Below are 72,089 nucleotides of genomic sequence, written 5' to 3' on the forward strand. Positions count from 1 at the left end.
CGCACGAATGGCGCACTCTTCTCACCCCTGATTGCTATCACCTTCTTGCTCCTGGCAGTTTTGACACCTCGTAATCAGCCTGCTGCTTTTTCTCTTTTCTTTCTCCCGTTTCTGATGCCCCCCCACCCCCACCCCACGCTCCCTCTTTTCCTTCAGATTTCCTTTTTTTTTCTTTTTTCTTTAATAAATGCAATGCCAGTTGCCATTTGGATTGAGTCTTCTCTGTTGAGTTAACCTTGCATGAATTGCAAAGGGAGGAAGATTGGGGAGAGGGGGGGGGGTGCGAGCCTACCAAAGCTTCCGACAAATAGGTGGGTTAGTCAATGGGGTGGCGGGGGAGAGGAGAGAGGAGAGAACGCCTGAGCTCCGCCGCGGGCGAAAGGAAGCGCTTCCCCCTAGCGAGCATTCCCCGGGCTCGGTGGGGGTGGCAGTTCCAGCACGCCCCCTTCAGCTCACGGCAGGTCGTTGCAAGGGAGGCCCCGCGGCCCGGGCCAAACTGCAATGGTGGATTGACTCAGATCTGGCGCTTCTTGGCGGGCTGGAAGGCGAAGGGAAAAGGAAGTCTAGCTGAGTGTGGAGATAAACAAACTGCGGAGGGAACCTCCAGAAAAGGACAGAGCTGGAGACCTCAAATTAATAGACTAAATTTCCCTTCGAAAATCGCACCCCCTCGATGAACTAGTGGAATCTGTCACAGGAGCGTTTCCCGCTCGCCTCTAACGAGCGGTGACAGCCTAATTACGGGAAACGGCATGGCAAAGAAGCAGCTGGCGAGGTAGCTGGGAGAGAGCTCGCACGTGGCTGTCCCCGGACGAGCGTCCTCGCCCCTCGGTGCTTTTCTCCGGTTGCTGCGTTTTGTTGGGAGTTGCCCCCCCCCCACCTGCTCGCCTGCCTGTCGGAGCGTGGAAAACGGGCCCTTCCGTACATTATATATGCATTACGGGAGGTAGAGGATGGCAATAGCGCTTTATTATCCGAGGTGGGGTAATAATAGGAGGGACTTCTCATTTTTCTTCAACTTCTGCTTCCTTCCATTACTGCGCGTTAAAAACAACCCGGGCCTCTGTTGAATCCAGTCATTTTTGCTGAGCTAAGGCCGCATTTATTCCATTTTACTGCCTGAGGTTCCTTGGGTAACGGACGGGGATGGCTGCTCCCTCCCCCCAACTCCAAGAGGAACACGTTTATTCTTTGTTTTCTACCCACTCCTAGCTAAATATCACAGCGTAATCCGGGAGGGCAGAATGCCATATACTCCCAAATCCCGATATGATATTTTTTTTTTTTTTGCTTACAAGTAGTTGTTTTCTGCAGTGGTAAAATCAGGGTATCTATACAGTGGCATCCTGTTAAGCAGGCCTTGCAGAATTTTGCTTTCAAGACAATGGCCTCCACGTAAGGATGGGCCATACTGAGAGGTTAATATATAATATACTCTTTGACTTTGCCTAGGTGGTGCTCCACAGGCAGAAAATCATTGCTGACTGCCTTATCTGCAAGAATTCTACAACAGGATTTCTTTACCCTTTAAGGAACAAAGTTATTGTCAGATAGCACTATGCTTACTGTCTATGTACTGTACCATCACTCATCTTGGCTGGAAATTGCTGGAGGGGGACATCTTGTATTTAATCTATAGCTCATTTTGAAGATTGGATTCTTGTATTTTCTGTTTCATAAAAAAACAAATTTAGGGCGACATACAAATAAAATCTGGTGGATTGGATAAGCAGTTTTTTCTAGACAGGTGAATTATTCTTATTCATTATTCTAGTATAATGTTGGCAGTGCAACAAGTAGCTCTCCACCTTAATAAGGTTGTAATGTAATGATTGGGCTATCTTTCTACAATTCCCAAAATCAGATATAATGGGTGCAATATCCCTTGGAGGGATCCCTTGTGTTTACTTGTGCAAACTAGAGGTCCCTTTTGATAAAGGACAATGTAGCCCAGGGTTGAAATGAAGATCCTTGGTGGACTCTGAGCTTCGTTGTTTTGTTGCTTACCCAAACTAGGTAACATCATCAGTGCAAGTAGGGAATGGGGTTTGCTCTCAATTTATATTCTAGAAGTCCCTTTCAACAAATTAGCAGCTTCCTCTCATTTTTCAGTTGTCTAGTTTGATTGTTTTTGTTAACACTGCATTCTGTAGATTGAAGGATTACAGACCATAAATACATTACATTAAACATATATATTCCTGTTATATACCTATAATTTTAGGATCAGATACTATTTTCAAACCATGCTATGACTTTTCTTTCCCAAATTCATCCTCCAAAGCAGCATAAACAGGCAGGGCTGAAGAGATCTCTCTGTTCCTATCATATATACATTTGCAAAAAGTTTGAAAAATCAAAAATATTCTGGAGCATGCTACAAGTAAAATCTGTAGAATATTTATTTTAGCGCACAGGTTTTAACAGCTTGTCAAGGATATCCTAGACCTAGAAGTTGTAACCAAAATTGTAAAAGATGTTTGCATGACCAAATGAGTAACAAATCGTGCAAGGCATCACTCCCCCAGCCCAGTTATAACATGGACGTGTCATATTTCTACTGCACAAGACATTTTGAGAAAGTAAAAAAAGAACCTTTAATTGCATATATCGACACTGTATTAAAACTTATCACTGTACAAATTCTTACATCTGGAATAAAAATTCAATAGGCTCCATTTATACGTTTTGTAGAGCTTCCTGAAAAATACTACACTGTAGTAGGTAAAATGGATTACTGTAATAAGTTCAATATAAATGACTAATCTTGTTTTAAACTGGAGATTGTGGACTTGACCACAGATCTTTGTGACTCTACTACTAGAGTTTCCTCTTAATTCAGAAGTAGGGAATCTCAGATGTTGCTGATCCATAACTGGATCCTTCATTGTTGGCTGGTCTGGAACTTTTGGAGGTTGTAGTTCAACATCTAGAACCAGATCCCCAACCCCCAGTCCATGGACCGGAACTGGTCCGCAACATGCCTGCAACCACAAACAAGTGAAGCCCCATCTGTGGGATGCAGGCAGCATGCAAAACCATGTCCTCTCCAGTCTGCGGAAAACACTTTCTCCATGGAACCAGTCCCTGGGGCCCAAAAGGTTGGGGGCCGCTGATCTAGAACTTTCAAACTTCATCTATCATATCCCACAATGATTAGATTAGGCCTTCATATAATTCCTTGGTTATTTTCTTGTTTCCAGTTTCAGGATTCGTCATAATACCAGTCAGTTTAGAGAAAGAAGAAAATAACCTAGGCTGGAATCACTGGCCTAGTCAGTCCTTAGTTTACAAGGAAACTTATAAACTGAGGACTGACTACACTAGTGTTTCTCAACCTTAGTAACTTTAAGATGTGGACTTCAACTCCCAGAATACCCCAAATGATATTTTTTTGAAGTTGCTGAGATTAAGAAAAACTACTAGACTAGACTATTAGGAACTTTCATTATGAACAATGTAGCAAGAGGAATCAATTAGAGGAGAAAGGAATTTTGGTTCACCTCTCCTAAGCTTGAACAATTGATTCTATGTATGTGCTTCTATATAAGGGGTCTTACTTATACAGAATCAGATGCAAGTGGTCCTTGGCTTACAACAATTCTGTTCAAAGTTACAGTGGCACCGAAAAAAGTGACGTATGATCTTTTTCCACCCTTGCGATTGTTGCAACATCCCCGTGGTCATGTGATCAAAATTCAGGTGCTTGGCAAGTGACTCCTGATGTCGCAGGATCATGTGATCACCTTCTGATAAGCAAAGTCAATGGGGAAGACAGATTCACTTAGCAACCATTTTACTAACTTAACCAGTGATTCACTTAACAACTATGGCAAGAAAAGTAGTAAAACAGGACAAAATTCACTGAACAAATGTCTCTTAGCAACATAAATGTTGGGCTCAATTGTGATCGTAAGTTGAGGATTACCCTTTTGCTCAATATTATCTGTGTTGTCTGTAATGATTCTCCATGTCTCCAGCTCTGGGAGTGATGGGACTGAATCTCAGTGATACTGTGTACAAAACGTGATTTCACTTACCAAGGAAATAAATTTTTTTCCTGTATATTTAATATCTGAGTGCCATTTAATTAGAAAAAAGAAAAAAGCCTGTGGAGTTGAGCTGGATTCCTAGTTATTTCATTGATATGGCTGCACGTCCCCTACCCAAGTTCAAACCAGGCTTGACCTGCTCTGCCTCACCTCTCGGTCTGAACAAAGTCAGCAAAGTGCTGGATATTTTTATTTTTTATGGAGGACAGCCCACACATTGGTTATAAATTCCTTGTATGCAATAGACAGAATTGCAGATGACAGAATCCTTTGCCTTCAATGACTTTAGTTAAGCACATAGCAGGACATTAATTGCAGGATAAGGCTGTTGCAACATAGCCATTGCCTTCTTCATGGAAGTCCGTGATTCTGTTCAAAGTTAGATGTAAGAAGCTAAACACTAAATCTCAGCCCAAATTGATCATGCCACACTGACTTTGAATAGCAGGGTTATTTTTTTAAGTATGGGAAGTCCAACTTCTAGTCTTACTGTAGTAGAGGTAAGAATATTTGCTGTATTTAAATAGTAGCCGATTGTCACTTTCTATTACCAAGTCAACTACATTACAAAGTTCTGTTCTAAAGAACTTTTTTGTATGTGAATAGGAATAAAATAGATATAGGGCCATAGAATAAAGCATTTGTACCTGCATACATATTCCATTCATATCAGGTGTGGGTTCCGGCAGTCGTTTTGCTTGTGGGTGCTTTGCATGCACGCGCTTGGTGCGCGCTGTGCACATGTGCACAGTACAATAAAAATTAGAACCAGTTCAGGGGCGTGGCAGGCCTGGGCCACTGCCAGTTCCAGCCACTCAGACTGTCAAATCACTACTGGTTCAGCTGAACAGGGCCGAACTGGTAGGAACCCACCACTGAAGTATAGTTATATATAAATGCATTTATGGTTTATTTTGACATTAGTATACCACTTATAAGCTGGTGAAACATGTGGGTCATTGGTTTATTACAAAAGGGATAACATAAGCCAGAAGTTCACTTTCATAAATTGTTCATAGTTAAATGCCTAATATAAGGGTCAATGTGTACTTGCAAGAACTAATATGCATAGCACTTATTTTCATGTACTTCTTACTGGTATGCCAAATGTTAAAAATTGTATACTAATAAATAAATGTTATTTAGAAATATAAACAATGATACACACTTATCAGTTCTATATACAAAATACGATCCCAATTTTTGTTTGTTACATATCGGACTGGATCATCCCTCTGCAACTACAAGTTTTAACTCAAGACATGTTGATTCAAAAGGAGTTTCAATATGTTTATTTTAGGGCTTTGTATCTGATTTTAATTATATTAATGTTGGGCATGAACGCAACAGATTGTTATAAATGCCACCTTATATTCTCAAATTTTTATATCTGTTGGGACCAAGATCAAAGACAGCATCCACAATTAAATTAAATAAAACTTGTCTGTTTTCCAGTGATGCTAAGACTTCAAGTTGAAATGTGAATTCAGATGCCTCAGAAAATCCTCCCTGGATGTAAGAGATGGTGGGAAGACTTTCTGACAGAATTCACATATTCCTGACTGTCTGAGTTCCGAGTCTTCAGAAGCAAGTGCCAGTAAGTCAGTGTCTTGAGTGCAGTAAGATTTCCACGGAGGCTGTAAGAAAAGGGGGAAAAGGAATGAATGCTTTCTGTATAATCAGTGTTGCTTTCTCACTGACAGTGGTTTAGTGCTAGTTAGTTTCCTTAAATATGTAGCATTTTACTAAAGAATAAGCTTGGATTTTCTCTAAAGCAATCTACATAGTTTTAAATGCTATGGTTGAGAAACCCTGGTCTAAAGCCTGAAGCATGTAAAATATTTTATTTCTTTTTAATTTTAGAACTGATTTCCATTAACTAGCACATTTGGTCAGCAGTTCTAGCATGATAAATATAGACATTATATTTTACTTCTATAACTATAATGCTAAGGCACTGGAATTCATATTATGTAAGAATTTTGATCACTAGCACTTCATATTTTTAAAACAATCAAAATACATGAATATTGAAGTCTTAAATAAGGAGTTCATTGATTATGGCACACAAGCCAGAATAATTTTGGTAAGCAAATATACATTCGGTGTTTCAAGACTGGGTTCTTTTTAAAGATAATATGTATTTTGAAAATGTGATTATGCAATAACAAAATGACAAGGGCACAAAACCCAGGATATATTTCTAGAAGTTCTCTGTGTTATTTTATTATGTAAGAACATGCCATTTGAATCTACATGTTTTCTTTGATATTTAATACAATATACAAAATATGTATATATCTACTCCTAACCATATTATTGATGTGTGAATTTTGAAATAAAGTAGTTAATTTAAAAGGGATGGGGAACAGAGAAGCAGCTACTGTTTCTCTTAGAGTTAGTGCTTTGTCTAAACAATATTTAAGATTTGTCACAGGGCCTTTACAGATTTATCTTGTACATCTTGTACTGTGGTCAGTCATCAATCCTTCCAGGCTAATTAGATATAATTACATCAAGTTCTAAAAAACACTACTTTTTTGTTGGTGTAAATTGCTTTGGAAACCTGTCTAAGCATTGATGCGTGTTTTAAGTATCACTATGGAAGTGTGCTTTTAATTACTTCTTTGCAACTCCACCTTCATTTAAACTGGCAGTTTTAATAACTGTAACAGGAAGCATTTCATGCTTTTTTGGTAATATTTGATCATATAAACACCAACTCTTCTCTTGAGAATCTTTGTTTACTGGCCTGGTTAACACTTGACACTAAGACATAATGTGATGTGTTTGGTTTTTGGGTATGTGTGAATTCATCCGTGATGTCTTAGTATTCTGTACAGAGTAGGTCACTGTAGCTTGTTTAACAAACCATAATAAAAAACAAGCTGTGTAAAACCTTCAACTGAGTTTTGTGTTGCAATCCCATTTAACATGCAGTTTTATTTATTTAGGAATAAGTTTCATTGAATACAATAACACTTACTTTTGACTAGTCATCTAAAATTCTCTTAAAATCTCCCCTTAAGTTAACAACTTCACTTAACATCTAATACAGGCCTGTCAAACTGGTGGCCCGTGGGCTGGATGCGTCATACGCAGGCCACGCCCACCCCCGGCTCTGCGAAGGCAAAAAACAATGTGATATGTCATGATATGTCACGTGACATGATAGAGTTTGACACCCATGATCTAATGAAAATAACATTAGAAATGTTTTTCTTTGGATTAAATTTGCACTATAGAAGAAATTAAGATAGCTGGGTAGGTTTTATTTTGGATTGCTGCTGATAGTGTCCTTTTTATGTTATGTTGTTATGAATGTTTGCAATAATTTTAATATTGCAATTAATTAGTTGCCTTTTAAGTGATTAATGAAATACATATTTTCTATTTCCATAATTTCAACATGCATACGTTTGAAATACTAAAAAAGACAATTAAAATTCAGCAACTACTAGGTACCACTTCATGTTAAAAGGAAAAACTTTACTTAATGTGTTTATTTCAGTTGCAAACCAGAATCCAAAGAGAATTAACGATAAACAAAGGTGACCTTAACTTGCAGCCCATTGGTTAAAATAAACAAATTAGCATTTTAATTGCTGCATCCTACTTTATGCATGCTCCTTGCTAGTGTAGCTTTTCGTTAGAGAAATTGAGTGGCCGCCTGAGTGGCTCATACAGATGGTTAACCACCATGTAATTGTGTAAGTATTGGGATATATATTTCTAAATGGTAGACATCTAAGCAAATGCTAAAGTATTTAATAGGTGTGGCATGCCCTTTATATTTGCTTTCCTCAAAATAAGAAGCAAACCATTTTGAACTAAAGACCCCTAAATGAGCCACATTACAGGGATGCAAAACATTCCTAACTGTTCAATTCAGTCTTCATTCTTGTTTTCATTATTACAGTTTTCAATCCAGGTGTTTAAGAAACTGCAATACACTAAGAAAGCAGACTCAAGTTTTTATATTTAGTCTGCAAGGAAGAGCTAAATTTATTACATCAACTGAGAGCCACAGTTCTAACGACTTATGGTTGCCAATTACGCTGCATTTAAGTTTCCCCTCCTCATCTTTACTTGTTAACACATGTACTAAATACATGACAGAAATTCTTGTCTGCTGAAGAAAAAAAAGGATGGGGGAATCAAGTGTGTAAATCAGCAATATTAGGATGTCAGCAAGGTTAATCCTGTATACAAGGATCCAAACATTTTAAATGCATTTTCATACTGTCTACATTTACTCTGCAGGCGAGATAATGAGGTGCCTCAAGCTATCTTCAGCTGACTCAGGGAGTGAATCTACCTACTTTTTATCAGGAGAGGACAGTCTCACAGCCTCATTGAGATGCATTCATCAAAACAGGCCAACTTTATTTGTCATTAAAGTGAAGGACCCGTCCTTCACTTTAATGCCAGCTTGCCAGGGCCATGTTAGCATGCTGAAGGAATTGGGGCCATTAGTATTTTTAGCAAAACGGGAACTTTTACATTTCCCCCGTCGCTAAAAAGGACCGTGCATTTACGCTTCTTTTCCTGCCTACAATTGAGCAGTGATTTTGATCAGTTAAAAACAAATTATAAAAACAATTTTATATTTGAAAGGAATGCAAAAATTTTAAGGATAAGAAAAATAGCAATATTTAAGCAAATATATGTGTATGTATCTTTAATGAAGTCTAAAGTAGCATTGGCTTCTTATGCCTACGTTTCTGGATAAGATACATAATTTTAATCAAAGGCCTTATGTTCTACATTCCTTCCTGGATACAACTAACAAATATTGGAACTATTTTCTGTCGCCAGTTGTCTTTCCAAATGTAAACACTTAAGATATCAAGACATCCTGGCTATCACTGAGTTATAGTACGGTATTGGCTATTCAGAATTTTAAAAATACATGTGCTTATTTTTCAAAAACAAAAAATTTAGCCTAATTTCTTTAAAATTATGACACTTTTAACTTCTGTTCGCCTGTTTTAAACTGCATAATTCTCTATCAACTTAGAATCCCACATCAGCTGTTTCACATGCTTTACTATACAATGCAGGGTGCCATCTATTGAAAAATGAATACACAGTCTAACTAGTTAAAAGAACAGGCAGGAGACATATTGGAGAAAAGGGAAAGTAAGAAGTAATAGAACGGATGCTTTGTAACACCACAGGAATCTTCATAGTAATAGAAAAAATAGTTTAATTTGTTTTATACCAACTCAGCTCAGGATTTGATGCAGTGAAAAGCAAAAACAGGTGAGTCATAAAATAATGCAGGTGAAAAACTAAAACCTAGTGAAGGAAACAAACAGTTTGGTATGTGCATGTGTGTGTATATAAATTATGTATGATAAAATACTCTCATCGATAGAGTTTTTTACATGATTTTTGTTCTGGAAAACACTTTTAGATGTTTTCTTTTGATACTCATCATTTGAAAACTGCTAAGAGGAGACTAGACATGTTATTCCGTGCTTTTATGATTGGAAAAAAAAAGATTCTACAAGACTGGGTGGACACCCATTCTCTGTCAATTACACCAATTGGAGTCATCTCTCAGTATTAGAACACACATTCCAGAACTTGAAGGAGTCTTCAGAAATCTATACTACATGTATTTACATGACATTAATATGTCTTGTCTAGAAAGTAGCTGATAAGTGCTTTTATCAGCTTTTATTCTCCATAAAATAAATGTGCATTGTAAAAATTTCATCTTATTATATGAAAAATTCAAATACTTTAGGAATGTTAACGTAAAATTCTCCAATAGGTAAAGGTGTACGTATGTAATCTTTGACCATTTAAAGATGAGAAGCTTCTGTTCATAAAAGTGGTGATTATATTTAAATTATGTCTGAACCCCTGCACAGTACAATCTGGTGTGAATTTACTCAGATGGCAGCTGCATTAGGTTCAACAGGATCTATATTGCTTTATGGGGCGTGTTTAGGTTTGCAGCCTAATAGAAGCCCAATCTGCTACCAGAATATAGAAATAGGGCAGCAACAATATGGCACAGCAGTATGCTAAGCCAGTGCAGAGACGGAAAAAAAGTGGAGCAGCATGGGAAAAACAATCAGGGCTGAGCCAGGGGATAAGAGAATCATAAGACTAATTGTGATGTTATCTGAAAGGCTTAAATATCTTGAGTCACTTCAGAAGTAAAGTTATAAATCTTCTGTGCATTTGTAAAGAAATTACTTTCTAACATCTACCTTTATGTAGTACATTGCTCTCTACTACTGGGCTATGGAAGGATAAAAATAGGGAGAAAGAGAGGAACCCAAGGATATCATACTAAGTTCCAAAAGCAGACTTCCTGTGATCGGGCTTCTAGATGTATTGGGCTTCACCAAGCCATCTCTGAAGTCCTATACATCTGGAATACATAAAATAGAGGAAGACTGTCCTAGGAGCGAAGAATAAAACATTAATAAAAAATAAATGAGGTTTGCTTATTGCTGCCTGTTTTAAAGCAACTCCATGCATACTACATGACTACATGAAAGAGTTGCTCGAACAGGTCAGGAAATCTGAATGCATGCAACATAAGGCCCCTAAGTAAACTAAGAACAATCTGTAAAGGAATCACTTATTTGCAATCATTCGCACATCATGGGTAAACATGCCTAAAATTAACATCCATTTTAATTTTAAAATATGCATCATGTGATTTTTAAAAAAAGTGATTTTACTATTTTAAAATATTTTTAGTATTTTTAATTGTAATAGATGTTTTAAATTGTAAGCCACCCAGAGTTAAAAGATTGAGATGGGCGGCTATAGTAATTGAATAAATAAGTTAAATAAATAAATACTAGAGTGGAGAAAACTAGCTCTTGTTCCATAGCAAAATTTTAAATACCACCAGAATACTAATATATCATGCTATTATATTATTTATAATATAATATAAATAATATAAGTAATTTATTATTACGGAGTATAATAAAAGCGCAGGCAAATTTTTGGAGATTGGGAGTACTTTGCGAGCAAGTGAGCCTGAAAAGGCTGCCATGGGAGACTTGCCTACTTAGTAAATTGGCCAGGTCCAGGCACAAAACATGCATTATCAGAAAGCAAATCAGTTCCAGGCAGGGCAATGTCTTACTACTTCATAAGGATCTTGGCGGACCAACAGTACTTGCATAAAAATTGGTAAAGAGTGGTACTTAGAGGCATGCCAATTTCTGGTTTCATTTTTTTCAAATGTAAAAATAAATCAGGTGGATAGAGTGTTTGACAGATACCAAGGCAGATATTTCAGAGCTTATTGGTACCTACAGACCCTATGTTGCTGGACAAATGCAGATATTTTTGATTAGGACAGCAACCAGTAAGGTTTACCTTGAAAATATATAGCAGAAAGAAACTGAAGTCCCTACTCAATCTTACAGCTCGCAGATCAATCATAAGTAAAAATAAAACTATATATTTTAAAAGATTGATACCGGTTGAGGTGCCCCAACATTTTTCTCATTCGGTTCTGAAGGGGGAAAATTAAATTCAGAGATATTCTATCTAGTATAGTCTCTCGTTCCAGAGTTATAAAGAAACATGTTTTTATATAACATGAAGAGCCAAGGTGGCGCAGTGGTTAAAATGCAGCACTGCAGGCTACTGCTAGATCAGCAGGTCAGCGGTTCAAATCTCACCGGCTCAGGGTTGACTCAGCCTTCCATCCTTCCGAGGTGGGTAAAATGAGGACCCAGATTGTTGGGGGCAATATGCTGACTCTCTGTAAACCGCTTAGAGAGGCCTGAAAGGCCTATGAAGCGGTATATAAGTCTACTGCTACTGCTATGAAGCTTGGTTCAAAAGAGTCTGGATGAACAGATTTGGGTGAGTTGAAGGTTGGGTAAACTTACCTTTGACCTGTTTTGCATCACTGAAGTAGTACAGTCATTTGCTCGTACTCCTCCAGTTAGAGTTCATCTTATTGAAACTCACCTCCTGGTCCCCAAGGTCCATGTTAAATGGCAGATTTGGGAGCATGTTTTCAGTCGTCAGAGTGTTTAGAATTGGCGTAGTCTCTGAAGAGCTCTCCAAGAATTCAGTATCACTATCTGTAGGTGGGAACTTGACATTAAGCTTAGAAAGGGATTCCACAGAGTTTTCTTCCTCGTCTGGTCCCATTCCTCTTGACGCAATAGATGGGAAATGAGGTACATCTCTGTTGGTATCCTTTTTAACCCATGGATTACAAAGGTCATCCGTTTGTTCATCAGTGCACTGGATAGGCTTGGAAAAAGGAATTTCTGGTAAAAAAAAGCAAAGGAAAAGATTAAAAGATATCCCAAAGACCAGATTAAAATATATCATTCAGTTATACAAATTCCTGACAAATTCCACCACCCAGAGGTTGCGCTGTGAGGAAGATGGGCAGTCTCCAAATTTAACATATATATAAAAATAAAATAAATAAATTCCCCACAATTCACTATGGCAGATTTTGGGTTCTAAACAGTTTTTTTTTAAAATGTCATTATTCCTCTCATTGCCTCATTTGACACAGCAGGCCGATGCTGATGTTCCTCCATGTCAAACCATTAATTCCTTTCTTCAGGGATAAACACGTTAGAAATCTTGCTTGGAACTCAAGTAAAATATTACACAATTGCTTTTATGTGTCAAAGTTTTAAAGCTTTCTTGATTAGTAGTCTAACAATTAGACAGACTTTCGGGTCTTTTTCTCAAGGGCTCATTGCTTACATATAGGTATCTTTATTTTCTATATTAAATTAAATTACTTTTCTATCTGTAACTACATCTGTTCTTTCAATTCAGCTTGGCTTCATTCAAACCAGCCTCATTTCTTTCAGTGCTCTAAGACAGATTTCAACTGTTTCACTCCACAGAGAAGGGGCATGTTTTCCTCTTTTCCCTTAAGAAGATTTCCCCTTTTCATTCCGGAGACCCTTTTGGGGAGGAGGGGAGTCCTTGGAGGAAGAATGGATTGAAAAGGGTCACTAACTATTCCTTCTTCCATGGTGTTAAATCCTAGCTCAGAGAGATTCTACTGGATGAGAAACTACAAGACATCCTTTTAGCACATCAGGTCATATCATTTCAGCCATGTTGTACCATTTGCTACAACAGCTACATATCTGCACTTACTAGAGACTAAGTGAAGCCCATATTTGTCTCTGGTAAAATACAGACAATTCTGGCAGGTTAAAAGCCATGTCTGAATTAGCTTACCCTATAACTATTCACGGAAATGACTGTCTCTGTCCAGACTTAACTTCTTCCAATGCATGTTATACTGCAAAGCACTTACACCAGCTATTCCTAAGCTGCCCAAGCTCTGGAAGTTAGCTATAAATCAGTCAAGCCTAGCAATCAGAGCAGCTATTATTAGAGAACAAAGAATGTCGAAAATTGGGTTATAAGCGCATATACTTTGTAGGAGCATCTGATCGGCCCCTGTTGGCTGTCATAGATTAGACAGATTTTGGTTTGATCTAGCAAAGATGGTTTTTACAACTGAGGTGAGGAAAGGGCTTTCAGTAGGGGGTGTGCAAATGTTTCAAATTTCAACTGTTTTAAATTCAAAACCTGAAACAAGTTTGCATTTTTAAAAGGCTCTTTCAATCACTAGGAAGTGCTCTGAGATTGAAACAGGGTGTTTTGAACTTGAAAACGGAGTTATCAGAGTGCAAAATACTTCCAAAATATGTCCATTTCAAATGCAAAATAGCTTTCAACTTGTGTATTTATTTGCTCAAACCTGAAATGCTTTGCATGTCAGTAGCTTTTAGACTTTCACATTACATTAAATGACTTATGTCTAGAAGAAAATTAAGTCATAGTATGCTGCTTTTTCAGTCTGCTCAAAATGTTACCAGCAGCCCAATCCCTAGAAATACATGTGAATTATTAGATAAATCCTCTTGTGCCACTCATATTTTTTTTAAAAAGAAATCAGGTATCTTAGACTGTGGATTAAATGCATCACATTATACTTCTGGATATGTGATAGATAGATTGATAGATGTATATACAAAACATATATTGAAGCAAACCTGTATAGTATGCATCCTTTCCATATACCATGCAACAACATGCAAATTCATATCTGCTTAAATAACCAGAGCAGCCTCACATGAGGCTTGTGTTGCACTGAGATTATCTCACTACCGTGCATATTAAAATAAACAAACAAACAAATAAGCAAACAAACCCTGATACAGTATTGCATCAAGGGGAAATAAGGACCTTACTTTCTAACCCAAACATCTGAATTTAGAGTTCCCACCGTCAGTGAACATGTCTGGTTCAAAGATGTAAATGTATTCATTAGAATGTGGTTGTAAACCTAATCGACCAAAATTCCTAAATCTAAATGGCTTTATGCCAGTTGAGGTCATAGTAAGCTTTTGCTAGCAATGTATGGTAGTTAGGAAGGAGTGAGGTAACACAGACACTGTTGCCTTTCTCCTTCTACATAGTCTATTTTTGGAGTGACCAAAAATCTTTATTTTGCCAGTAAACTCATCAAGACAACCACTGCAAAATGGAATTTGTACACTCACAGCAAAGTGAGCTGTCAAATCACATGCCATAAATGAAGACGCACTGGTATTTTCCCCAAAACCCAAGGGTTATTGCCATATCAAATAAATGCATTATATTATGTAGCATTCTGCATATCAAAAAGGTATGGGTAATCTTAAACGGAATCTCTACGCAGTCGATGCAAAGACTTAGAAGGCAGTAAAGCATAGTTTTCAGAAGAAAGTACTGCAATAAAATGATACCAGTTGTAGGTTCTCTCCTTAGGTTACATTTATTCAGCTGGTCCGTCTGTGCTCTTGCCAGTGCACGTATTCGACTGAATTCTTCCTTCATGCCCCAGAAAACACTTTCCAGTTCATCCCTAAAGATTAATGATTTCAGATGTAAAGTATTGCCCTGTGCTTTTTCTGTTTCCTTTAGCACAACAAGCATATCGTTAAAAACACCAGCACCATCTGTGCTTGCAACCCAGACTCGAGGCCACAAATTATGGGAGGGGATCCATGATCCAATCTTTAAGAAATTTTGATAAAACGGTAACTTGATAAGGTAGCTGATGGGAAGGAGAGATTCTCAAACTGGCTGAAATAATACCACACAGAGATGTGATTAAACCTCCCCACTCCTCTACCCCACAAACTAAATGATTCTTACATATTACAGCCTCCATTAGAGAATACAACAAGCATACTATAGGGATTTTGTTATTTGTCCTTCCGGCCTCCAACAAAATTAATATTGGAGCATGAGGGGGTTTTCAGGGGGAAAGTGTGAGAAATTAAAATAACTGAAGTAACTTATGGCATAAAGATATCAGTGTTTTTCTCTGCTGAGTATGTTCTTTTTTTAAAGTAGAGAGATCCAGCATGAACCAATATAATACTTTTATTTTGGTATGCAGGGTGAAAGCAAAATAAATTTGAGCATATCCCTGTCATTTATCCTTGAACGGTATGTAGAAAACAGCCCTTATTGACACCATCCATGGATAAAATGCCTCTCCATCTGCAGTGTTTAAGCATATTTGGATAGTGAGGGATTCTCTTGGAGCACTTGAAATCAGAAGAGGTTGACTGAGGACCCAGAGCTGCTTGGAGAGAGGAATATGTCCTAAAAGATGCAAATTAGTGAGCACAGTGAAAGGTGAAATAATCACTTTGTTTTTTTATCTTCTTGGAGATCATAATTCTGGCTTTGGAGACAGTCTGTTCCAGCCTGATTCTTTTTTCAATTCAGATCCAGAATTTTTGAAAAGTGATCCAGGCTTCAAGTATCATTTAAATCGATCCCTGTAAAATCCAGCAAGTGAAGGTTTTAATGCTTAGGTTTTAATACCTATTTGCTCTTCTGCTTGGACCAAGCCTTTCCTTTCTATTAATTAAGGCACCAGGTGTCCACTGCAGCTTTTATGTTATTAATTGTTCAGTTTAGAGCACACATCACCCTAAGCCGTGGTTTTATTAATCACGACTTAGTGGATGAGCCTGGTTTATTTGCAGTTGCCTATGTACTTATATTGCCTAAGTCCCAAATCATAAATTACAAAGCAAAAGCCAAAACCAAGGAAATCACATTAGTTGTGTTGTGTCAAACCAGAAGTTGTAAAGAAATTCTAAACATCTATCTTAGAAGTGGGATGGGAGAAGGCAGGAAGTAAGGGGGAAATATATTTTAAAACTAGAAAGCAAGGACAAACAATGCATTATTATAGGAGGGAGAAAAACCCAATTCCATACCTTTCACAGACAGATGCAGAAGAGACCCCTGATGATAATTCCTGTCTAGATGAAGGCTGTTTTTCACTCCTTGCCTTTTGAAGGTAATCAGAAGTAGGAAAAAAAAAACTTGAATTATAACATTGTTACAAGAATCACCCCTATAATTAACAGAACCATAAAGTACTAATATAATATCCATTTGTTAATGGCATCTTGCCTTACTTTTTATGCAAAAAATAAAATCAAATCCATAAATCATTGTTTAGAAATATGTATGCTGGAAATCTATTATGGATTATATCCTCATTATTTTTAGGTGCTAGAATACGCCCGAAGTATTTTGGATAGCTGAGTTAACCAAGAAGTGCTGTTCACCCTGGTTTCCCACTTATACCTCAGAAATAATCAATTTAGCTAAATAAGAGGGACACACTGAATGCTGACTTGCATTTCATTCTTTTTTATTATTAAAGGCTTTCCCATAATTTAGTCATTTCCATACAAAAAGAATTCATACAAATATTCTTCCACGTAGAATTCTCTCCACATAATGAAACTGGGCAGGGATTACTAAGTCCATACATATTTATGCATCAGCCTTTGTACATTAACATGCATCATAAAACTATCAGGAAAAACTCCACTTTGCTTTTTATTAAAGCTGATCCAGGGCTAATATAATATGTTTTTTTTCAAGCAAGGAGAGAAGTTATTATATTTTACTACCACCTTGTGGATTACCCCTGTATTACATGGGCGTTTTATTTCAAAGGCTATTGGGAACTTCATGGACATATCCTTGAAGCTTTCTTGATAGTTGTAAAAAAGTGGTATTTCACTGTTGTTGTTTAAATCAGTTTACCCTACAGCCCATTTTTTTTCAGAGCATTCCCACGCATGCCCTAACTGGACCCACCTTGCTTATCTTTAGAGCCCCATTAAGGTTGGCCAGGGGTTGTCACATGCTGCTGATCCATATTTACATAGCTTTCAGAGTTTAGATAAGATCTTCCTGGGTAAATGAAGCCAGTATAGTATGGTCTTTAAAGTCAAATTAGGTATACAAAGGAATGACAGACTTCATATCTACTTTTCACTCCAAAAGGCATAGGAAATTACCATATTTTTCGGAGTATAAGACGCACCGGAATATAAGACACACCAAGGTTTTGAAGAGGCAATTTTTTTTAAAAAGTAGGTAGGTAGATAGAGGGATAGAAAGGGAGACAGAGAGAAATGCAGTAGGTAGGTAGGGAGAGAGAGAGTGAGTAGGTAGGTAGGTAGATGTTTCCAGGTGTATTTATCCATGTGCTGGAGAAGGAAATCACGGACAACCTGCAGCACCTAAGACTTGTTTCTGCTGGCACAGCACTTGATCAATGTAATTCTCATCAATCACTCTAACTAAAGAGCTTTCGGAAAGGGGAAAAAAGTTTTTGCACTCTGCAAACCTCCCCAAAACGGCCCATTTTTCACGAAAATGGCCCCTTTTTTTTCAAATAAAAGGCATGAATAGCCTTGGGGGGGGGCTTGCAGAGTGCTCCTGGGGGGTGCCCCCCAAAGAGCAAAAATGGCCCATTTTTTGTGAAAACGGTTTTTTTTCCCCTCAACAAAATGCATGTATAGCATTATGGAGGCTTATAGAGTGCTGCTAGGGGCTGGGGGGAGGCGAACGACCCATTGTTTGATCATTTCTGCCCTCCCCAGCCCCCTGGAGCTGTCTGAAAGCCTCCATAAGGCTAGGCACGGCCATTTTGGTGAAGGGGAGGGGCTTCGGGAGGCAACAAAATGTTGTATTCGATGTATAAGATGCACCCAGATTTTCAACCTCTTTTTTGAGGAAAAAGGGTGCGTCTTATACTCTGAAAAATATGGTAATCTTATTATTAATAGATAGGCCAGTATTTGGAGTACTTTATTTACAGAAGAGTACACAGCATTTAGTTTTTGGTTTATGAAATTAGTTTCAATCCTACAGTATCTGAATGTGTTCAGATCTCTACAGTATCTCTGAATTTTCTTACCTCTTTTTCATATCTTGATACCTGTATGCAATTTTGTGCTTCACTTCTTTCTTTCAGCTGCTTTTTTAGATTCCTTATTTCATCTTCTTTGGCAGTGATAATAGATTCAAATTTTTTTTCCTTTAAATTACTATCTTCTTCAATTTTTTTAAATTTTATACTCTCACTTTCCAATTGTTCCTTTAAAAAAAACCACATATACACACACAGAGAGAAAGAGAGAGCACAGTTGGTTAATTTTCAAGCTCTGAGGAATGTCATTATAGAATAGATTGTTATAGGCTAAATTAAGTCTTAGCAATCTGTGAAAAAGCTGTGAAAAGGCGAATTCCATGTTAGAGATCATTAGGAAAAAGATTGAAAAATAAAACTGACAATATCATCATGCCTTTATACAAATCTATGGTGTGACCACACTTGGAATATGGCACACAGTTTTAGTAGCTGTATTTTTTAAAAAAATATTATGTGATGGAGCTGGAAAAGAGGCAGAAAAGGAGCAATTAAAATGATCAAGGAAATGGTGCAATTTTTCTATGAAGAAAATAGAAATGGTAAGTTAAGAGAGGTACAACATAAAAGTATATATAATATGCCACAATGTAAACAGGTAATGTATAGATAAGTTTCTCCTTCATTCGTTGGAATTATCCAGTGGAATTGAAAGATGGGATTTGTATGACATTCACCATTGAACAAAGGCTGACAGTAACAGGAAAACCCATCAAGCACGCTAGTGAAAAGTGATTACTAAGATAGCTAAATATGGCATCCAAGGTCCAAGATAGTATGGCTCTTTTTAATGGCACCTGCTTAGCAACTGAGTGGGAAATTCTATTTTCCTCAAAAGTCGTGTGATTAAGGGACCAGGTAGGCCTTTGATCTGATCAGGACTCCTTTTGTGCTCCTATATGAAATCAGACTTGAGTAAGTACCATTAGGTTAAGATAAAATAATTATAATTCATTTACTTACAACATGCAGTTAATTTCCTTGTGGACAATTATTCAAAACAATTGTGCTTTATTTTGAACACATACATAAAAGGAGTCACACCACCACTATGCATATTAGTGCTTAGAAATGCAAGAAATGTTGTCTTATTCCATTTATATAGTCTGTTCACTAATATTTAATTAGTTTCAGCATGTGCTAGAATCAAGATAAAATATATTTAAAGAAAGTGACAATAGTCTTCAAGGCTCTTAATTTCTGGAACAGTTAAAATGTAGCTATTTAGCACTTAGGATTTTGCAAGACTCAAGATATTACGCTTCAAAAATAAGCTTAATAGTCTACTTTTAAATGGTCTACTTTTCTCCTGCATCATTAGGATATAATCTATTAATTCTCTGCATATAATGACAGTCTATATCGAAAGGGGGAAAACCTCAGCAAGAAAATAAAATAAAAACACGAAGCTATACCATCACCACCACCAGCAGCAGTGGTAACAACATTGTGTTTTCCTGAAGATTAAAATCTCCAGCTCTGATGGATGCATGCCATTTGTCAATTTACTATGAGGAACAGTAATTCAATGTAATCATATTATATGCTGTATGTGTGTGTTTTGAGAAATGGCAGTCCAGAGTCAAAACTGGAAAACATAGTCTCAGAAGTTCGAACATGGTGAAAATGATGAGTAGCTAAAGCCTTAGTTGGTTCCATCTGGTCAATCTGTTTAACTAATGACAAGCAAAACAATCAGAATACATTTGTTTTTGTTCACATTTTGAATGGGGAAGGAAGAAAAGTGCAGTCTTAGTGGCTCATCCATAAGATTTACTTCTGGGTAGATATTGGGTTGCAAAATGCTATTATGAAGATAAGTATTTCCTCAAACTGAAAAGAGGGGAAACTGCTGCAGTTATGAAAGCTCACCTATGTAAATACATTTTTAATTCCCCAGTTGAAATTTCAAAGATTTTATTTATGTGTGATTGTATAAACTTAAAAATATTTTATTTTGATATAGCAAGCCGCTCAGAGTTGCCTTGCAGTGAGATAGGCGGCAAACAAATTGAATAAATAAATAAATAAAGTAAAATAAGAAATAAGAAAATAAGGTGGATACCACCAGTACTTTAACCACTATTAAAAATGTTGCTCAGTCATTCTCTGGGTTCTGTATTTCATTCTTTTCTTTTTGTAAGCTACCTAGACAACATTTGGTGCTATTAGCTGCCTGCGTAAATGTAAATGATAAAATAAATTTGTGGACGTGTTTGATAGAAAGGTTTTAGAAGGATGAAATCTATTTTTCTATTTCTGGATGGGTGGGAAAAGCTATTAGCACCACATTTTGCTCAGAGAGGAGCCAAGGAAGATGGTAATAAATAATAGGAGAGAAACAACAGAAGAAGAAACAAATGAAAGATGTGAAAAGTACTGAGACAGTGACAGGTTTCTAAAAACAGCAACAAGCAAGCTGACCTTTCTAAGGAATATACGATTTTTTTAAAAAGAAAAAAATGTTTAAAATGTAACAGAAAACAATACAATGGAATGAGGGCTTTCTAATCCCAAACTTCACATGATAAACCGAAGGAAGTTAGAATGACTACATCTATTTATGAGACTGAGAATATTTGAACCCACTTTTTATTGCTAAAAATAAATATTAAAGCGCAAAACAATTAAACAACACATTAAAAATGCTTAAAGCAGAGATTGACAGTCTGTAACCCCAATATTATTTTGTCTCTAGTCTTGTTCCTGAAGCTCATTTATGAACCTCTGGAGGGTCGTAAATCTTTGATTTTCAAAGTGAAAAGAATGCTGGAAGAATTAAAAAAATTATAAAAGTCACAAAACAAGATTAAAATTTATTCAGTTAACTTGTTTCTTGCCTCCTGGAACTCCATCATTCTAGATTTGCAGTAGTTTTCCTTCTTTCCTTGCTGTTTCTTAAGTTTGGAACTGCTTTAGAGAATATCTGTGCTGGGCTATGTTATCTTCCTATTTCCTTCAAACCTTTGGACACGGCCCAGGAAGTGGGGTGAATACTTGGAAGTAAAAATAATCCTAGTTGATTTTTTTCCTCTCTCCTTTGTTGCTTCTGTAATATTAAATTTTAGATCGAAGTCTTCTCATTACATGAGATTGAAAAAGGACTTCATTGACCCTTGCAAATAGTTGAGGAGACACCAGGAAATTCCCAGCTGTAGGCTCTATTGGGAACTTAAATAAACAACCCTATGCCCCTCCCTCCCCCCAAAAACCTTGAATCCTCCAATGACAAATTACTTCTGTAGTGTTGCTTACACAGCTATACCTCCCTGGAGTTACCATGAGAAGAGTGTGATTTGAAAGAGATTTAATGTTTTATGTAAACAAACAACAGCATCGCACTTATTCAAGAGAACACGGGAGAATCATGCATGAATGTAACAATGAAGAAGAAGTAGTAAAAATAGGAATAATTACTTTCCTATTATTGGCTTGTAGCCTTAAATTTCACTTGTATGAAGAGCCCAACTCAAATTATATAGCCGCACCAACAAAACCACTTGCACATTTAATAGGAATCCTCACTATTACCATCTGATGCGTGGACTAAGACCTTGGCAGCTGCTTTCACAATTTATGGTTTAAGTGTATAGCAGAGAAAATGCTTATTTTTTTCTGACTTCTATCCTGCTCTTCCTCTACGTTTCCCAATAGACCTATTCTTTTTCTGATCTGGACGTGATCTCAACCCTCCAAAGAGTGTCCTCCTCGTACAATTTTTAAAAAAATAAGCAGGTTGCTGCCTGTTTTATGGAGATGTTCTTTTTCTTCTGGCTTGTGTTTAGATAAAACAGGAAATACCTTTCCCCTCCTGACTTTCAAATATGACGAACCCCCTCTGCCTTTGATGTATACTGAAAATAACGGTACATCGTTTAAAAAACGATAATGATATTTGTACTTCATATAACATTTGAATTTCAAAGCGCTTGCCATCTTCTATTTTTCCAATTTGTGTGACCCTCTTCTAAAGCAGGTTAGTGTTACCACAGTTAGAGAATTGAAGCAGAGGAAAGGAGGTTTGATTATGGTTACTTTGTGAACACAATATTAGTTGGACATCTGCATGTTGTCACAATGCAAGCATTGCTTAAACACAAATAAGCAAATATACTGAGGCTATTTTTGTAAGGGCAATGAGGATTGCTTATATCCATATTTGCAGTTGTAAATATAGGTACTATATTGTTACCAGAGGAATGTAATTTTTCTTTTTGTTTCCAATTCCAAATTTCTGAAGCAGAAATTGCAAAGCTTGCTTAAAGAGAAAGGAGAAAAGAAAGAATGAGAGAGATTCTGAAATTAGATTTCTCCAACATAATTATCACGTGTCACTAATTTGACAAAATAGGTATTCTTTATTAACAAATTAACACATATGATTAAAATATGCTTAGTTGACAGAAATACAAGTCCCTAGCTCATTATCTGCAAGCTAAAAAAAATAAGCTTTCATAAAAGAGTTTGATATTAGGAATTGAGAAAAGCTGCCTTAATCCACATCAGAAGATTTATTTAGCCAAGTACTAATCTTTTTGAGCTCTCCAAGATTCCAGACTGAGTTTTTCCCATTATCTACTAATTCTCTTATGTCAGCTAGGGATGGTAGAAACTGGCCAAAATCCCAAGTAGCATTAAATGTAAACCACATACTATTTCAATGAGGTAAGATCCTATCTATTCCTTATCGCAAACAGACTTGGGGAACCTTCTATGTTTCATAAACATGAATAACCTCTAGGACAGTGATGGCGAACTCTTTTAGCCTCGGGTGCCAAAAGCATGCACGCTTTCGCACATGCTTGCGTGCCCACCCCCATAATTTAATGCCCCCCGCCCCATGCACATGTGACACCCCCCCCCCGCTGTCCCACGCATGTGTCCACAGCTTTCTTGGAACTTGGGGAGGGCGAAAACGGCTGCCCCCCTGGAGGCCGGAAACGGCCTATTTTCTGACTTCCGGTGATCCTGGTAGGTCCGTTTTTCGCCCTCCCCAGGCTCCAGAGGCTTTCTAGGAGCCTGGGGAGGGCAAAAAACAGGCCAAAGCACAAACCGGAAGTCAGTCAGTTCCCAAACTTCCGGTTTGTGCATTGGGCGTTTTTTCACCCTCTGGCCGAAGGCCGAAAATCAGCTGGCCAGTGCACATGTGTGCTGGAGCTGACAGAGCAACACCTTGCATGCCCTCAGAAATGGCTCCGTGTGTCACCTGTAGCACGTGTGCCATAGGTTCGCCATTACGGTTCTAGGAAGACAAAAAGCAAAAGAAGTATAAATAATACTGGAGAAAACCTGCAGGCCTCCAACTATCTGCTTAACTACAATTCTTAACATCCATCACCATTTGACATACTGGCTAAGGCTGCTGGGAATAATAATTCGGGAACACCAAAAAATTACTTACCACTAGTTTACTGTGACCAATATGGTCACAAAGGAGAGAATTAAAGCTTTCCATTTTCAATTAGAAGTTATATTGTGGTGACTCTTAATTGTGGTTAGTTGAAGAGTGTCAAATGATTCCAAACAGGCTTGTCCATGTAGCTTACCTACATTTTGACAAGCTTTGGCAAGAAACAACATGCTGCAGTGGATCAAAAACATACCGCTGGTTGAAATATCTCTGCTGAGGTTCAGCAGGAGTGATGATGTCTTCAAATTCATTCCCATTAAATGGGCTTCTCCTAACAATAATATACTCTTATAACAGTGGTGTGTTCTGGATCCCGTTTCAACTGGTACAGTGCAATGGGGCCCGGCGCACATGAACACGCGCACATACGTGCCCATGCGTACTTACTGCCTGTGATGCTCCAGCTGCGTGGCGGGGTGTCGTGCAGGCGCCATATGCTCTGTGCGTGTGTGCAGAAATGCTGAAGAGCTCAAATACCGGTAAGAAGTGTGGGCAGGCGACTGGGCCCTCTGGAGCACTGTACCTCCTGGCAGACACTGGTACGCCCATACCGGGGTGTACCGGTCATAACCCATCACTGCCTTATAAGTTATCTTTTTCTCTTTCAAACTTTTAAAGCCACCATATACACTATATTGCCAAAGGTATTCGCTCACAACTGAGTCTGATTATGTGGATGGGTGAGCGAATACTTTTGGCAATATAGTGTAACTTAAAGAAAGTGTCCTACCTTCAAAAGCTTTTCCCTTTGCATTGCCAATTTCAGCTGTTCTTGGAGCTGATCAAAATCTGAGTTCAACAAGGTACCATTTCTTCTCATGTCATTCTCTTCATGGACTGGAACTTGACTTTGTGTGTTGACTATAAAAGAAAGTATTGCTTTGAATTAAAATATTTAGGTGGGTGTGAAAAAATGTAGAATACATTAGGGTTTTGTTTCACAAATAAATCCCAATTTGAATTTAAAAATGCAACATTCCACCATCACATGGATAAAACAGTATACACGTTCTAAAAAAACCCCTTTTTTCATAGATATGCAAAAGAAACCATAAAAAGATTGTATAAATTTTTAAATAGCATTTTATTGCTGTTTAATGATACTGCAAAACAATGCAAAATCTGTTCATTAAATCAAATTATTTAAACCAGCTAAAACAGATATTCCACTAAACAATAAGCAACACAATGCAACTTAAACAGTTACTCATTTCTGGCTAAATGTCATCGTGAATCAAAGCTTATTTCTTTAGGAGTATACTTAATCCAACTTGGGGTTCACAAGGAGAGATAATGTCAGTGACTAAACTGAAGGATTCTTTCTGAGTACGTAGAGAGTTTGCCAACTTTCCCCCAAGAACCTTGCCTTAATCATTTGCTGCTTCTCAAATGCTGGAAGTGTCAGGCAGAGTTCTTACTTTAAATACTGGCTTATCTAGATTTCAGCTGCTCTTTCGAGTGAGTATTTGGGAAACAGCTTCCCTTGAAGTCAAGTTTCTAAGATCCAATTTACAACCTACTGGAATATCTCAGAATGCTTGTACCTAACTTACATCTCTATGCTATAAAACACATCTATATATTTTTTAACTGTCATAAAATCTTTTAAAATCTATCTCGGTGTGCATATCAAGATATGCACACGAAATGCATATGTGCGTTCACCTGCTCCCTCCAACTAGGGCATTTGATTGTTGCATAAAATGAGATAATGTAGAAACAGAACAATGTCACATGACTGAGCATTGCATTGGAAGGGCCCTTCTCGAACATCTAAGTTCAACCCACTGGTCATTTCAGGAGACCATTAAATTATTCCTGCTGTACTCCAGTGTGGGAATCTACTACTGTCCTAGATTCCTCCATAGCTTACTGTCAGGAAATTCCCTATAATGATCTTAAAAAAAAAAAAAAAAGCTCACTGATCCTTGACCTGCACTCCCTTTTAACAGGGATTGAGTCTGCACCTTCTTGCAGGTAATATTAATATCCTACTCTCAACTTTTCTCTCAGTCTTCTTTTGCAAGAGAAATCAGTTTTCTATTTCCTATTGCTTTAGCTGTTTTCTTTAGCTTCCACGGTTAAAGTTTAACATTTTTAAAATGCTTTCCATTAGTTACAAAATAGCACAGAGAAAGTAAGTTCATTTTTTTTCCAATGTACGGTAGCATATTATTAGCAATTTTTAAAGGGCAAGATCCAAAAAAGTGATCAAGTGATCAGGCTGAAAAGTTGAATACTCTCAAGACTGGATGGAAGGTGCCAACTGGAGGAAGTGGAAATAAAGTCCACAATGGACTGCCAAAAATATTGTTGATCCACTCACACAGTTTTCCTTCAGTTCCTCCACTTTTGGGATTTCACTATGACTCCTAGGGTCATCCTTTCAGATATTATTTACTTATCAGATTCCTCAATGCCTTCAACAATTTACTGATTTCACTGGACAATTTGGAGACATATCTGCCTTGAAAATAGCTCATACTGAACTGTATAGCACAATCAAATACCAGCATGGGAAATCCCAAAGGTGCTTTTTCAAGACGCAACTGGAGTTTATTGATTTTCTTTGAAGACATTTTGCTTCTCTTGCAAGAACCTTCTTCAGCTCTGACTGGATGGTGGGCAATGGAAGGATTTATATTCCTTTCAGACAGCTGGTCATTTGCATTCTTTTAGAGAGTCCTTGAGGCACTTGGGAGTTTTTTCTGTGACTTCAGGGTGACCCAAGTAGTGAAAATGGATGTGATGCCTTCTTGGAACTGCTGAAAGCACTGTGTTATGGAGCTGTGCTTTCTGCAGAATGTTTTTGCCCTGTGTCCCTTCACTGTTGAACACAGGTGCAGACTGTTGAAGATGAGTTTGTGTTGTTTGCATCTCAAACTGAAGCACAAATGATTCCTGTAGTCTGCAATTCTTATTGAAATTCATTCATACGCCCGCACCATGTTTTTGGAGATTCTCAGTCATCCAGGTCATGGTTGTCCCAAATGTTTATGTCATGTTTTATAAAATTTGGCAAAAATTAATTTCATGGGAGTTATGTGTCCTGGAGTTTGGACATAATCTGTAAGTGAAATTGAAGTATCTTGGTTGAAAATGTTTTGCCCTTTGGTGCACAATTTCGCCCAGGTAAAATCAGTCCTCGATTTTTACTCATCTCAATTTCTTGTTCAATATTCATACATCAACTTTTTAGGCTATAAAATGGTGATCAGAAATTGTTTATGTAATACAATTCTGGATGGAGGTAAATCAGCTTATAAGAGACTGCCTGGGTTTTTTTTAAAAAAGTTTTAAATGTAGATATTTCCAATACTAAGAGGAGCGTGTGAAAAGAACTGGAGTCCTGGGACATCATACACACAAGACAGACTCACAAACACAGACACGCAAAGATGGCAAGAGACACAAACAGGGAGATAGTCGGTAAAAAGCAGGCTGAAAACCACCTACCTCCTTTGGCAGCCATAGAAGTCAATTGTGATTTGAGTTTTGCAACAATGCTCATTAGAAATTCATTTTTTTCCTGCTGTTCATGTATCTGCTTCTCATAGCTGTCTGTCTGTAACGATAGTGTAATTGGAAGCAATCATTTTATGTTGATAAATAGGTTTTACCTCAGGCAGGAACAAAGAATGGCTATGCCATGGAATTAGTGCTTAGATTTACTGCCTCACTCTAAATACCGTAGCTTGATTTTATACTCAAGGAGCTAGAAATGCCTATGTATCTTGTTTCCCGTCTGTTTATTTATTGTATTCTTATTTGATTGTTGTTCTGAGGAACCAGGGTAGAATATAAGGCTTTGTTTACACACACACACACACACACACACACACACACACACACACACACCATTTATCTCACAATAATCTGATAAAAGCTGCAAAACAGTGACTTGTCAAAAAGTATCAATATCATATTCATGGCTGTACTCAAGTATCCTGTACTGTACTGCCATTTTAAAAAGAAATTCTGGATTCCCCCCACCCCCCCTTTTGACAAGACAATTATGGACAAGAAAACGATTAGTTTTCCGGCACAGACAGATGAGTTATTTGGTTGAACAACAGCAGTGCCACAATTTCAATTTCCCCCCATTCTTCCACTCCTGAAAACCATAGCTTTGAGCAGGCAATGGAAAGGATGCAACTATCTCAAAACACAGTAAGAGCTCAGCAGATAGCAATAGCTGCATCATAAACCCATTAAAAGGCAAAGAGGTCAGTATATTTGAGCAGCCTGGATGACCTCAGGAAGCAGAAGGAAGAGAAAAAGTCATTAAGACCCAAATTGAAAATGTACAACAGCAATGTCTTGTCAACACTTCTGTACAGAGCACAATCATGACAGCTAAAACAGACAGAAGAAAAGATGCTTTTGACAGCCAGTGTGCACAAGTGATTCTTTTAGAGTCAGATGGCAGCAACAAGTTAGTAACTACAAGATATACTTGACAACCAAATATCCATCTGTATTGAGTACCATCTGGCCGTGATGACTCCGGCTTCTATGCATTTGACACAGCTTTGATCTGCAGAGTCTAGCAAAACAAGTGGCCAACCAGAATCCACCATCAGCCATAAACTGACAGGTGCCCCAACCAGTCCCTGAGACCATAGAGTATAAAGGAGGAGGGTCACCGGAACAAAAGCCTCTTCTTTAAGTCGCCCCAAGTTAAAGAGGAGACACTCCTAAGTTGACAAACTTTAAGCAACTGCCTTATACTTTGCCCTTGGGAATTTAAGGAGAGAAAACTTCAAACAGATGAACTAATTAAGGAAAGGGAGAATCTAAATGGCATTTCACCACCCCACCCCACACAATCTACTTATTTTGTTAATGTATTAAATGGTAATCAGGATATCACAGAGGCACAGAAGCATATAGTGTAGGGGCAGATTTTGTCATCAGCATCGGTGGGACCACTAAGCTGAGATCTGCTAAAAAATTTATTGTACCATGTAGCCCTTCATTCAGACTAAGAAAAAGAACCACTTGGCTGTTCAGTAAAACAAACTTCTCTAGGCAAAAACGTCCCCTGGAAAACATTTACAAATAATCAAAACAGCCAGCAATAAATTTAAAAGTTGTCAAATGACATTGATAAGTAGTGGGTAGACCACTGCTTGAATACTTCTTAGATCTCCTTAAATAGAAGGAAGACAAACCCCAGTTCTACCGTGTTTCAATTGAAATGAAAAGTGAAAATCCAGAAGCAATAGCACAAAGGCTTCCTGCATAGCTGCAGAACTATAGATGAGACTGATTTACAGCCAATCCAGTAAAGGACAGTATACAGATAATCCTTGTTTAGTGACTACAATTGTGACTGACAACGCAGTGGTTAAGTGACGTGATTGCTAAGTGAAACTACATCTGTGTTTATGATCTTACTCCAGCTTTCCTAGGACTTATTGGATTTTGTTTGATGGTTTTACATAAAGATGCCAATGACTGAATATAGAGCCTTCTACATACAAAACCACAGAGCTAAAGCATATCCCTCTCATCCCTCTTAAGAATTCATTGCCCTATAATGTCCCTCGACCAGTGGTTTTCAGCTAGTGTGCTGCAGCATATGGGTGTGCTATGTCTGTCTGTCTATTATATCTATCTATCTATCTATCTATCTATCTATCTATCTATCTATCTATCTATCTATCTATCATCTATCCATCCATCCATCCATCCCATATATTTAATACAGCACATATATATTTTTTATTTCATAGAACTTTCCTTCAAACCATGTGTTACATATTTAAAAATACATATATACGATTAATAATTTTGTGGTGTGCCACAGAACTACTGCTCTATATTCAATATTGCGCCATGGACTGAAATAGGTTGAGAAACACTGCACTAGACTATTTTTTAAATTTAACACTACTTTATAGTTCATTTCGTCTTTACCTTCTGTAATACTAAGCTACCAGCAAAAGAAAAAAAAACATTTCACATGTTGTTTCTCCACTGTTTCCTCATGCAAATGTGGGAGGCTTCTTTCCCTACTATCAAGCTCCTGCCTATCTGTCTCTTTGCAAGCACAGCATCCTTTGACAAAGGCAATCCTGGAGGCAACTGGTGGTACATGTCAAAACTGCCTAAGAGTTAAAGAGAAAGGCAAACTATCCTTGAGGGATACAAAATTCAATTTCATAAACAAACTATCTTTCTCATGGCACAGCTCCATACCTGTGAGTGTATGATTTTGGCAGATAATCAACATAGCATTCTTAAACTACACAATATTTCTGTTGTGTGGGAATTCTGAGTTGTCCTTTTTTCCCCAGAAGCAATTGTAAAGGAAATCTTAACTTGTACAATTAGATATTAAAAACATAACGTACCTTTTGCCTTAGTTCTTTTCTAGCAAAATCTCTCTCCATACACGCCTGTCGAAATGCGTCATATGCCTTATTAAGCTGCTCTGCAATATTTTTATCCATACTTCCCAGCAATATTTCATCACTGAAGAGATTATGAATGCAGCAGATCTTGTTAAATTACTTTATGGGAGAAAAGGAAAAATATTGGTTATTGTAGTACATTATTTTTACTGCTTCACATTTGTCCAGAGAAAAGAGCAACTAATGGAGCAATGTAGTGAAACCCCATTCGACACTATTTGAAATTTTTTTCCTAGGTCAAGGGCTGCTCCCCTCCTCACATTTAATTTGAAGATCTCTTTTTAACATTGATACTCCAGGTACAAGTAGTCCTCGACTTATGACCGCAATTGAGCCCAAAATTTCTTTTGCTTGTTTTATGTGAATTTTGCTCCATTTTACGACCTTTCTTGCCACAGTAGTAAAACGGATCACTGCAGTTGTTAAGTTAGTAACATGGTTGTTAAGTGAATCTGGCTTCCCCTTTGACTTTGTTTGTCAGAAGGTCGTAAAAAGGGGATGGCATGACCCCGGGATGCTGCAACCCTCATAAATGTGAATCAGTTGTCAAGCAGCAGAATGTAAACCACGTGACTGTGGGGATGCTGAAACGGTCATAAATGTGAAAAAGGGTCATAAATCACTTTTTTTCAGGGCCACTGGAACTTTGAATGGTTACTAAGTCAAGGTTTACTTGTAATGTATGAAATGAAACACACAGCTATTATGAATTCAGTAACCACAGGTAATGCTTTTAAATGAATTTGGATTCCATAAATTATAAATGCATGTTCCATGTAGATGCAAATATTTATTCAGGCTGGCTTACTCTTAAGAATTCAATTCTGAACGGCTCAAGGTTGACTCAGCCCTCCATCCTTCTGAGGTGGGTAAAATGAGGACCCAGATTGTTGGGGGCAATAGGCTGACTCTGCAGACTGCTTAGAGAGGGCTGTAAAGCACTGTGGAGTGATATATGAGTCCAAGTGCTATTGGTAAGTTCTATAAAGCAAGCTTTCTGGCAACCCACTAAAACAATCCAAAAGGCAACATCTCCCCTTGTCCAATCATTCCTGCTTCCCTTCAGAAAGAAATAAAAAAGCTACAAACAGGCAATCTATATTGTTTTATAACATGCCCCCATGCATTTCCTTGTTGAGTGAGGATGTGCATGCTTACAGAAGCAATAGTGCCCTCCCTGTTTTGCTGCTAGGGGTTAGCAGGAAGTGGTGGATGTATGTATGCAGGTGAGATGGGCCACTCAGGTGAACATCAGCTTGCAGGCATCATAGGAGTTTCCAGATGGGTGAAGGGGAGATCCTGGAAGTTAGGGATCAGGTGGGTGGAGGTGCGGCAACTTCTCTGTTCTTACCGTATGGCTTTGGCCTGTCATCCCCCAGTAAGAAAAGGGGCTAGAAGCTGTTGCTAGTACATTGCTGAGAGCTGAGACATCTCATGGTGATGGGAGAAAGAAAAAGTAAAAGGAGGTTGGAATGGAAGGGGTGTGTGGGAAGCCCTGGTAGAATAGCTAAGAACTGCAAAATACTTCACAATTAGAGACCCCATGGTGCTTACGGGGCCATGGAATTGAATGAGTGAAGAGCTGGGGCTCTTCGTGAGGGAGGTAATTATGGGCTATAGCAGAAGAGATTACTTGAGTCCAGCGGAGGGGATAGCATGAGAAAGAAAGTGACTCCATCTTAATTATGCTAAGTATAAACTGAGTCGGAGAATTGCTTTTGCAGGCTGTTATGATTTTATTATATTATCCTACAACCAATAAAGTTATTTCCAGGTTCTTTTTCCTGAACTCGCCATCCCCACAGGGCTGTGCAAGTTGTTAGGGGATGGGCGTATCCATGGACATCTTAGATGCATGCCAGGAATGTTACTATGGTGGGCAGTCATGAATACACTGAGTATCCTGGGAGGGACAGAAATACTGCCACTGGCCAGGAGAAAGGAAGAATCAGGCTAAACAGCCAATGTTATTCTTCTCAATCTCCCTCTTAGACGAGCCAGTATTTCTGTCTTATCTCACCCCAAGCAGTATTAATGAAAGATATTTGTGAACGCTTTTCATTTTGTTTTGCATGTTCAATATATAAATGAATGCCCTCTAATAGCTCCACAGCCCCCAAGGAGTCCGTGGCCCACATTTTGGGAACCACCACAAGTATTTAAGGCTGAAAACATCATCTATTTTTCTGGAAGATCAGCAGGGGTGATTTATTGCTTAAGCCCACAGTCCCCAACTTTCTGGCACCAGGAACTGGTTTTATGGTAAACAATTTTTCCTTGGAACTGAGTGGTGGTGGTTTTTTGTGCAATATACATTCCGAGCATACACAGATCATTCACCTGAGGCTTGCGTGGCCTGATATGCATTCAGATCAGTACAGACACCACTGTACTTAAAAAAAAAGAAAAGCTGAAGGGATAAGGAAAAGCAAAGGAAGAGATAAAGGAAGAGAGCAAGAAAAAGTAAAAGCAAAGAATTTATCCCAAGGGAAACAGTTGGAAGGTCCTTTTCTCTAATCCAAAAGTCCATCGAGACCAGCAATTTGTTTTCTAATGGTGCTTAGTAAGAGTTGACACTTGAAAAGTTATAAATCCAACATCAAATTGTCACAGGATTTAATGTTTAGATCTAGATTGTTATATAGATTGACTATATAGATTGTTTATTTATTAAAAAGTTATTTTTCTTTTGAAAATGGTACTGTGACTAATGTAATTATACAGTTTAATTAAATTAAAAGAGTATTAAAAATCAATAAAAAAGAGAATAACTTGATTAAAACTCTCTTCAACAATCCAATAAACATTTAAATTAACAGACAATTAATAGAGAAAGAAATAGACCAATCTTGGAAACACATTTCAAGACTTGGGAAAAACCCTTCAAAAGGTCTTTCTTAATTTTCCCATTAAGTGTGATTTAAAAAGTCAGTGGAGGGAAAAATGTTTTTCCAAAAAACCTTAACATCTAGATAAATTCAGGCGATGAAAAAGCAGTGTTTCAAGTTAATTTAATCCAAGCCACATATGCCTTAAAAGTTACAATGAGGGCACCTTATAAACAGGCTGATAAATATTGAAACTGGGCTATCCTAGAAGCTATCTGTAATTTGCAACTTACAAAATCCTTTGCTATTACAATGGGCTGTCTTTTGAAATACTGAATTTTGAGGCAATTTAACTTGCTAACTAAAAGCAGTCAAATATAATTTCCTATTTAATATTACCCCATTACAGTAACACTATAATGGAATAAAAATTATTAAAAATCAAAGTGTTATTTTAAACCTAAATGATCAGTGGACAAAGCACTTAGGATATTTATCTATTAGCTAAGCCTGTTTGCAGCACGCTACCATGTGACAACACAAATACAAGATGTAGTGTGAATATGTAAGGAAAATACTCAAGTTGCCACTATAATTCTTTTAAAATATGAGATCATCTAAATGCAATACCAGTAATGAAGTTTAGACTGGAACAGTCCTTATTCCCTGTGTAGATCAAAATGTTGCAGAGTTCTCTTTAACCACATTTTTAATGCTAGTTGAAAAACCAAAACCAATTATCTTTCCTCAGATTTCATACCAAACAAACAAGAACAGCTTCCAGAACATAATTAATTAAATGTGACAAATTTCTAATTTAAACAGAGTCAACTTTGGCACCAGCATTCTTTTGCTTCCCTATTTATCATTGAGGGAAAACTATTATTTAAGGAGCCCTTACTCATTCCTGCTCAGATACTTAGCATTCATTTTAGCTGAAACATAATGGTTTATAGTTTTCTAATAGTGCATTCCCAAGCCACTTAACTCATAAGCGTCACCAAACACAAGGAATCTACTGCAATTTGTAGGCTCAAGGTGGGTGCTTAAGAGATTTGAGTTTCCAGCTTTTAATTGTTTATCTGGATAGATGCTTGATAGAACTCACAAGAGGCCAAAGAGTAATTCCAGGGTGATTGTATCCAATGTGCAACCATCCTGAAGGGGTGGGATCTGAATGAAAGGCCAAAGATTACTCAGTATTTTTGCAGATGACTAGTCAAATGTTTCACTTGGTTGGGCTAAAATGAACTCTCCCCTCTTGTAAGACTGAGAAGACACATTGGCCTTACTGCCGACGTCTCCTCTTTTCATGCTCTTCCATGGTCCAGCAATGCTCATGTTAACTCAAAAGTGAGCTCCATCGAATCCCTTGAGAAAAAGGTAGAGGATTAGAGCCCTAGGGAACTATTAATTCTATATTTATGACAACTGTTGCCATGGTGTTATGTTTCTACAATTGCTGAGCTTTCCAACCCGACAGTAGCCAAATGTGTCAGAGTTTGATAAATGTCACAAATTGGCATCCACAACATGGGGGGGAGGGGAGACTATAAAGAAATTTGCGTTGTTCTGCCAAATGTTGTGTCTTCAAAATAGGAATGAGAGCATCTTCTTGATAATTAATGCATCAGGTCACTCAGCTAGGCAGGACTAAAGCTAGGAGAGAAATGGATGCTTGGCCTTGATTACAGTAGTTGCTTCGCAGGGCTTCCCTGTTAGGTACCGGTACTTCTTTTTTTTAATTTTTTTAAAATAAACAAGGAAGCATAAACTATACGCTTTGGGAGAAAAATAGAAAAACATTTTTTTAAAGAACGTGCAAATACAGTACAGGTAATCCTTGACTTACAACAGTTTATTTAGTGACTGTTCGAAGTTACAGAGGCATTGAAAAAAGTGATTTACGACTATTATGCACACTTACAACCCTCACAGCATCCCAGGGTCACGTGATCAAAATTCAGATGCTTGGCAACTGACTCATATTTATGACGGTTGCAATGTCCGAGTCATGTGATCATCTTTTGCGACCTTCTAGCAAGCAAAGTCAATGGGAAAGCCAGATTCACGGAACAACAGTTATACTAACTTAGTAACTGCAGTGATTCACTTAATCACTGAGGCAAGAAAGATCGTAAAATGGGACAAAATTCATTTAAGAACTGTCTCACTTAATAACAGAAGTTCTGGGCTCAATTGTGGTTGTAAGTCGAGGATTACCTGTACACAATCCATGGGTATTGTTTCTCCTTGAAAGCATTCAAACATATACTTTGTCACAGGAATTAACATTGAAGGTAAAGGAGGGGGAGGATTTAGGGGGTCTGAAGATCACAACAGAAAGCCATAACTTCCAGGTTACCATCCCATCCTTTTGAGGGAAACAACTGATCCCAATGCAGAGGTAAAAGGACCAAGAGCTACTGGTAGGACAGGCAGCTCTCCAATTTAAATTCGATATGCATAGGGAATAAACTACATACCGTGTTTCCCTGAAAATACGACTTGTCCCGAAACTAACGCCTTGCCACATTTTTCATGTGGGCAAAAATATAATCCCACCCCAAAAATAAACCCTCTGGACAACCCCCCCCTCTGGCCAGGCAGAACACCGCTTACCGACCTAGCGGTATCCCGAAGGCACCAAGCTGCGGGAGCCGGGGGGGGGAAGGCGCTCACATTGCTTGCCGCCTCGGGATACCACTAGGTTGAGGAGTGGCGTTCTACCTGGCCGGAGGGGGGAGTTGCCGGGCGACTGCTCCCTTGCAAGCAGGCTCCCGAAGAGCCAGGCACAGTCTCAGGGACGAAGCAGCCATGAGGTAATCGCGCTCATGAGCAGCTGCCCAGCAAATCCACTCTCCAGCCGGGCAGAATGCCATTCACTGACCTAGGGGGTATCACTAAGGCGCCAAGCCACATGGCGCTCTGCCCGCCCCCCAGCTCCCGCGGCTTGACACATTTGGGATACCCCCAAGGTCAGTGCATGGAGCTCTGCCCAGCTGGAGAGGGGGGTTGTGTGAGCGCTTGTTCTGCCCCCAGCCTCACCAAGCCCTTGCGCAGCTCTCCCGGTTTGCCGCCATGCTCCAAGCATAACTTCCAAACTCCAAATATCAGCTGCCGAGTCTTCCAGCATCAGCTGCTGTAGGAGTGCTCTCTATGGTGGGCTGGCTGCCGGACAAAGAGTCTTCTATTTGTGTTCATTTATAGTGAACACAATTTAATTTTATTCCTAATTTTCTAGCATTAGAACTTTGTCTCTTAATCAGGGATTCTGGGATTCTTTTTTTCTTAACTAACTGGTCCCATAGCCTATAAAACTAATAACTCAAAGGTGCTTTTTCAAAAGGTAACTATATTTTCTTTGTTTTTTCTTGAACATGTTTCGCTTCTCAGCCAAGAACTAATGTAATTGACTTAAAACTTAGTGAGAGGTGGAAGAAAATTGGGCTTAGATGCCATATCAGTTGCAATTCAATACAAATGAATCAAATGGGGTAAAAAGTTATCTGGGGTTTATCCCCACTGACCTCAGAAATTAGGAAGCAGATGTAAGATGGCAGTGGAATCCTTTAAAACAGTTTTTCGAAAGAGGATTTCTGGTTGGGTTGAAGTTCAATTTCCATAATTCCCAGCTGGCATTGGCAAAAGATGATGTTAGCTATAAATGGCAGAAGTCAAAATCCCATCCCTCTGGAGGGTACCCAGTTGAGAAAGGTTGCTGTGAAAACCATCTAAAACTAAGCCAATGAAGATTCTTAGTCATCCAGGTAGAGTTGTCTGGAAGTTGAGTCATGGCAATTGGGCTTATTTTTGGTTTGAAACAATTCACCGTTTATTCAAGTCTTATCTAACCTGAGACTGAAGAAGCTACTTGGATAAGCAGCAAAGCAAAAAAGTTGCTGCATGATTTTATTAAGCAAGACTTCTTAAAACTACAAAAGAAATTGAATGAAATTTCAGCATTCTCACTTGAGATTTTGGCAATGTTTAGAAAATGGTTTTAATTTAATTGTTAGGATTTCTAAAAACTTTTTTTTTTGTGGGAAATGAATATTCTGGAATATGCTATGCAGAGTTGCCATTCTGGGGTCAGCATTTTTTCCCTTGAAACATAAGTATTCTTTTAAAGAAAAGTTCCACTACTTTAACTTCTCTAACGAAGAAAAATGTATCTCTTTTTTTAAAGCAGTGGTAGTCAACCTGGTCCCTACTAGGGGGCGTTCCAGCTTTCATGGTGGGCGGTAAGGGTTTTGTCTGATACTGAATCACTTTCCTTTTTTAAAATTCAATTGACTTTAAAAAAAAATGTCATAGCATTATTTAAAAACATTTTCATTAGGTTTTCATAAAATCACCATTACTGTGGAACCGATGGGTGGTTAGAAAATTTTACTACTAACAGAGATACAAATGTGGGCGGTAGGTATAAAAAGGTTGACTACCTCTGCTTTAAAGAAATGGAAGATTTATCCAGTCAGAATCTGTACTAAGCTATTTAGGAGTAGCTTTTTTTTGTTCCAAGTCAACAAATACAAATGTTGTTATCCAAAGCTCACCAACAAAGAGAAGTATACAAAATAGGGAGAAATATTTCACTGGATTCACCAGTTCATTGAATCAGGGGAAAGACAATATCTGCAAATCAAAGTAGCTCATTGAGATGCAAAACCTGACAAAGGGGGAAAAAACCACCAATGCAAAAAAAAAATGGGGAGAAGAATGGCAGGTGTAGAAAAAGCAAACAAACGGAAACATCACTGTCAAGAACAATCTAGCCAATATACACATAAATAGTCTACAACTGTTGGACATGGAGCTTGATTGTGATTCTCTATTTAGTCATGAAATTCACAGTTGATTCTGAGCAAGTCAGAATCTCTTAGCTCAAACCCCCTGAATTGTGTTATTCTTCTAAAACCTAACATGTAACTGCCACATAAGCTCAACAATCATCAAATTGTATGACTGAAGGATGAAATTGTTAATTGAGAGAGTGGAGGGTAATAAGGACATCGAAATACATGAGAATGAAATCAGAGTTAGTCTTCATTCTGTCCATCATTTTTTGCAATTGTGACTGCCAAGTCTGCCATTTTAAAGCCAGGTTCAAAAGAAGACATTCCTAAGATAGTTGTGGGGATACAAGGGGACAATTATAAAGGCTACCTAGTACCCCATGGAAATTGGAGTAACAATTGTATTAATTAGTTTGAAGCTTATTTTACATCCATATACTATATTCCATCTTTTTCTTTGCAGGAATTATGAAATAGAAATCTTGTTTAAAAAGATGTTATTTTCTAGTATGCATATATGTGTGCAATGAATTTCTTTTTAAAAATATCTAAGATGATCATACTTAGCTGAAATTCTTTAATTTTGCATAAAACTAATTATAATTAGGAGAGCAAGCTACAGCCCTTCTCTTTTGTTCATTGCTGAAAGTAATTCTGACATGTTTTGATAGAATTTAATCCCAGCATCAGAATACAAGCAGGTTTTTACACTCATACATGCCTTACTCATCAGTGTAGCAGCTGAAGTGATAGAATAAAAATCTCACGGAAATTTTAAACTCCTCCTTTATGGAGTTTTCACCATCGACATTATTATGACAAATGCTTAAGTGGTTTAACTGTTTAAACAGATACTTTCAATGACCATTTTTCAGAGGCGAGATATTGAATTGGGCGGGATTCAAAATCACCCAAAGCTTACCATAGTTTGCTTAAAAATGGTGGCTGAACAAGCACATAACATACTAAGCTGAAATAAGCAACCTTGATTATGGCTGAGAATGATATGTGAGCTCTATCAGTACCTTTCAGCCCTATAATTTTCTAATTCCAGGTTTGGAGAGAGAAATTGACTTTTTTCAAATAACAATTCAGGATGTCAGTATGTTCATCATGATTGTTGAATAAGCTGGTGTGGTTTGCATATCATCTGATGTACACAATCTGCTGCAATCTTTTCTTTGCCCATGCCACCTGTGGCTTTTGGTTGTACAGACACAACTCTGTTCCCTGACCCAGCTTCTAAAGTTGCCAGACTCTACAGGTAGTCCTTGATTTACAACTGTAACTCAGCCTGGAATTATGGACATAAGCGTAGGTCATGCTGCTCATTAAGTGGGTCACTGCACAATTGCACTTGATTTTGTTACTTTTGCAACGGTTGTTAAGTGAATGTGTTGGTTGTTAAGCAAATCCATTATTTACTGTGATTTTTTGGGGTTGGAAACCAAGTAAATGCCAGCTTCTGGCTAAAAAGTCATAAATCATGATCACATGACCAAGGGATGTTGCAAACGGCCATAAATGTGGGCTTGTCACCAAGCGCCCAAAACATGATCACCCTGATTTGGGGAGGGGGAGAGGGCTTCCAAAATCTTGCCATGAAAACTGCAGGGATTTGTCCAGACAGTTGCTAGAAATCAATACTGACTGGAAGGCAGCATACATACATTTAAAAAGTCAGTTGATTATAGATTTTAGAAGGAAAGGCAAAGTGTTTTCATCTTGAGGAGCAGGCTAATGTTTTTTTTAATCCAAAGAGAGAGGGGGAGAAAGCTACTCTTGTACATTATGTTCAGAAAGCGATCAGAGCATATTTTACCCTGCTCTTCACATGAATCTAACTAAAATGGATCCCCATCACTTTAAATGAGTTTTCTTCTAAATTAATGTACATGAATAGAGATGTGAACCTAGCTCTTTTAGTTAAAACCTATGCATATGATTAAAAACATAATTCCCACAGATTTCAACAGAACCATATTTGTTTTAGCTATAGCTTCTCAAAAACCACCCACAATTGACTGCACTCATATAACATAATAAACAGTAAACAAAATGTATGGCTGGATACACACATCACACTAACCCTAAACCTTGACTTCATTAGATGTAGTTCGGTTACTTTCAGGAAATAGTATCTCCTGGATGATTGTGAAAAGGCTTCAGTAGGGTAATTGCCAGCTTTCTTGACGCTACAAAGATGGAAACTTTTCATGAAGGGAAACTGGAAGAATACCTTTACAGCCTTCAGGGTTTCTATTTCAGTCTAGGGAGAAAGAGCGGACTGGTTTCTCAAATGCTCGCCCTTAGGAATTTCTAGGAGGTGCAGTTTCCCAATTAAAAAACAAACAAACTTCCACGGTTTGGGTTCAAGGCTTCCGGAAGAGGAAGTTTTCTCCGGTCCTCGGCCCTTCCGCAATTGGGTCGTAAACACCCGGAGGCTACGAGACACCCAAATGTGTTTGTGTGTTACTTGTAAGAGGAAACGAACCGGCGATTTCTTTGCTCCAGGTATAACTGGTTTTAGACAAAGCAGCCACCCGGCCGCCTCTCTTTCCCCTTTGAGCCTCCGAGTACTTTTTCCTCCTTCCGCCTTTGTGAGGAAAAAAATATATCTATGAATGACAGGACGCTTGGAAATCCACAACCCTTGTGACGTTGTGACCCCAAAGGCCCTGGCCAGCAATCCCAAAACCGGCCAGGATAACACGGGACGGCATCTCTTCGCCCAACGCCTCAAATCGGGAGCCAGATTAGGGGAGGCGGACCAGAAAGAAAGCTTGTTTACAACGGCACGGTTAGGGGTTACAAAGGCAGCTTTCAAAAGGCAGCTAGGTAAACTTTTTGCCGCGTGAAGTGATTGCCCACCAAAAGCTAAGAAGTCCCGGGCAGGGCTTAAAATGGAAAGAACAACGGAAGCAGAATTGCTAAAGTACAAAGAAGTGGGGTGGGGGGGGGAGAAACTTTGGGGGAACCGAACTTGGGTCTTAACGTGGCTTGGAGAAAAAGGCAAAGCGATACAGTGAAAAGTTGAGGGATCGGCCGCTTAGTGGGGGAGATATCTGGTAAAAGGCGAGAAGAAACTTACGAAGCCCCCACCGTGATCGGTTACGCGCTCCGAGCGCCTCGGAGCAAGACCGAAGCTTCGACGCGCCACCCAGGAACAGATCGAACTTCCTGCTGTGCCGCCGCCATGTGATCCGCCGCGTACAAGCCCTGCCAGTTTTCGGTAGCTGGGCTAGCTCGGCGGGGGTGGCAGGGACGCGGATCACGACCTTGCCGCCCTGCCCGCGGGCTCCCCTGGTTGCCCAACGGGCTCTTCTCTGCCCGTCCTAGTCGGAGGAAGAGGGCAAAATGGGCTCTTGTCGCAACTTTTCCTCGCCCGCCTTCTTGCCTCTGGCTGGGCAGCCCGGTGCAGGAGAACTTTTCCCGCCGGGAGAGGAAGTGGGGGGTTGCTGGTTTCCCGAGCGGGAAGCGAGGGAAAAACAAAAGTGGCAGGAAGAACCTCTGCCCGTGGTTTGGCCGCTTGGCCACCCGGGAGAATTGGGCTGCTGCTAAGCCCCGGTCGCTGCACCGCCTAGCGAGAAGTTGAAGCCGACAACAGGAAGGTCGTCGGCCTGCGCTCCTCCTTGCGGCTGCCTTCTCCGTTTCCCCTATGAGAGAAACTGGTAATTCTCCCTTTGGCCTCTCGGAATACAAGGTCGGGGGACCACCCGGAAATCCTCCAATCTTTCCCTAGGCAATATCAAACAATCGGAAAAACACCCTGTAAGAAAGCACAGCATTGTGACATTATTGTGTGCAATGCAATAGGTTGTTGTATTCAAGAAAAATACAGCATTTTAGTTGAACTGAGGCCACTTTATCTTCCAGCTAATATACAGTGGCTGGGAAGAGCACAGCTCAATCCTGCTCCATATCTAAAGAACAGAAGGAGGCAGTGATTCAAGTGTGTCGATCAAGCAGTACTCTAATTACTAATTTCTAAAGTAAGCTGCAGGTAAGTGCCCACCATAATGGACATCTAGAACCCTGCATATGTAGAAGTATCATATCTATGTTTTTACTAATTACTTGCATAGAGATTATTCTTTATACTATTTATGTTTTTTGTATTTTTTGTCATGGATTCCACCAGTGAGGCTAAAACCAATTTCATTGTATACATGATGTACAATCATCAATACATGATGTATACATGATGTAAATGCTATACTATATAAGTTGTTGCTTTACCCAGACAGTTATTTGTATCATGTATCATATCTGGGCTACAAAAATCTGGATGACCACCCAATAGCAGACAATGGGTGGAGATTTCTGTTATCTCTGCTCCCCTGGAACAGTTGTTGGAATATTTGAAGCCACATCTGTCCCTGTCTCAGTTTTATGGGTTTGGGCCTCCTGTTGAACTATAAATTGATATCAAACATACTGAACCTTATGGGGATATGGGTTGTTGTACATCATACTAGATTTAAGATGTGGCTGACTATGATTTAATGGATTCTGCAGACGCAGTTTCATAGACAAACATTTACGAGACAAAACAGCTATTGACGTTTTCAGTATTTCCCATTAACTAGCTAGTTTGGTGGCTGATAGTGGCTTACTTGTTATACTTTAATTGCAACATAAAGACTAAACATTTGGACAGTGCCTTATATAAAGCTTTATTTTATTATATTGGTGGCTAGATATTTGGCTTCTGCAACAGCTATGTAAAAAAAAAAGTGTATCTCTGATCACCAGAAAAGCTAATAATGCTTTCTTTGCAGGAAGGAGGAAAACAGATGAATCACAGACAGATTCAGTTGGAAATAAGGGAAACTGTGCTCAACTTCCATATATGTTTGCAGCCTACCTTGATTGCTGAAACAGAATCCTGAGAAAATTAAGCCCGTCTTGATTGGCAGATCTTATGGTGGCCTAAAGTGGAACAATTCTGCTCTTCTGTGATCTAAAATCATTAATGCTGTTTTACTGAAGAAAACAGGAGGTTATAGTTGATGCCATTTGAACAAACAAGACCATATATAGATTTTGGAAAAATTCTTAAGAAGAGAATCTAACCACAGAAAAAAACTCAAACCTCTATCAAAGTGTGTAGATGTATATTTTACAAAAAAGGAAAAAAATAGTATGTTATCACAGAACTGCGATGCCTGGAACCTTATATATAATTATGCATTAATATAATGATTATATATATATTATTGCAAAGTATTGTACAAATGTTAAAGATACTAAAGTGTAGCCTGGAAAAATCAAAACTTTAGAATGTATGAACTCTATGTAACAAGTCCGTTTTGGAAAAAAGCGATCAGCAGATTATGTGAACAGCATATCTACTTTTAATTTAGACACTTTTAGGTTTAGAGAGAAGAGAGAACTTTCAAAGGCAGAATTTATTCTTATTCCTTACCAACACGGGACACTTCTAGATGAGCCTTTTCTTGTACCGTTACCCTCCCTTAAACACAAAATTGTATTAGCGAATCTTGTGATATTGTCCAAATTAATGGGTGAGAGATCTCATTCTGCAGAGATGGAAAAATCACATTCCCCTAGTAATAATTAAAAGCCAGCCTGGTTGTTCCACATGCTTTAGACATTCACTTGTATCAGCATGAAAGAACTTTTCTATTGTACCATTCTTTCTTTGAAATACTCTCTGCTTTAGAAATTGAGCACGTGCCAACTTTGCTATGGTTGAATAGCAATTGCTGTGAAATGAAAATCTGTTTATTTACCCTCAGCATTTGAGAGCTCATGATGGCATAGCTGAACTAGTTAACAGCTATTGTTTTATTATTCTTGAATTATTTTGATGTGCTTAATCATATTTCTTAAGATTTTCTTCAGTACCAGAAGAATCATTGCACAAAAGGTAACAATATTTAAAATAAATTTTTAAAAAGCTGATTGCCTATTTGCACAGAACTTCCCTGTTTGTGGATGGTACTCATGTTACTACAGTTTTTTAAGGCTACTTGGAGATATATTCCTCTGTTCAGGGAAGCATAATTTCAAAGTTAAGATTAGGGGTGGATGCAGGTTAATTTTTTTTCTAGTTCCTGTCCATGTCCATCTTTTTATTCATGTAGCAAAATAAAAAGACGGTTTCCTTGGGTGACAACTAGGGTAAATTTTTAGTTGGGTATAATTTAATATTGGGAAGTTTTCTAAGGAAACAAATTTGAGTAGCATGAGAAATGTTTCTGCTTCTAATGGGTTGAGCCTATTGCATTTATATTGATGTTGTCAACATTGAAATACAGTTTCCTTACACATAAAACTAAGTCACTATTATAAAATGTTTACAGTTTGTTGTGCCCAGCATAATAATAGCTCAATAATAACAACAACAGGGCAGCTTTCCTTTGAACAGCTTACATTTGCCTATCCCAGGTCCTTGGAAAGGACTCAATAGATAGACAAAAATGCCAAATCCAATCTGAACATCTGGCTGACTGTGTGATAAATCATAAATTAATCTATTAGTTTGTGTGTTTTGGATTAGTAAATGTCTGCAATTTGATTTAAAGGAGAAATAATTTTTAAAGTTGAGAAAATTCCCATTGCAGATGGAAGATAGCTAGGAGAAGGAATTGGTATCCTCGTGAGATACAATTGAGAGATACAGTTTAAAAAACACGTATTAATTTTAGCATTCTGATTTGTTTTAACAAGTTGTGATGCTTTTATTTGGGGGGATGTTGTTAAAAACAGTCACAGGTTTTTATCAGTAATTTCAATTGCATAGTTAATATTTTTATTCTTATAAAATTATGAAAGGACAGAATAATCTCGGATAGCCCAACTGTAATTATCTACACCAAAGCACGTAGAGGAAGTAGGCCCTAAATGTAAGTGAATTATAAAATCCACACCCTTTTTAATACATGGATTTGATGCAGAGTACATACCTTCTATCTTAGCAACAGCAGTCTTTGCTTTCCAGAACATTCAAATCATTTGGCAACACACCCTTTTAGTCTGCTTCCATGCCTGTTTTGCTATCATAACGCTTTCTCAAAAGGAGGTTAGAAGTATATTACTATCTTGTTAGCTAATGACTGATGTTAGCTGGGAACTTCCACTGAAAAATCCCCCACATGATACTTCCTTGTATGTAGCCACATAGAGCTGATCATTATAATTTGTACTCTCACTAAATCAGAATTTAAAGTGAAAACAGAATATAAACTAGTCGTAGAACTTTAATATTCTGTCAATAATGCCATGTAATACAGTAAAACTTCTGTTCTATGGATGTGAATTGAAGGATGGAGGCGTTGAATGATCTTTAATTGGCAGATACTGAGGAGTATTTTGCAAGGCTTATTTTGACCAGATGTATAGGTTATGAAAAACAATCACAAATATTTTCGGGGGGGAGATGCATAGTTTGTTCAGATTTGGGAGGCTACATATAGGTTAGATGTATTTTTGTTGATAAAAGTTTTGCACTGAAAAGGAGTTGCCATTTTCACATTTTGAAAAGTGGTGTTGCACACTCTGAGCTATCTTTTTGTGGTAGAATTTGAGCCCCTGTGTAGCTGTAAATCAGATGCCAAATTTGAATGGTATTTCATGTTCTGGATGATTGGAAGTTTCTGCAGCACAGTTCTGTATGAACTTTTAAATTGATTGTATGGTAGCAAATGAATAGTTAGTGCTTAGCTAAAAGCCTTTGCAATTTTCCTGAGTAAAAGCGCTGATAAATAATACTGATGTGTACCCTTCTGCAGAACAACTTTAGAATGTAAAATACAAATCCAGTTACAAATTTAAAATATCAATTAATCAAATTATAATCAGATAATCCAGTAGATTACCCTAAAGCAAAATTTCAAACCAGCAAATTAACAACTATTTTAAGAATAGCTTTATGTGTGAATTTGAGCAGCTGAAATTAAAACAATGGAGCTACTGTTTGTATTTTTATTATGTTGGCCAATAAGAAAATTGTGTTTTTTTTTCTGGAAAAGACTTCTTGCCTGTATGAGTTAGAATGACTTTAGAAACTTAGTACAAGTTTCCAGAACAAAGGACAGAATTAAAGATTACAGGGAAAGTTTATTAACCGCAGGGATCCACAAATACACAGCCTGCACCAACTATATCAGTTGTATCATCCATCATCATGGTAGACATAATTCATAAACAGATGGCTGTAAAAGTTTGTCTACACTTAGCCAAATGTGGAATGATGATACAGTCTATTTTATATAAGTTGAACCATTCAGAGAAAGTAAATTTAAAGTCATCAGCAGATCTGATAGTGTTTGGTCAAACAGTCTTGAAGATGAGTGCCAGACAAAAATATAGAAGACACAGAAATAGAATTACAGTTTTAAAAGCCTCCGAGAGTGAAAAAAAAAACCTTGATCTTTGGTATTTACTAGCGTAAGATAGGAATAGATCCTTCTTTTCATTTTCCCAATTAACTGATCATTTGGAGGACTTAGGCAAGAATGCAATGTGTGGAGGATAATATAAATCCTATTGCGTGTGCAGAAATCCTTTTGCACAATGTTGAATAGACAGCTATATTTGTAATATTACTATCATATTTTTGTACCAAACAGAAAACATAAGGTTTTAAGTTCATATAGCGAATAGATGCAAAATTGTAGGGATTTGATTTCCAGCCTCTCCACAGCAGATTTGGGGGAATTGGGAGCAGGGGAAGGCCTCCGTAGTCTAGAAGATTTTTGAAGATATTTGGTGGAATTAATTCATGGAGCCATACAGTGGATCAGATTGCCTAATTATTGCAAGTAATTCTGGACTTACAACCGCAATTGAGCCCAACATTTCTGTTGTTAAGTGAGAGATTCGTCAAGTGAATCCATTTTATGACCTTAATTTGCTACAATTCTTAAGTGAATCACTGCTGTTAATAAATTAGTAACCTGGTTGTTGAGTGAATCGGGCTTCCCCATTGTTTTTGCTTATCAGAAGGTTGTAAAAGGTGACAACATGACACTCCCCCTCCCAGGACACAGTAACCAGTTGTGAGCCAGTTGTCAAGCACCTGAATTTTGGTGATGTGACCATGGGGATGCTGCAACGGTTGTAATTGTGAAAAACAGTCATAGCTCAATTTTTCAGTGCGATTGTAACTTTAAATGGTCACTAGCTGAATGAAAGGTTGTAAGTCGAGGGCTACCTATATACAGTAGTCCTATCAGTCCTAACTTTGGGGGATGCCTCTCTGATCCTACTTAATTAAACTTTTTCTTCTGTAGACTTTCTGGATTGTTATTAGCAGAATAGTGCATAGAAAACAGTACTAAATACTTAACACAATGAATAATTTCCTGCAAATAGTTTGTGGAGAAATTAAATCTTGTTTCATTATAACCAAATTAGAGCTGTTCTCAGTGGATGAACACTGCAAAAGATCTCTGCATTTCAAGCCGAAATCCAATCTCCTCAGTTCCTTCCAGTCATTGTGGCTTTGGGCATTTCGACAACAGGGAGAAATATAATGAAATGGATAAATTATATTTATTATTTTATCATCAAAAGTTACCTTGCAAGAAGGACTGAATCAAAACATTCCCCACCCCTAAATTTCTTGGTTTGCATGTTTGTTTATGCTTTACTGTAATTCATGGATGAATGCACATCTTTTGATTTCTTTGTACTTTAGGCCAGTTCATAATTTATTGATTTATATTTACTTCTATGTCAGATTTGTTTCCCACCTTTTATTTAGGAACTTGAGCAACATAAAGGGAGATTTTCCTTCACTTTAGCTCACAACATTAAGTAGGGCTAAAGTGTCATCCTGATATTTTCTTTTGGTTGCTACATCACATTGTGGTGCCATGACGTTTCATGATGTTTTTCCCATTCCCAGAGCTGAGGTGGGCAAGGCCTGCGTGTGACACATTCAGCCCGTGGGGACGCCGGTTTGACACCCCTGCTCTAACTCAACCACCTAATATCTGGAACACCTTAAATAGTGGGATTCAAACAGTTTTTGAATCAATGGGTACCTCAGATGGGCTCACTTACATAATGCATTCAAAATGTGGAACCCATGACTCCTGTAGAACTGTAATTTGGATGAGCTGTGGCCACTTCAGTGTAATCAGTGTGATTGTCATTTCCTAGTGCTCCCTGCCATCTTCCTACAAGAAAAGTCAATAGAGAAGCCAGTAAGAAGTCAGACATTTTCCCCCACTTCTTCACTGCTTTTTGTTGTTGTTGTTGCTAGTGGTCATTCTGTTTGGGTAAGGAAATATGTGTGAAATGATGATGACCCAATGGGCCATGGGTTATGTAGCTAGATTTATACTGATTCTTTCACAGCTATATCTTGAGTTCTGGCATAGAAAGGAAGACTATGAATATGACATCATACCACACTGGAAGAGGTGCCCTGTTTTCCCAAAAATAACACCTCCATGGATAATAAGCCCAGTCGGGCTTTTGAGTGCATGTGCTAAAATAAGCCCTCCCCTGAAAATAAGCCCTCCCTGAAAATATTGCAGCACAGCAGCAGCCATGAGGTGACCACACTGGACACCTCCTGCACCTCAAAAATAATACGACCTCCCCAAAAATAAGACCAAGTGCCTATTTCGCAGGTCAAAAGAAAATAAGACTCTGTTTTATTTTGGGGAAAATATGGTATCGCTTTCAACATGCCTGCATGGGGGTGACAAATTTTAAATTAAAGCTTTAGAATGGCAGTCTTTCTTTCTATCCGTTTCTTTGTTGATTAAAAATAAAACCCAAAGGGGATGGGAGGAAATCAGCATTGTTTTACAAAAGCACCTGAAAGCAACTCCTGTCAGATAACAGTTCTCGGATTTATTTAACATTGTTGGTGATGTTTCAAAGTAATACATTACTCTTGCTCCTTATATTGATGGGTGTAGAACAAGCCCTCTTTTGAAATTGTTTAAACATGAAAAATCTGTTTCTTCAAAAATTTTGAGTGGTTACTGCTTTTTTCTGTCTATTTGATTGCAACCGGATCATCGGGCTTACTGGCAATTGTTTAAGTTGGCAGGCAGCCCAATGTTGCAGTTCTTGTGAGGATTTAGGGTCTAGAAAATAGCAATATTTGGCTCTTTAATGATAGGTCTCAGGAATAGACATCCCCCCCCCCCCCGCCTTTGATAATTCTGCAAGAGAATGTGCTTTTGCAACAATGACAAGAATGTAAACTTTCAAAGGAGCACTAAAGATGCAGAACTGTTTAGGCCACAGAGAGATCCTGATTTATGATCTACACAGTCAGATTTAGCAGCAGTGATACCTTCCAAGGTCAAACCTGACAAGGGACATTAGGGATGGACACTGTCTTCTCCATACCTTGTTTCCATCTCTGAAAAAGCTCACAGTAACCCCTTCAAGAGGCGACAGTAGGCTGATCCAAAGTATTTCTGTACTTCTTTAAGAGCGTTTTAAAAGAAGATTATTATTTTCATTTTTTTGAGCTGGAAAGATAAGATCTGCATTGTCTAGAATGTGTATAGGTAGTCCTTCACTTATGCCCACAATTGAGCCCAGGATGTATGTTGCTAAGCGAGAAATTAGTTAAGTAGGTTTTGCCCCATTTTTCAACTTTCCTTGCCGCATTTATTAAGTGAATCTCTGCGGTGGTTAAATTAGTAACACGGTTGTTAAGTGAATCTGGCTTCCCCATTGACTTTGCTTGTCACAAGATTGCAAAAGAGGATCACATGACCCTGGGATATTGCAACCATTATAAATATGAACCAGTCGTCAAGCATCCAAATGTAAACCATATATCATGGGGATGCTGCAGGAGTCATAAGGGTGAAAAATGGTCACGAGTTATTTTTTTCAGTGCAGTTTGTAGCTTTGAATGGTTACTAAGTGAACTGTTGTAAATCAAGGACTACCTGTACTAAACATCAAGATGGCCGCCTTTCACAGTCTCTTTGGCACAATAGACAGGTGTGCACCAGACACCTTTAATATCACAGTTGTGGAGGAAAATATTTTTAGTCTTATGTGGAAGAGATGGTAACATGAAGGAAACTGATCTAAAATAAAAGCAGAACCCAATTATGTTTATTGTTTATTAAAACATCTGCTTTACAGCTCTACCAAACATTTACAAGATTGCTAACAACATACAAACATCCAATGCCATCATCAAATCTGTGATAAATTGAAAACAAACCAATCAAAACATAATGTACTGACTAAAACCCATTATAAAGGCTTCTGGATTTTTTAGTCACATTGTGATCTCACAGAAAAACAACAACAACAGCCTCATATTGTCATGAATGATTGCTTTGAGCACATTTGCATAAGGGCTGCAATGGAAGCAGCTTATTGTATAAGCCTCAACTTGTATTTCTTGAGCAAATTTATCTTTTGATTTGGAACGTGTCTTTGCAGGGGATGTAGTCAGGCTGAACCACAGAATAACTTTAAAAGAATTTCTTTGAAAATTAAATGTCACTAGTGCATGGTTTTTCCAGTTGCTGTTATAACAGTTGGAAAGAAAGAAAAAATATCTGAAGCGTTTCAGATAAATTTTCTGAAAGAAACATAATGTGGTTTGCACATTTAATTCTTAGATGAACTAAAAAGAGAGTGGGGCTTTTCTAGAATTAGGTGATTCTGGACAGCAGGTGTTGGGAATGCCCACCTTATGTTCACTGCACAGCAGGGCCATTGCAGCTTTGAAATTCCCCATCATACCAGCTGCAATTTTACAGAGCCAAGACTAGAAAAACAGTTATGATTTGTGTCACTGCAACTGTGAGGAGCTATGCAAAGGTGGCTTATTGGGATGGGGCTGTGCCATCTTTTACCATTCCTGAAATATGCCAAATCAAAACAAAACTGGCAAACTCCATCTCCATTCAGCTGCCTGGCTGTTCACTGGCCCCACCCATCAGAATCCTAATTATGCCATAGCAGCCTGGACAGTGGAGCCAGATCATTGGAGGTCTTTGGAGTATTTAAAGAGATTTACTGGTTTCTGAGCACAGTTCAAGGTGTTGATGTTGTCCTTTAAAAGTCTGTCATGGCAACCAAGGAACTCGTGGGGTGGCTTTGGACCCACCACCCTCTCTTAGCCCAATCTATTGCACAGAGGTATTGTAGGAAAAAAGTGATGGCTAATTAACTTCAGCTCTTGTATAGATCAGAATGGGGAACCAGCAATGCTGGTTCAGGAATTCTGGAGTTTAAAGTCCATGGTTCCACCACAAAACCGCGGACGACAAAATCGCGCTCGACGAAAGCGCGTACGTGACGTCATCACAGTGCGACGAAAACATCGCGCTGTGATCAATAAATGTAAAAATAAAGCGAAAACCTTACCCTAACCCCCCAAACCTAACCCTAAACCTAACCCTTAACCTAACCCTAAATCTAACCCTAAACCTAACCCTTAACCTAATGCTAAACCTAACGCTAACCCTTAACCTAACGCTAAACGTAACCCTAACGCTCTAAACCTAACCCTAACCCTTAACCTAACCCTAACCCTAACCCTAACCCTTACCTTTATGTGAATCGGCTTGCTTTATTTTTATTTTTATTTCAATTTTTAATTTTTTTCGTCGCGCTGTGATGACGTCAAATGCGCGCTTTTGTCGAGCGCGCTTTTGTGGACCGCGGTTTTGACGGGTCACGAAAGTCCATAGTTTGTAAAGTTGCTGTAGTTGTCCACCCTTTGTATAGGTGATGATGATAGCAATCAGGGGACAAATCTTTCATGGATGGCATTTAATGCTTGGAACAGGGCTATAAAAGTTAAGGGGAGTTTTACTGCAGTGTTGCTTCTGAGTGCAAGAATCCAAAATAAAACCAATATGAAACATAAATGACACCCTGTGGGATGCAGAGGTCGAGGAGTGTTGGACTAAGAACAAGGAAACCCAGGTTTCAGTCTGCTCTCAGCCTCAGTTACTGGGTGACTTTGAACCAGGAAACTTGGTCATCCCAAACTATTTAACAGGGAGGTTGTAGAGGGAAATAGGAGAGAGTATCATTTATGATACCTGGAGCTTCTGAATGACAAACAGAATATAAATCAAATAAGTAAAAATAAGAAAGTGGGAAGATTACAATTATTTCCCTGTCCTGACTCAATTCATACTTATTGGACTTTGGGTTTCATTCTTTTCTGAATTTTACAGAAATATTCTTTGCTCAAAATATTCCCTAAAATCCACAATTTACTAAAAAATAGTCATTTAGAGATGTATAGATTTTGATGAAGTATGTTTAGAAAGTAATTCTGTATGTGAAAATATACTTTATATAAAGGTGTGTTCAAAATAAAGACAAATGCATTTGCATATGCATTTGAAATTTGATACATTCCTATGTACAGGTAAAGGTATCTGTTCCTACATAAAAGAATTACTGTTCTATTACATAATTTCCGATGACCCAGTCATTTTGTATTGTTAGTATTTTTAATTAAAATTTGATGATGTGTGATTGACTTTTGCATTAATTATTCTTTCATTTCTTGGTGGGGGATAGGTCCGCTGTTACACCTGTTCATTGTAAAGGTGTGTTGTCCTTATCTCTGCTAGCCCAAATAATAGATGAGATTAAAGTTTGGTACAGATGAAAAAAAAATCCCAAAGAGAGAATGAGGTCCAAATCAAGAGGCTAATTGCTATGGATTAATTGCAATACTTTTTCCACTACTATTTCCGCTTTAAACCAGCCATAGGGGAAGATGCCATCTGGACAAGCCCTTAGTAAATGAAAAACGTGTGTGCACGCTCTCTCTCTCTTTCTCACACACACACCAGTTTGCTTGGCACAAGTTCAATTTCTTTTATTCACCAGCTGCTAAGTCATTTTCATATATCTTGCGGCTTCCTTCAAATGAAAACACACCTGTTCTTCTAACACTGTACCCATTTTCTGTTGGCTGCCTGCTCATAAGAAATCCAAGATCATTTTTATAAGAGGATTGTCTGACAATTTCTGAATTTGTTACCATTTAAAACAGCTTTGTGTTGAAATTTTGTGAGTGATATGCGGATGGGGGTGGGGGGAGAAACAAGAAAGGTATAACTTTAGCTTGTACAGTTTAGTCTGCAGACCCAACCTGAAAGTAAATAAGAATTCTAGGGAATACCTGTTTGAAGGTGCAATGTAAATTAAGGAATTGAAAAACTGTCCCTCCAACCCCCAATTGGTAGTTGCTTTACTGATATCTTAGGCATACACCTGAAGGTACGTACTTTTCCCACTCATAAGACACACTTCCAAGTAAAAACTGGGATAATCAGATGGCATTCTTCTATTTGAAAGTAAACTTAGCATTACTCCTACTGACTTACCTAAACAAATTCTATAGGCACCTGAAATTATAGACATATCAGGGCAACTGGTAATAGAATGGCCACTCATAGAGCACATGTAAAAGCACCACTTACATACTTCTGTGTACACATACAGAATTAGTTGACACAGAACACCAAACAATGAGAAAAGAGAGGATACATTTGTGTAGAGAGTGCTCTGGATGTGTGTTTCTTAAAAATAATGATTTGCGTGGAAACAGGAGGAATTTGGAAACCAAATTCCTATCCAAAACCTCTTAGTAGATACAGTACACCTTAGAATTCTTTGCAACCTTTCCCAGTCATCCTAATCATGGCTCTTCCCCTCAAGATAGTTTATGAGATTTTTAAAAATACCTTAAGTCACTCATATTACAACCCCAACATCCCCTGTTGTTTTGATTGCTCTGCCTGGCATCAATGCTGGGGTGGCGTCCATGGCTTGTATTGCTCCTGGCTGTGTCTTCAGATGGCAAAGGGGGCAAGAGAATACCATCTTTTCTTTTTTTGCATGATTTTCAGCAGGATGACATAAAAAAAAGCCAGTGTCTTTGTAAAACTTTGTATAGCTCTATTTGGTATCTGTGTTAGAAAGGAGAAGCTGCTCTCTGCTAGCCCCAATATTTATCCCCAATTCTTTCAGTTTCCTAGAATTTTGCCACTAAAACTGGGGAAAAGGGGACCCACCCCAAAGTGGGAGATATCACAATGCTGTGAAGTCAGGGACTCCTGCATACAAGAAGAAAAGTATTATGTGGGGAGGGCAGAGGTATGGGGCTATAATTCTTTGTCTCTGTTAAAAAAAGATGTTCATTATAATGTTTGAGAAAGGAAAGAATATCAACTTTCAGGAGAGGGACTTTATCTTCAATTATAACATTGGTTAATTATAATTGGTTAAGAGTTGGATTGAGTCACTTTCATAATATGAGTCAAGTCATGGGACCGAACTAACCTGGATTATATTTTGTACCATGTGGCTTGATGGAGGGAAAGATTAAATGTTTTACCTGTGCAAAGCCTTGCGCAGGTGGTATCTTCCCCTATAAGTGACTCTGGGACTTAATACCTGTATTTTTCTGCAGATTAATGATCCACGTAGGCTGCAAACTCTTCTCTTCTTCTTACTTGCTCCAAATTGCTTCTCTGTCTAGCTCTTAGGAGAGCTTTTAATTATCCTTGCGGTGTATTGACCGTCATCCAATATATCCCGAGTGCCTACGAAATCATTGTTCTGATATTTTCATTTTATGTATTTATTTGTTTTTCCTTTCCATCTTTTTTTAAAGTTCCAATCTGCATTTCTCCCATCTGGTTAGTCCAGCACTCTTCTTAATTAGTAAAATGCCATCCTGTCAGATTCTCTTCTGCCAGGAAAGTCATTCAGTTACCAGATCACTTCTTCACCTCCATCATATATCAGTACATTTTAAAACTGAAACACATCATATTCATTCTCTCTCTCTCTCTCTCTCTTTCTCTCTCTCTCAGAGCGAGCAAAACTAAGAGACAGTAATACTAATTAAGGATAATTTCACTGTAGTCTCTCAATTATCACAGTCCTTGGGATATAATATTTAAAAGTATAATAAAATACTTACCTGAACTCCATTTCAATTAACCTTTATTTACAAATTACAACAAATGCAGTAAACAAAAATAAACTTTCTTCTCATTCCCTCTCCCCATTAGACCATTAGCTGTTTTTATTCTTCTATAGACATAATCATGTAAATTCCCAAAAAATAGTCTTAAATAGTAGGTGAGCTATATGACTAAGGAAATATGTTATAATGTTCATTATCATTATAATTATTGTTGCTACTGTTATTGTTGCTTTATTCATTTCTTCCCTTAAGGAACCACTTAAAGAGAACATGTTGGCTATTAAATCATAAGCCTTATGTTGAATGTATCAGTTATATTACAAAAACATAATTATTTTGCTTCCATCTACCAATTACACCAAATAGAATGCCAACCATTTTCAAATTACTGGATGAGAGAAGTTTATTTATTCATAAACTGAAGAAATAAAACTTCAGCCAGTCAAACAGCCCAGCATATTGGAAAAACAAAACAATCTTTCTAAAAAAAAGCCTATTAATGTTATAATAAAATGATAAGAACCATTACTAACATATGGGGGCATATGGGGGCTATTCAATTGCTCTGTAAACAATTTGCAAAAAAAATGGGAAATCGGGCTTAAGGAGTGAATTGGGTCTTCTGCTACCTACCACCATGACCTGTCTTAAAAAGAAGGGATGGTTAATTTTATTTAACCTTTCCATAAAAGTTCATTGAAATCCATCAGCTGACCTTACTGATCTCAAAAAGTGAAGCCAGGTTTAGTTCCACGGGAGAAATTCTACTGCTGGAAGTTGACTCGGAAATAAGAAATAAAAAAAAAGGAATGGCAATATTTTATTGCTGCCAACAAAATGTCCAGAAATTCATCAGCAGTGAACAGGGGTGGGTTCCTGCCAGTTGTAACCTCTTCCACAAATCTACAGTGCCGTTTAGAACCGGTTCCAGCTCCCCCCGCCCGTCCGCACCACGCTTGCCCCACCGGACGCTCACTGATTGGCTGGCTCACCACCTCTAAGAGTCCTATCTAAACCTTAAAGTCTTAAAGCTGTCAAGTTTGAACATCCCTGGGATTTTTTTCTAAAGGGTTAGGGGTGCAAGGGTCTTGTAACATGACAGCTTTAAAACTTGCTCACTTCAATGCCAGAGTTCCTGAGCCAACATGACTGGAAGAGGAATTCTGGGAGTTGAAGTCCACAAGTCTTAAAACTGTCAAGTTTGAACACCACTGGGTTTTTTTTTCCTAAAGTGTTAGGGGTACAAGGCTCTTGTAACTTAACAGCTTTAAGACCTGCGTGCTTTAAATGCCAGAGTTTCTGAGCCAACATTTTGGTTGCTAAGCAAGAGCATTGTTAAGTGAGTTTCACCACATTTTACAAGTTGGCCATGCCCACCCAGTCACATGACTGCCAAGCCACTCCCACCCAGTCACATGGCTCGCAAGCCACTCCCACAAAGCAGGCCACACACACACAAGAGGTTCTAAAAAAATTTGAAACCCACCACTGGCAGTGAAGCTTTATTTGAAGGAGAATTGTAGTAGGACATGTTATGGATTGTATGAAAATCATTAATGAAAAGAAAATGCCATTTCCAGTCACCTCAGAATAAATGTTAATATGCCTTAACTCAGAGAGATAATTCATGTTTTGCAATTAAAATCTGAAAATAAACTCACCTACTTTCATCCATAAAGTGGGGAGGGGGGGAATCAAAGCCACCTCTATTGGGATTAAACTATGAATGAGCCTTTATCATTTCCAAATTTCTTCTTCAGGCAAGATAACACACAAGGGTTTCTAGAGTTTCCAAGCTTTTTGCATCTTTTGGGAGCTTTAATGGTTAAGAGTCCCCAAATGGCTGCTGTGAGTAATTGTTGTCCATTTCTCCAATTGCTAGTGGGGTGGGCAGCATTCACAATGTACTCATTGCATAAAAGAGCAAATTGGAGAAGCTAAAAGACAAATGATTTGTAATGGAACTGTAATACAAGCAGCTGGCAGGATATGAGCTGTCCTCTATTTGTTACAAAATGTTTCTAGGCCCACCCAGGATTCTAGAGGCATTCAGCACAGTAGGGATGGCAGCACTGGGGATCTAGTTTTTTACAGGATGCCCTGATTGAAGATCTGTTCACCAAAGAGATCCTTCTTTCCTTTGATCCTAGTTCCTTTTGCACTGCTGCACATACAGGTGATTGTTTCCTGAAACATTGTGGTCTTTGTTTGCAGTCGGGAAGGCCTAGAGCCTTGATGGTGAACCTAAGGCACGCATGCCACAGGTGGCACACGGAGTCCTCTCTGTGGGCACGTGAGCCATCGCCCAGCTCAGCTCCACTGCACATGCATGTGCTTCTCCTGCAGACCAGCTGATTTTAGGGTCACTGCAGCGCATGTGGGAGATGTGCACGCATGCATGGGGGCAGGTATGTGTGTGTCATATGCATGCACGGAGTGGGGGGAGCAGCCCCCCCATGCACCCAGCACACACTTTCGGCACACTTGGCCTATAGGCCACATCACTGGCCTATAGCAACTGCATATTAACAGATCGATGCAGGCTAGGTTAACACATCATACTACAATATGGTTTGCTTAAGTGACAGGATTTCTACATCACATTAAGCTATTCACTTGCTTCAGAAATTGCATTATCTCATAATAGGCAAACCTGGCCATTAGTTTCATTTAGCACTAATTCAGAATTGGCCAGTGTTTTTGGCAAGGAAATGGTAACCCATCCTTCCAATAGGTCAGTGCATGTCTAGAGATATTAGGTAGCCTCTACAAAACCCATTTACCCCTATCCAAAACCCCTTTCTTTAACTTTGATTTCTTGAATAAATCATAGTTGACCAGTTTACGCTTCATGCTAAGCCACAAACCATAGCTTAGAGACCACAATAGTTGGGTTCATACATTGCACTAAGCCAAAAAGAGGCCACTTTAGGTTCTAAAGAATTAGCCATTGTTTCACGTTACTTCTCAAACTTTGATGGGCTACTACTTTTTGCATTCATATATAGCTTCTTTTAGTTTAGTGGATTCCAGAATTATGCAGAATTAGGATTCCCAGTACAATAGCCATTGAGTCTCCAGGATCATGAGATGGAGGTGCATTCAGAATCACGCATGTTCCTGAAAAATAAGCCTGTTTATTCTAAAACACAAAAGAGTGACCATATATGGTGATACTATAAAAGCTGCAGAATCAGCCCCCTCTCCTACATGTAACTCTATGGAGTTTCCAGATAAACTAGTCATCCAGATACAGATTTTTTTAAAACCTGTCAAGCCTTTCTAAAAGGCATGACAAAAAGTATGATCTGCTGTGGGTTTGTTTTTATCAAAATGGGATCGGACACAAAACAAAGCTGAGCTTAATGAGAGTGCCTATGGCTTGAAATGTAGTAACTGAAGCTATTGCTATGAAAATACATTGGTGTTATCTTTTTCTGCTAGACAGCACATTTCCCTTCTCAAATGCTTCTAATTTGGTAAGGTGCACATGAGGTCTGAAACAGAAAATGTGCGGCAGAACACTTTAACTGCAATGTTTCTCTGTAAGAAAAAAAAGAAGAAAACGCTCTGCGTCCTCCTGGTTTTGCACAGGACATGTGGAAGATGGAGGGAACATATTTCGTTGCAAGATCTCAGTGGTAAGTTGAGACATAGAGGATTTTTCAGGACCCCATGAGCTGGGAGTAGTGTAGTACAGAAGTCAGCTTAGCTTGTCTTTCTCTCTAGCCTGAGATGGGATTCAGAGCTGAAAAATCCACATAGGAAAAGATAGGGTATCTTTTCTTTACCTAATTGTTAGAATTGGAACCTTCTAATATTTCTTCCAGCCTTCTTCTACTTGGATTTTATTCACGATTCAATAATTAGAAATTACTGTTGTGATTTCTGCCCTCACCCCACTCCCCCAAGCATTGTCTCAAAGGGGAAATTGTCCCAACCTTTAGTTTATCCCCTAAATTTGCTCTCTGCCAGTGCTGGAAATTTCAGTTGGATGATGGTGAGTTTTACAATAGGAAAGGCAACACAATGAAATGGGCAGGACATACAGGCCAGTTAGGTTCATGAGGATTTGTAGTTTTTCTGGGAGCTAGGTTTCCCTAGGTTTCTCTCTTATAAAGCATAAGTCTATTTTAGCACTTCTGCCACAGTATTTGAACCTTTCTTGCCAGGTGTGAAATCAAATTACCATTTTTCAGGAATTGTGGTTTGTGCAAGCTTTGAGGAATTAAACAAAAGGACTCTGAATGCTGCATATTAGGACAGTATAAGCTGATTTTGATCAGTCAAAATCCTTCACATCCTCCACCTTCAATAGCCAGAAAAGTTTTCAGCCCCGGCACAAAATTCTCACAGAATCTCTTTTGGCTTTTTTGAGTGTCAGAGGAGACAGCAGAATAAGAGAGAAGTTTCCAAACTGCTTCCATTCCCAAACTGTATCTCCCTTATGTGAAGGATGTCTGATGCCACTGATTTTTAGGATCTCAAAAGTTGAATTTCGACAGCATGGTTTTGTTGTTTCTTAACAGTTTCTAGGAGTCTTCTGCTGAAAGTTGGTCACTAATTTCCAGTTGGTTTTGGGATGTTGGTGACTATAAGTGATCCATGGGCTACAGGCTCCTATTACCAGAGACATAATGTGTTAGACCATGACTGGGGAAACCGAGGTTCAAGTTTGCTTTCAGTCATGGAAACTCAGTAACTGATTTGGGGCTAGATCATTGTAGGATAAAACAAAAGGAGGTCCCTATGTAAATTATCTTGCAATTTTAGAGAAAAGGTGAGTTCTGAATCTAAACAATAATAATAGCATTGACAATAACAAGAAGAGTATAGGGTTGCACCATAAATCTTGCATTTGCTAAGCTCATCAAGTAACTTTTAAAAATACTGCTCTGTGCTAGATTACAGATGGGTGTTTTGTGTAGCCTCTCTTGCTAGGCCCTCACATTAAGTTCATGTTATATACAGTAGAAAGTCTACTGTAGATCTGCCTCAAGATCCAATCTTGCCTATAATTTTCCTTTCATTCCTTTCATCTCTCCTCCTTGTGGAGTCATTTTTACCATCCTGTCTGGTCAGAACTTTATTGATCATAGCAGAGTAAATTAGGTGTGGAAATGCTGTGATCCTCTAAATCTTGCTAAACCACAACTCTCAACATTCATTGTCACTGGCATCTGCCCATTTTAACTGCATCAAATGAAATAGTTTAGTCTCAGAAATGGCTCTTAGACTACAGAAGCTCAGGAAGTCTATTTAGCCAATGTTGGATTTGATTTGATTGGGGCAGTGTACCGTTGCCCTCTATTCCTGCCTTCAATTATTCTCTTCTTTATGCCTGAACCCAGACTGAGGATCAGCTCTTAAAAGTACCATACTGCCAAAATTCATCAAATCACGCAGTGATCAAATTGGTCCTGTGCAATGCAGACATGCCTATTTTAAGAAAAGTATTATTAGTACCAACAGGCCTTCCAGATAAATATAAAGCTTTGGAGACACAGATACATCCATCTCTAGCTCTTCTCCCCCGTACACCAGCTTGGTAGTGGGTGATCCTGGTATAATTATTTGCAAAGAACTGTTCCTCCACCCCACCCCCTGGCTGTTGTTAACAGATGTAACAGTAAAACAAGAAGAAGGAAGAAAAAAAAACACCATACCACAGTGCTAACATTAGACAATAGAAAGTCTTTGCAAACAATGAGTCAACTACTTTTGAACAGGGTGAGATACTGAAGATAAAGGCAAACAGGGGCAGTCAGAAACTTCAACTGTTTCAGAAAACAGTTGAACAGATGAGCCCCTTTCTGTAGCATTTGAAACATTCCTTGGCAGTGTACTGGATATCTTCAAAAAATTGTGTGCTGTTGTTGTTGCAGAACAATTGCTTATTTCAGTGTTTTTCAATCTTGGAAACTATTGTCATTCTCTGTCCTGATACCGATAGGCTCAATATGATTGATACTTGAGAGACCGCCTGCTGCCAATTACCTCCCAAAGACCCATTAGATCGCACAGGGTCGGCCTCCTCCGGGTTCCATCCACCAGCCAATGCCATCTAGCTATGACCCGGGGGAGGGCCTTCTCTGTTGCAGCTCCGGCCCTTTGGAACGAACTCCCTGCGGAGATTCGGACCCTCACCTCTCTCCCTGCTTTCCGAAAAGCCGTTAAAACCTGGCTGTGTCGGCAGGCCTGGGGTTGATGAGCTCCCCTCCCCTCTCGACAGGTATGGTTGTTGGTCATTTTAATATGTGTATTTTGTACTTGTATGTTTCCCCCTCCCGTTTAAGTTGTTCGCCGCCCTGAGTCCCTTTTAGGGAATAGGGCGGCATATAAATAAAATAAAACTTAAACTTAAACTTAAACTTGATAAGATGGATCAAGATGGTTCGTCTGCGACTGTATCGGCTCTTAAGTCCAAGTCTAATTCTTTGCGATGGGATGTAGCCCTGCCAGGGGTACTAATGAAACAACTAACTCCAAGACTGTGAAAAGTTGGTCAATTGATGATATCTCACAAGATGGAGACTATGGGAAACAATATTGCTCAGCATCACTCCTGAGGCCCAGTAAAGCTCTGTGATGGGAAGTGGCAGCACAAGTGATGTCAACATACCCATTCCTGACTCAGAGATATGTTGACTTTAATTCCCAGAATTTGCCAAGGTTGAAAAACACTGGTTGTAGTTCTGGCCTATTTCCTCCAACAGAATTCTAGTTTTTGCCAAAGATCCCACATTATAAGCATTAGCCAAAGGTGAGAATGTACTCCAATGTTTTTTTTTTAATTGGTAGGTCAGTTTTTCTGTTTCTTGGCTAACACCATGGCTAACTCCATTCCCATGCTTCCTTTCCTTCAGTCATCTTAGATCAGTGTAGAGTTATGCCGTTTTGTTTCTCCTCTTCCCAGACTACTGACTAAACAGCTGTAAGCATTTCCTTTTGTAGTTGGGCAGTGAACAATATGTATCTGTGGTTTCCCTTGAAGCCTTTTCCCATCGCTGAGTTGCTGTTCTCCATCCATCAATGAATTAGCAGAAAATCATTCTGGCATGAAATTTGCTGCCCTGGCACTGGTCTCTAGCCTATCTCTATTGTCTCACACAATTTTCTTGTGGATAATGAAAGACAAAATCTGACCAATGTCATACACCTTTGTAGGTAGCTAGCACCCACCCCTCTCCTAGAAGAATGAAGTATCCTAGGAAATATTAAAAAGGCAAAATATTTTCCCTAAAAAGAGAAGTAGAAACTCAAGAGAGGCAGAAACTCAGCTGCCCCCACATTTGTCAGTGGGACATTAGGTGCCTGGGCCACTCTATTCTACATAACAAAGGTAGGATTAGCATGCCGATGATCTCACCATAGGGCATCTGGGAAGAATCAATGCTCAACCAAACTTGGACAAAGCACAGCCTACAGAGTTGCCCCTGCATGGCCCCATGGGAGTCTGACAACCAATCAGAATACAAGCTCAAGATCGAAGGCCAGAGAAGGCATAAAACCAGGGACTTTCAGCATCTCAGCTCTTTTTTTTCTTCTTCACCCAACATTTTGAAGCATGTGATCACCTTTTTCCCCAGGACCTCAAACCATGTGGTCCTGTCTATCATTAAAACCATCTTTCCAAACTCTCCATGTTTTCAGTGTCTTTTTCCCCACTTGGATCTGAATCCAGAAGGACATTTCTTCCAACACCTTGAGTTGGAATAATGGGAGAAAACACAATTTTAAAACCAACTATATAACCTATGATCCATTATCATTTCAGAGTTATTTCTTTACCATATTTCTCAACATCTTCAACAATGAAATGTAGAACTGGAAAAGCTGGAGAAGTTACATTTAGAGATGCATCTCCCTTGAGAATAGCCCATAGTGAATTGTATAGCACAGTCAAACATCGGCATAGGAAATGTTTTATGACAGTTTATGTCAAAATTTTGATAGTTGATATCATAAACTGTTAAATAAAAATCACCATTTTGGCAATTTCATGGGAATCATGGATCCCAGATTTTGGACACATTCTGTAAGTTAGCCCAATTGAAGTACCTTGGTTCCAAAGTTGTTGCCTTAAGATACACCATTTCACCCTATTAAAGATTACAGGAGCAAGAGTTTTAGTAATAAATAGAAGATACAAACTCAGGGTGACTTAACGACAATATCATGGAGATATCTGCAATTAGCCATTTGCACAGAACTACTAGACCAACTACCAAAATACCCCCCCCCCCGGCCAATAAAATAAGCCAATGCATAGGAGAGTTTTTTTAAAAAGGATAGTGGGGAAAGGATACAAATTACTTAAGTGTCGAATCTATTTATATTATGGCATGATCCCACTTGGATATACACTATATTGCCAAAAGTATTTGTTCACCTGCCTTTACTTGCATATGAACTTACTGTAAGTGACATCCCATTCCTAATCCATAGGGTTCAATATGACGTCAGTCCACCCTTTGCAGCTATAACAGCTTCAACTTTTCTGGGAAGGCTGTTCACAAGGTTCAGGAGTGTGTTAATGAGAATTTTTGACCATTCTTCCAGAAGCGCATTTGTGAGGTCACACACTGATGTTGGATGAGTTTACATGGCCTATCACTTTGTGGCTGAGTTGCTGTCGTTCCCAAACACTTCCACGTTCTTATAATACAGTTGACAGTTGACTGTGGAATATTTAGGAGCGAGGAAATTTCACGACTGGATTTGTTGCACAGGTGGCATCCTATCACAGTTCCACGCTGGAATTCACTGAGCTCCTGAGAGCAACCCATTCTTTCACAAATGTTTGTAAAAACAGTCTGCATGCCTAGGTATTTGATTTTATATAGCTTCAGCCATGGAAGCGATTGGAACACCTGATTCTGATTATTTGAATGGGTGAGCGAATACTTTTGGCAATATAGTGTATAATAAAACTGCACTTTGTATTTCCACTATTTGGAAGGAGCCACTCACCTGAAATTGATATAGGATTCAATATTTGGAATAAATGTAACCTCCTACAGTGTTTGCTAGATACAATGTGAAGTGCTGATGTTGATCTACAAAGCTTTGTTTGACCCAGAAGCAAGAAATACACAGGACCACCAATTAATTGGGGGAAAAATCACTTGCTTCTTAAGATCATTACCAATCCTCTTCAAAAGGTCTCTTGGTAGGCCTTTTTGCTACTGTCTTCCCAATGAAGGTTTTCCCCAAAGTTACTTGTTGAAATACATTGCATTTTACCTAGCTATACCCTATAGTAAGTACTGCTTATCTCTTTTAGATCTTGTAGCTTATGTGCTAGCTTGCTTCTGTGCCCAGCCTCTACTTGCAAGAGATGAATTTAGCAAAGCCATTACAAGGAGATGTTTTATGTCTTCCCCATTTATGCCTAGTGCTTTCAGTTATGGCTGGGTCCTGATATGTTTACAATGAAAGTAAAACTACAACAACAACCCCACAGGAGGACAATTGAATCTTATGCTTTCAACAAAGCCCAGAATGTTACACATATGGATGTGATGCTAGATCAAATCTTTAACAATGTGTGCAGTTTTAGTCACATGTACTGTTCTTATTGCTGCAGTTTTGTAGATAGCATTTGATAGCAAAGAGCTTGTTTTACCAAATGCATATTTTTGGGTTTACTGTTAATTTTATGATTGGAAGTTTCCATGATAATGCTAATTGAAAGGTGGCTATAGGAATATTATTTACGCTCCCCTTTTCTCTTCCTCTGTACATTTCTTTATATTTTGCAAAGGATTACATGCACTAATTTTGATATGAAATAAATCCATCTTAGATTTAAGGGGTAGGAGTTTTGGGTAGACAGGTGATTCATATAAAATGATGATCACTTTTAGAAGCTTGGATAAAAACCCAAGCTTTAAACAAGCATTGGAGAAATACAAACAATGGGGTGGATTTTATTTGGTTTTTGTTTTGCTAATGATCTTTAAGATTTGCAAATTATTTTTGAGATTCCTTTTAGTATATTTTCCCCATTGTTCTAGTCTCCTCTTCTGCTTTTAAATACCAGAGCAACCAGACGTTTTTATTTAATGAATTTGTAACTGAAAAGGAAATAGTGACATGATTTTTTTTGGTGGTGGTGGGGTGGGTGGGTAAATTTCACAACATAGTACAAAAGTTCTGGGAAGATTTGAAGTGCTGTCAGACGTGGCCTGAGACATCTGTTGGATTTTCATACTACCTGCCAGCATTCTTCTTTTGAAACATTAGGCAGTGTCTGTAATTACCTGATTCAATAAATATGGAGGCATCTGGGTTTAAAGTACATTTTGAGTAGTTGAAGATAGTGTAAAAAATTTCATTTTTCAATGTTTGTTAATAGTGCACCTAGAGCAGAACATTACAGATGGTGTTGCTCAAGATATCAAATTTAGGTTCTTATGTTTGCATAATTATCAGAAACAGCCCAACCGATTTAAGTGTTAATGTCCATATGGATGGACTTTACTGGTTACTAGGGGGAAAAAATCTGAGTTAGGTATACAGTATTTACCTGAAAAACAAATGATTTCCCCTCCCTCGATAATTTAACAATAACATCTGAAAGGTGTTGAAGATTCACTGAAGATTTAACAGAGGCAATTGTGTTATTTTTATCTAATATGCTTTTGGGGGAGGAATTGTTTTATTTTGGATGGATATGGTAATAATCAGTTCTGGGTATCAGCTTAGGTATCATATCTAAACAGTCTGCTTCTCCTCCTCCTATTCTCTCCCCCTTTCTCACTTTCTTTTTCTCTCACATGCTGTTCCAAATTTAACCATTCAAGTCACCACAATATCCCCATCTTGTAAATAGGTGCTGCGTAGATTACAATACCCCTTAATACTTCAATAATGTTAAATTTAAATCTTGTACTTTAAAAAAAAAAAACTAAATATGGGCACTGCTTTCAGAATGCTATTTGTATAAAATCATACTTCTTCATAATGTGTCAGCTTTTCGACAGGTTTGCTGTCTCCTTTATATGAATCACATATAATTTTTTTTAAAAATATTCTGATGCTGTGAGTTGATCTGCTGCATTATTCTGGATCTCTGTTTTCTCCAAGTGCCCCTGGAAACAAAATTAGCAAAACTGTGTTGAAAATCTTATTTTTCAAAATCTAAACAATATTACTTGCTTGGGACCGAATGAGGGAAGTTATAGTTATCACTTTCCACTCTAAACTCAACTGTATTTGCATGTCTAATAAGTAAAGGTTAAATAAACCAATAAGCATGTTCTACAGAAGTGAGAAGTTAAGAACCAAAAAGAAGAGCAATATACTTAGGTCACTCTTTCATTTTCATTTTCATTTTATACAATCACTTATATACTGTGCATAAAAAAAAAAGGAAAAAAAAACCCAACATAACACTTCATTCCCCCATACACCCTCTCTTCTCCCCCTCCAACTTTCCTTTCACCCCTCCAGCATTCCCCTCTTCTACTTCCCTACCCCCTCAGACATCTCCCCCTCCCTCCATCTCACCCTCCATAAGGTCACTCTTATCTAGAGATAGTTTTATAGTTTTCCCTTGGCATCTGACCCATTTTAATAAATTAATGGGCATATATTATGATCAATGCAGGGACGTGCAGTCAGGGGAGGCAGAGGAGGCAGAGCCCCACCACTGTCATCATGAAAAGAAAAAAAAATGTAAAAGGAAACAGGCAAGAGCTGAGGTCAGGCTGAGCTAGTTGCTGCCAGAGTCACCGTGGATGACTCTGCTTAGTGCTTAACTGTTTAAAAAAGCCTCTTAAAAAGTGCCCTCTACAGGAGGAGGCAGGAGAACGACGTGCCTCATCTAGTCTGGCGTTTTATGATCATTCGAGCAGAGTTAAGCAAGGGTTAAAAGCCAAAAAAATTCTTGACGTAGATGAGGCACGTCACTCTCCTGCCTCCTCCTGTAGAGGGCACTTTTTAAGAGGCTTTTTTAAACAGTTAAGCACTAAGCAGAGTCATTGACGGTGACTCTGGCAGCAACTAGCTCAGCCTGACCTCAGCTCTTGCCTGTTTCCTTTTACATTTTTTTTGTTTTCATGATGGCAGGCAAGAGCAGAGTTGAAATCCTCTCTGAAACCATTGGAAAAGGTATGTGTGTGTCGGAGGGAGGGGGAGGAATTCAAACTTCATCCTGTAGATCCCTCCCCAAGTGTAGTTTGATTGCAGGCAGATTGCCTTTTCAAACACACACACACACACACACACACACACACACACACACACACACACACACAGCTGGATAAAACTATATAAGCCCAGCGTCACTGATTACAAGTTTGAAAAGGCAATGTGGCTCCGCCTGCAATCAAAGGCTTGGATTGGCTCCAATCCAACTTCTGTGTTTGTGTTTGTTTGCGAGAGAGTGAGTGAGAGAGGGAAGGAGATAGTCCAATCCAACTTCTTTGTGTGCATGTGTCTGTTTGAGAGAGGGGGGAGGGAGGGAGAGAGGGAGGAAGGAGGGGGAGGGAGAAGAAAAAGAATGAAGGAAACTTTTTCTCAAAGGAGAAAAACAAATGCTGTCGCTTTAAATCGGAACTGAGCATGCCTGGCTGTGGAATTCTTGGAGTTGAAGTCCACAAGTCTAAAAATTTTTGAAACCCCTGTGTCAGTGCCTCACCAGCCATAAAACTCACCGCACATTACTGGATCAATGAGCACAATATCAATGAAGAAAGTTTCTGAAAATATGTAAAAAAGCATTTCACAGCAAGAATATTGTTACCTGTGTTCCAAATCAAAGATGGTCAGAGTTGCTTTTTTTCTGATAGAACTACCCCCCCCATCAGTCCCCACTCTTTCATAATAGCATTAACAAATTTTTTAGCCACTCTTAGATGGTATTGTTCAAGTGCAGAAAGCTTAGGGATTATTAGGAGTGAATTTTTGTGAGGAAGGACAGTTGAGCTCCATGAATTTCTAGCATGTAAGCCAAATTCTAAGAGTAGGCTTTGCTTCAGCATCTTCAAATTCTGGGGAAAAGAAAAGAAATATAATGCATCAATAATCTGTTTGATATATACTAATTTAATCGAACCAATATATTTACCAAAATACCAAAAAGCAACAGAATGTCTAGCTATTGCCACATTACATTTTCAGATTGAGCTTTTTCCATGTTTAAAACCACAGTGCCTAAGCATCAGATTTGTTCTTGTACTTTAAAAACAAGAATGTATTTTTCATCATTGTGAAATGAGACAATATTGGAAACCATAATTGTTTAGTAAATAAATCTAACACATTATTCTGTATGAGGAAGAAAAACCAAATAAACAGGAACGGGGAGAAGCAAGCAGAATATCACTCAAAATACCTCTACGCAGCTGGAAGGCCATAAGGATGGTGGGATTGTAACTGGATGACAATGTACACTTTGGCATTTTACCACAAAAAAAATTAAGAATGGAAAAAAAATAGCAAAAAGGAAATTTAGTCAAAAATATATCAGATTTTAGAGAAGGCATGAATATAGTATCCTCACTGTGTGTTCCCACAATTCACAGCAATGTAGCACCATAATATTTGTGTCAAATTTGGTCTGTGATCCTCACTTACATCACTTCAGCTTCAAGTAGAAAATCAGATTTTTAAAAAACGTTCTGCTGAATCGTGCATAGATTAACATAACTGAATCTCTTATTTCATATTTTTAAACATTTAGATTTAAGCAATTTTTACCAAGACTAGCCATGCTCAAAAAGTGTGAGCTAAAGTGTTGTTACAACAGTAAACAATTACTATTCTATATATAATTATCAGATGCAAACATTATGTAAATATGTATCTATAACTAATACACATATAACTCTTATGCTTTTAAAAAAACTACTGTATTTTGTATATGTGAGTCCCATATATCATTAAACATATCCACAGAGTCTACATCTACAAGTAATCCTCACATAAGTAGTAAGTATAATCAGATCTTCAATCCATTGAGTAAAGGGTTCATACATTTATCTTTCCAAAGTTGTGAGATCAGTCTTCTAGCTATAATAAGGAGACTGAGAATCATTTATGTTTTCCAGTTCTTAGTTCCATGTGCTAGGTATGTAATTCAAAAGAATATCATCCTTTGAAATTTTAGCTTTGTCACATAATCACATTTATGTAGTCCACTGCTTTCTCCCAAAATTTAGTAAGTATAGTACACTGTAAACAAATGTGTTTTAAAGGAGAATTGCCCTCATTATATCCCCAACAGAATGCTATCTTGGGCAATCCTTTACTATACAGATTTAATGGAGTCCAGTAAATTCTAAATATTATTTTTTGTGGTATAACACATAGTTTAAGGTCTATTGACACTCTTGCTATAGAAGTTAAGATGCTTTCCCATTCACTAAGAAATACAGGAGAATTGTAATTAGTGTTGTAATGACACTCTGTACATTTTACTTTTTATTTTTTTTTCTGTTGTATTTTTCCTCATTTATTTTAACCACTTGTTATGTGTTTTTTTCTGTTAATGTATATATGTATCTTTGTGTTTCGTTCCCTTTGTCCCCCCCCCACTTTTTTTTCTATTATTTTAAAAGCAATAACTCCTGCGAGTCTGCAAGGCCATCAAATCGGTCAGCCCTAGAGGAGATCAACCCTGACTGCTCTTTAGAAGGCCAGATCCTGAAGATGAAACTCAAATACACCTAATGAGAAGAAAGGGCTCACTGGAGAAGAGCCTAATGCTGGGAACGATGGAGGACAAAAGAAGAAGGGGACAACAGAGAATGAGGTGGATGGATGGAGTCACTGAAGCAGTTGGCATGCACTTAAATGGACTCCAGAGGATGGTAGAGGACAGGAAGGCCTGGAGGAATGTTGTCGCAATGGGTCAGACATGACTTTGTGACTAACAACAACAACAAAAGCAATAAAATTGTATATAAAAAAAAGACTATGCTGAGTTGGGTTGCCTCATTTAACTGTATTTTTACAGGAATTCATGTAATCAATTCTCAGTTTAGATAAACTATTTTGCCAGCTCTGTAATATCCAAGAAACGGCCCCAACTGATTTGGTCCTGTCTTCTAACATCTGGAAATGGATTTCACCTATGCTGCTGATATTCTGCACTGGAACAAGCAGGAGCCATTGGTGCAGCTGATTAAGAGATTTTTCAATTAACAGTGGCAGTCTGTTCTGACCTAGGCTTCCTGAGACAGTACAAAGCACACACTTAATCCCAAAAAACCCTCTTTTTATTTCAACAACTGTGAATTATGTTCATTCACAGCCCATAATGAGTCACAAATAGTTTGTAAAGAGCCCAACAGAAGTTTGCCAAAGTCTTTTGGGATAAGGCTGATAAGCACCCACTTTTATCTCCCTTGAAACACTGACAAAGACCTAATTGGCAATTAGCTTTGCAAGATCACACGGAGCATAGAGTCAAAACGAAGCTTCAGAATTTAAACTGTCCAGAACTAAGGAAGTTGCTTCCTGCAAAGGGTCATGTGCCTTTGTTCCCTCTTTATGACTTATTGGAGGGGCCAATCATCTCCAAGCCTTACTCCCAAGTCACCCCTTTTGTCTTAACTGTTTTTGCCTTCTGGCAGCTCTGTGCATGCGCGCACTGGGAACAGGCTCCCCATGTTCCTCTGCCTTGCTGATGTCCGACTCTGGAAGCTCTGGAGGCAGCACATAACTCCAAGATGGCCCTGGCCCCCTCTCTGCCTCTGACACAGAGCGCTCATCTGAGGTTTCCCCAGGCTCCAGGACTGGCCCATGTTCCTCCCCAACCTCCTCACTGTCCAACTCTGCTGCCAACTCCATAGGCCACTGACAGATCACAACACAGTCATAAGGCAAAAATCCAAAGGGTGTCCTGTATATTATTTAATTCAGTTCCACAGACTAGAGACTAGCTGCACTCTCTCCATGTCATAATAGTTTATGCTTACAAACAAAAACAACAACAATAATAATACAAAAGAACCAAAGAGGCAAGAAGAGGAAGCCTAAATGGGAAATTCGGTTGGAATTGAAGATCAAAAAATTTCGTGGAGATTTGAGCAACTTGAAGAAACTCAGGCAAGGTCAGCTAAAGAACAAGCAGGTCAAAAGCAGCCTGGAAGCAAGATACGATTTGGAGAATAAAGAGATTGCGATAGTAATTGAAGAGCTGAAGCAGAGGGTTGTTGCCGTTGCTGAAAAGATTAAAAGATATGAAAACCGTGTAACTCAATTCAAGGAAAACTCGCAGTTCAGAGCAAATCAGCACCAGTTTTAAAAGAGCTTAGAAAGTGGAGATGGAGTAACAACAAATGAAAATCCTGATAAAGAGAAAGCTCTGAAACTCTGGAAGAATTTGTGGGAAAACAACAAGAACCACAACAGATATGCAAAATGGATCAAGCAGGTTGAGGATTCTATTAAAGTGCATAAAATGGAAGATGTGAAGATAACAAAAGAAATGGTGCAAAGACAGTCAAGAAAAGGGAAGAACTGGAGTGCACCTGGATCAGATGAGTTACATGGCTTCTGTTTAAAGGCACTTACAAGCGTGCACAAAAGATTGGCAGCCTAAATGAACCAGATCTTAAAAACACTTGAAAATGATGAATGGATGACAACTGGAAGGACATTTTTGATCCAAAAAGATAAAGAAAAAGGAAAGGACCCTGGAAACTATAGGCCAATTACCTGTTTGCCAACAACATACAAGCTTCTTAAAGGTATCATTGCAAACCAAATTTATGGATACATGGAAAGAAATGACTTGCCCTCCTGTAGAACAGAAAGGATGCTGCAAAAATTCAAGAAGAACAAAGGACCAACTGCTGATTAACAAGCTAATCCTAAAGAATTCAAAGAAAAGACAAACCAAGCTGTTCATGGCCTGGACAGACTATAAGAAAGCATTTGATTCAGTTCCCCACAGCTGGATCAAAAAATGCCTGAAAAGTTTTGGCATCAGCAGCAACATACAAAAATTCATGGAAACTTCAATGAACCTCTGGAAAACGAAGCTTATGGCTAATGGAGAAGTACTGGGTGAAGTTGAAATTAAATGAGACATTTTCCAGGATGATTCCCTTTCACCCCTACTTTTTATACTCTCAATGCTACCACTGACAACCATTTTGAAGAAGGTTACGAACTTGCAAAGAAAGGACTGAAAATTTCACACTTGGTGTACATGGATGATTTGAAGCTGTTTGGTAAAACAAAAGCTGAACTGAATTTATTAATTGAAAGCACATTTTTTTTTAGCCAAAACATTGGTATGCAGTTTGGAATTGACAAATGTGCAACAATGGCAACCAAGGCAGGCAAGGTCCTAGAAGATGATGGAATAGAATTTGAGAATGAAGAAATGATAAACGCAGTAAA

At 38.4% G+C, this 72,089-nt stretch overlaps 1 protein-coding gene and 1 long non-coding RNA gene across 6 annotated transcripts; one reads left to right on the forward strand and one right to left on the reverse strand.

Moving 5' to 3' along the window:
* Positions 1–5,329: 5,329 nt before the first annotated feature.
* Positions 5,330–41,025, reverse strand: TANK (TRAF family member associated NFKB activator). 5 transcript variants are annotated; one of them, XM_087709824.1, is made up of 11 exons: positions 40,884–41,016; positions 36,524–36,733; positions 30,106–30,264; positions 27,203–27,311; positions 24,477–24,607; positions 22,529–22,594; positions 18,325–18,504; positions 16,319–16,395; positions 14,825–14,943; positions 12,015–12,322; positions 5,330–5,689 (listed from the first exon to the last, which is right to left on the reverse strand). In XM_087709824.1, the coding sequence occupies exons 3-11, from the start codon at positions 30,202–30,204 to the stop codon at positions 5,513–5,515; spliced, it is 1,266 nt and encodes a 421-aa protein (XP_087565950.1). In that variant the 5' UTR covers positions 30,205–30,264; positions 36,524–36,733; positions 40,884–41,016; the 3' UTR covers positions 5,330–5,512. The 5 variants fall into 5 exon arrangements, with proteins under 5 accessions (XP_087565950.1, XP_087565958.1, XP_087565946.1 ...); XM_087709832.1 differs by lacking the exon at positions 36,524–36,733 and having other exon boundaries at positions 40,895–41,025; XM_087709820.1 differs by lacking the exon at positions 36,524–36,733 and having other exon boundaries at positions 40,884–41,020.
* Positions 41,026–41,408: 383 nt separating this feature from the next.
* Positions 41,409–43,717, forward strand: LOC148049365 (uncharacterized). Its single transcript, XR_015695996.1, has 2 exons — positions 41,409–41,795; positions 42,574–43,717. It is a non-coding gene; the product is annotated as an uncharacterized LOC148049365 (long non-coding RNA).
* Positions 43,718–72,089: the final 28,372 nt, after the last annotated feature.

This window comes from Thamnophis sirtalis, unplaced genomic scaffold (assembly GCF_051295495.1).
Source record: "Thamnophis sirtalis isolate CommonGarterSnake01/CBP01778 unplaced genomic scaffold, rThaSir2_p1.2 scaffold_1, whole genome shotgun sequence".
In the NCBI taxonomy this organism is placed as follows: Eukaryota; Metazoa; Chordata; class Lepidosauria; order Squamata; family Natricidae; genus Thamnophis; species Thamnophis sirtalis.

What these genes read in the sequence shown, in the direction of transcription:
- TANK (XM_087709832.1), bottom strand. Translation starts at nt 30,204, where the DNA reads ATGGATAAAAATATTGCAGAGCAGCTTAATAAGGCATATGACGCATTT. An exon ending in TCTGCATCTGTCTGTGAAAG is followed by an intron (nt 14,944 to 16,318) that starts GTATGGAATTGG and finishes ATTAATCTTTAG; the next exon opens with GGATGAACTGGAAAGTGTTT. An exon ending in TGGACCTTGGGGACCAGGAG is followed by an intron (nt 5,690 to 12,014) that starts GTGAGTTTCAAT and finishes CTTTTCTTACAG; the next exon opens with CCTCCGTGGAAATCTTACTG.